Source organism: Xenopus laevis, chromosome 3L (genome assembly GCF_017654675.1).
Source record: "Xenopus laevis strain J_2021 chromosome 3L, Xenopus_laevis_v10.1, whole genome shotgun sequence".
Classification (NCBI taxonomy): Eukaryota; Metazoa; Chordata; class Amphibia; order Anura; family Pipidae; genus Xenopus; species Xenopus laevis.
This window is the reverse complement of record NC_054375.1, coordinates 144,891,564-144,963,652: the sequence shown is the minus strand read 5'-3', so window position 1 is coordinate 144,963,652 and position 72,089 is coordinate 144,891,564. Positions and strand designations below refer to the sequence as shown.

Here is a 72,089-nt window from a genome sequence, read left to right as displayed (position 1 = left end):
GTGTGATAATAAGTAAATAAAGCTGCTCTTTAACTGGCCGGACGAGAAACGTTTAGCCAATCAGAGAGTGCAAACACTGATCGGACCAGAGTAGAAAATTAATATATATATAACTAGAATACATCTGCAGCCATTTAAATACATAAAACCACTGAAGGCAAAAACTAGTAGCCAATAAGTCTATGAAGGTTTTCATTAGGGATGAACTGAATCTACTATTTTGGATTCGGCCGAAACCCTGAATCCTTCTCAAAATATTTGGCCGAATACCGAACCGAATCTGAATCCTAGTTTGCATATGCAAATTAGGGGTGGGAAGGGGAAAACATTTTTTACTTCCTTGTTTTGTGACAAAAGGTCACGCGATTTCCCTCCCCGCCCCTAATTTGTAAATGTAAATTAGGATTCGGATTTGGTTCGGCTAGGGAGAAGGATTCGGCCGAATCCAAATCCTGCTGAAAAAGGCAGAATCCTGGCTCAATCCCGAACCGAATACTGGATTCGGTGCATCCCTAATTTTCATACATCCAGAACATGGTATATCTAGTACAGTGATAGCTCGTGAGTAACATGTTGCTCTTCAACCCCATGGATGTTGCTCCCAGTGGCCCCCAATCAGATGCTTCTTTTTGAATTCCTGGCTTAAAGGCAAGCAATATGTATACTGCCAAACAGAGCCTCCTGTTGGCTGCAAGTCCACATAGGGGCTAGCAATACCCAATCACAGCCCTTTTTTGGAAGCCCCAGGAACTTTTTGCATGCTTGTGTTGCTCTGCAATATTATTTTATATTCGAGTGTTGCTCATGGATATAAAAGGTTGGGGACCCCTGATCTAGTAGAAGTAAATTTAGAGCAATGGGACTTGCTGAGTAATTATTGTAGACACTACACTACTTATCTGAGCAGCTTCTTCAGTTCAACAGTATATACTCCTCTGCATATATAGTAGCCAGTAAGTAAGCATTAGCATAGATGGAAGCAGACAATCACTAGTTGTTTATCAGGGGCGCTGCACCCAGGGCCGGATTTACATAGTGGGCGCCCCTAGGCCCACTGCCGTTCATCGGCCCTGTCCCCTCCAGGGGGACAGGAGCAATGGGGATTGGTACATGGGAAATTGAAAAAATGGTTGTTTCTCCAGCGCATCCCGAGTGTTTTTGAACCAATGTGGGTGTGGTTGGGAAGCATGCCGCCCCCCTAAAATCCGGGCCTAGGTGGACTTTCCACAAATCCAGGCATGGCTACACCAATAAGGCGAATTGAGAAACTCACCCCAGATGGCAGCTCCCCACTAGTTACCAGGGGTGCAAAATGCCACTCCTGTAACTTTAAAAGCCGAATTTCCAGTTTTAAAACTGAAAATTCTAGCGCAGAGGGTGCAATTGTGCTCTCTGCACTAGCCTCCTGGACACCTCTGCAGACGTTGTGGACCCCACTGGACCCCCTACAGCACATAATGATGAGAGCAAGGGGGAGGGGGCTCCAGGCAGGGCTATAATAACAGAGGAAGCAGACCCTGCAATTAATGGGGTGTTTAAAAGGATATGGGGCCCAGTGGGACACTGGCGGATAAACGGCCTCAGTATACATTAATACAAATGTCTTATTTTTATAAGTTCAAGTTAACTTTAAAGGAAAACTATATCTCCCCCAAACAATGTAGGTCTCTGTAAAAGATATTGCATAAAACAGCTCATATGTAAAACCCTGCTTCATGTAAAAAAAACATTTTCATAATAATATACTTTTCTAGTAGTATGTGCCATTGGGTAATCATAAATAGAAAATTGCCATTTTAAAAAATAATGGCCGCCCCCTGGGATCAAACGATTCACTGTGCACGCAAACATACCATACATGTAAGGTCACATGAGCCAATTAACAGACAGAGTTTTGTATTTTGCTTCCACACTTCTTCCTGTTACAGTTAGAGCTGCAGTATTTCTGGTCAGGTGATCTCTGAGGCAGCACACGGACCATTACAAAATGGTGGCTCAAGGCAAGAGATGTAAAAGGGCAAGATTTACTTAAATATACAGACCAGTTTGATGAGATTCTTTAATGTGCCACTTAAAATGATATGAACTATCTGTTGCTTAACTGTTAATTTTGGGGGTATAGTTTTCCTTTAAGTGTGTTATAGAATTGCCAATTCGAAGCAACTTTTCAATTGGTCTTCATTATTTATTTATTTTTATAGTTTTTTATTATTTGCCTTCATCTTTAGACTCTTTCCAGATTTCAAATGGGAGTCACTGACCCCATCTAAAAACCAAACTCTGTAAGGCTACAAGTGTATTGCTATTGCTACTTTTTATTACTTATACTCCTATTATTCCATATTCCAGTCTCTTATTCAAATCCTATTCAGTCAAACTGAGCCTCCTCTACCAGAGAGGACTGGCTCACAGCGATACCAGGAAAACTCCCGGTGAGCCCAGGTGTCAGTGGGCCTCATGCTACTAAACATTTGGCCTATTTCATGGTCATTCCCTATTTCTATGTGAATAAAGAGGCTAAATAGATGGAATAATAGATTATAGTATGTAAAGAAAAGAGACTAGTAGAATAGAGGCTGAGTGAGGAGAGGAAGAATAATAGTACTGAGAGTGGACCATGAGTCTAAAGTTTTTTTGTGGGCCCCTGGTCTAAGTTTTTTTGGTGGGCCCCTGGTGTCCCAGTCCGACACTGAACATGGTATAGGGGACCCACTCTCAAGCAATTAAATGTAGACAGGGCCATATCTATCATATAGGGACTTGTCGGCCAGTGCCTATAGTGGCAGCTTTCAGGAGGTGGCCCACGGGTATATATGGTATATATCTATATGGTACATATGTGAATAGGTTTAGATCTTGCATAGGATAGCACCAGACCTTAATATAGTCCCGGTTATATCCTATGGTGGATATTGGAAAGGGCTTATGGTAATTGTCCTTGGCTGGGGCCCATTGGGAGATGCCCTAATACTCTGGCAGGCCAATACAACTCTGCAGAAGGGCTCGGCTGCACTGTACATTCCTACTGACCCAGCAAAGTATTTCTAAAAACTCACAGCTACACTGTACATTCTGTTCTGCTGGGCACAGCCTTTATAATTGGCCCCATTAATGCGCATTTCCAACGGATTCTCTAATGGAAATCGCTTGCTGTTTGCAGTTCTGTCTGGGTTAGTCAGTGTTTATTCCATATCAGACACAGCTGATCTGTACACAAATAAATCACAACTTGCACACAACCCCCCGCACTAGAACTAAATGCTCAGCTCTGCTACACTGATGTACAAGAAGATTGCCTTTTGCTAGAGTAGCCAGTACTCGATGCTATTCCTTTTTTTTTTTAAAATTTGTTTTTATTAACTTTTTTAAAAAGACATACAAAAGTACAGAAGAAAACAAAAGAAAGTCTTACAATTGTCTACCTAGGGTAGTCAGAGGTTACATATTAGGTACAACAAAGCGATATGCCTGCATTTGCTTCATGAAGAGCAACCCAACCATGCCTAAGTCACTGCTTGAAATGAGTGAGTAGCAGTGTCAGGCAACTCAAGCCAAGGACCCCATATCTTTAGGAATTTTTCGGGACACCCTCTAGCTAAATACACAGCCTTCTGCAGGGGGAGGATGCTATTCCTTTTAAAGGGGTTGTTCACCTTTGAGTTAGGGGCAGATTTATTATGGGTCGGATTATAAATTCAAATTTTCGAATTTTTTTATGGTCGAAATTGTCAAATTCGACTAGGGAATTATCCAAACTCGATTTGAGTTTTTTTAAAAAAAAATTCTTATTAGATTTTTATCATACTCTGGCCCTTTAAGAATTTGAATTTGACTATTCGCCACCTAAAACCTGCTGAATTACTGTATAAGTCAACGGGAGAGGTCGAGGGATCAATTTGGTGATGTTTGTAGCATTCCTGGCATTCGAGTTTTTTTAAGAGAAAAAATTTGAATCAAGTTTTGCATAGTTCGAATCAAATTCGATTAGAATTTTCGGATTGGTAAATTACATCCGAGTATTAAAAATTAGATTTTCTAAATACATTTTCCCCAATCGAATTTCGAATTCAATCCAATTTAAGGGAGCTTAAAATAGGGATGCACCGAATCCACTATTTTGGATTCGGCCGAACCCCCAAATCCTTCGCGACAGATTCGGCCGAATACCGAACTGAATCTGAATCCTAATTTACATATGCAAATTAGGGTTGGAAAGGGTAACATTTTTTACTTCCATTTTTCATGACAAAAAGTCACGCAATTTTCCTCCCCGCCCCTAATTTGCATATGCAAATTAGGATTTGGATTCGGTTCGGCCGAATTCGAATCCTGCTGAAAATGGCCGAATCCAGGCTGAATCCCAAACCGAATTCTGGATTTGGTGCATCCCTAGTTTAAAATAACACATGAATTTGAAATTCAACCCTTGATAAATGTCTCTCCTGTATGATGTAGAGAGGGACATTCTGAGACAATTTGCATTTGGTTTTCATTTTTTTTATTACTTGTGGTTTTTGAGTTATTTAGTTTTATTATTCAGCAGCTCTCCAGTTTGCAATTTCAGCAGTATGGTTGCTAGGGTCCAAATGGCCCTAGCAATCATGCATTGCTTTGAATAAGAGACTGGAATATGAATAGGAGAGGCCTGAATAGAAAGATGAGTAATAAAAAGTAGCAACAAAAGCACATTTGTAGCCTTACAAAGCATTTGTTTTTAGATGGGGTCAGTGACCCCCATTTAAAAGCTGGAAAGAGTCAGAAGATAATAATAATAATAATAATTTAAAAACTATAAAAAATAAATAATGAAGACCAACTGAAAAGTTGCTTAGAATTATCCATTCTATAACATACTTTAAGTTAGCTTAAAGGTGAACCACTCCTTTAATAACACATTTTGGGAAAAAGCTAATGTATTCTGGAGCAAACGGCTTGCATTACAATAAGAAGAACAGTGATCTATAGACACATGTGACATCATTTCCATGCCAAAGACCTGTAGCAAATAATATGAGTCTCATAATGTATAAAGTTTGTGTGTTCATTTCACTCTGTCCTTGGAAATCACCTTATGTGAACTCTGCTTATTACTGGTCTTTTTCCTATTATTTTGCATTTCACGCAAAGAATGAATCAGAGTTTCCAGGCTGCCTCTTCATACAATTCATTTTTCTCTACATTTCTGCATGAGGCAAACCTTATGTCACAATGTTCCAGTTCAGAATGGAGAAGAAATGAAAGCAGAAGCTGCTCAGACACTCAAAAAGCAAAACACACAAACCATTGTCAGCCATGACACTTTGGCATTAATCAACCACTCATTCGATGCTGGAAAATCCAATCAGATCATTATGGCTTAAAGGAACAGTAATACCAAAAAATTTATGTTTAAAGGAGAAGGAAAGGTTAAAACTAAGTAAGCCTTATCAGAAAGGTCCACCTACATATACCAGTAAACCCTCAAATTAATGCTGCTCTGAGTCCTCTGTCAAAAGAAAAACAGCATTTCTTTTCTTCTATTGTGTACTCATGGGCTTCTGTATCAGACTTCCTGTTTTCATCTTAAACCTCCTTGCCCCGGGCGTGAGCATGCTCAGTTTGCTCCTCTCCTCCCCCCCTTTCTCTGCTGTAATCTGAGCCCAGAGCTATGAGTGAGCAGGGAAAGACTCAGGCAGGAAGTGATGTCACAAGCGAATATGGCAGCTGCTATCCTAAACAAACAGAGCTTTTTACTCAGATATGGTAAAACTTTCTAAAGAATAAATATAGCATTCTAGCTTGCACTGTTGCAGCTAATCTATTCACAATAAAATGCCTCCGTAGCTTTCCTTCTCCTTTAAATGTATTACAGAATTGATATGTTCAGAGCTGATTCCAGACCCCTGTGGAAAGTCTATCAATATCAATATATGAAATGCTCTCATTAAAAGATGCCACCCAGGCCAGGATATTTCTTTTTTCCTTTTTAAAAGGAACCAAAGGCATCAATTTGAGAGAACCAAGGCAGGTCTGGACTGGGATTCAAAATAAACCCTTGCATTTCAAGTACACAGAGGCCCAAACAGCTCCCCACCAGCCCAATAATAGTGACTGTCTATGGCATCTTACAGCAGCCCCTCTGGCACTTGCCAGAACCCACAGATTGCCAGTCCGGTCTGGACCAAGGCATGTGCAGGGGGATGGGTATAAGAAAATAAATCTTATTTCTGAAGCATTCATGGAATTCGGTTCCCCCACCAGTACTCACAAACTCAGAGGGTGTTGCCCACCAGACTGATATAAGGGGGGCTGCAGTCTCTCTCTCTCTGCTGGATTTCTGGCCTCTTTGTTTGATGACTGGCTCTGTGATTTCTGAAGCAGATAATCCTGTTTTAGTTGTCAAATATCTCGGTAAAGATGGTAAGCTCCTCATGATTCCATCTCATACTATAGTAAATAGGGATTAAGCACTATTTAGAGACTATTAGGGTCAGGGCACACGCTCAGATTCGGGGAGATAAATCGTCCAGTGACAAATCTCCTCATCTTCGGGGCTAATCTCACCGAACTGCCTCCCACCGGCTAGAATGTATATCGCCGTCGGGATGGCACTCGGAGCGTTTCGTTTTCCGAAGTCGCCCGAAATTGCCTCATGAGGAAACTTCTGGCGACTTCGGAAAACAAAGTGCTCCGAGTGCCACCCCGCCGGCACTTTTCATTCTAGCCGGGGGGAGGCAGTGCGGGGAGATTAGTCGCCCCAAAGAAGAGGAGCATTGCATTCTAGTTTAATGTCCATGCTCCTGTTTGGTACTGAGTGCCAGACATTGGATATGACATGGCCAAACATGGCGGCTGCAAACGATGATGGACTCTGCCTTTGGATACCAGGTAAGGGGAGGGGCTGTTTTTTTTATTTTTTTTATAACATTACAGTTGGAGGGTGAACTTGTGGGTGTGTAGAGTGGGTGCTTCACCACTTACAAAAGCAGGGTGGTGGTAAGGGGTTACATTTCTGTGAGACGCGCTGGGAGATTGCTGAAGTCCCTTACCTCCCGGCGCGTCTCTCCACGCCTGTTGGTGCACAGGCGCGCACTTCCTGGTTCGCGCCTGGTATGACGCGGGCGTTTGACGCAATTTTGGCACCAACATTTTTTTTAAAAGGCCAGTCCTCCATTTTTTCTGTGCCCAAGCTGGTTCCGGTTTACTGATCCTGCCTAAGCGTTGTTTGATTCTAGATTCCTGTTTTTTTTACTTTGCCTGACTCTCGACTACGATTTCTGCCACCTGCCTTGAACCTTTTGCCTGACTTTAACTACATCTCTTCTTCACCCCTACCAGTACATCGCTTACGGTTTTGTCCACGCACTTCCTTGTTGGATTCCGTAGCAGAAAGCTCGGGCCCCAAAAGGGTGAACACCGGAACCCACTGGGTTCTCCTGTGCATCCGCAGGTTTTATCGCTGAACAAGGCAGGTCCGGACTGAGAATTAAAATAGGCCCTGGCATTTCAGGTACACAAAGGCCCAATCAGCCCACATAGAGGCCCAAACAGCCCCCACCCGCCCACTAAATACTGACTTTCTATGGGACCTTATAGCAGCCCCTCTGGCATTTGCCAGAACCCACAGATTCCAGTCCGGGCCTGGAACAAGGTTCCTGATAACGTGGTTGTTAAAATTTCATTTACAAACCATAGACTTTTATCCAGTGATCCCCAACCAGTGTCTCGCGAGCAGCATGTTGCTCCCAGTAGCCTCAAAGCAGGTGCTTTTTTATTTTTAATTCGAGGCTTGGAGGCAAATTATTGTTGTATAAATACCAGATGTACTGCCACATAGAGCCTCCTATAGGCAACCAGTGCTCATAGGTTCTGCCAAACAACCAACCACAGCCCTAATTCAGCATCCGTGTGGGCTTTTTCATGCTTCTGTTGCTCCCCAACTCTTTTTACATTTGAATGTGGCTAAAAAAGATTGGGGACCCCTGTTATTATCCATGGAAAGCAAAGATGATTAACATCAATGTAAGAAATGGCTTTACCCACTGCACTGGCAATATTTTGAAGCATCACACAATTTAATTTTGTATTTAGGATCCGTATAGATTTGTTATTTATGCCAAATGAATTCCACTTAGGTTTAAAGGAGAAGGAAAGCTACGGAGACATTTTATTGCGAATAGATTAGCTGCAATAGTGCAGTTTGTTTGGGATAGCAGCTGCCATATTCGCTTGTGAAATCCCTTTCTGCCTGAGTCTCTCGCTGCTCCCTTAAAGCTCTGAGCTCAGATTACAGTAGAGAAGGGGGGAGGGAGAGAGAGAGGAGCAAACTGAGCATGCTCAAGCCCAAGCCCTGGAGGTTTAACCTGAAGGCTGGAAGTCTGATACAGAAGCCCATGAATACACAATAGAAGGAAAGAAATGTGGTGTTCTGAGGACTCAGAGCAACATTACTTTGAGGGTTTACTGGTGTATTTATATAGATCTTTTTGATAAACTTACTTAATTTTAAGCTTTCCTTCTCCTTTAATTCAAGCTGCATGTCCATGCCCATCCACTGAGTCCTCCATAGAACATGCTTCTCGGCTGCCCCATATTTCAGTGCCTGACATTCTGCAGCTGGGACTGTTTTCCAGGCCTATAAATATTTGCTTTGAGAGAGGCCCCTTCCTCATGAGTCAGTACCAGCAAGTGGCCTGCACGCAGTGTCCATGTCACGCAGAGAGTATGTTCTGTAACCCTCTCCATGCTGGAGTAAGGCAGGCAGAATGCTCTGGGCTAACAAGGTGCATAATGTTACTGATGAGGTAATGCTTTGGATCAACCAAAAGCAGGACCAGGGGGGAAAAAAAAAGCAGCACAAATCCTGTTACATGCGCTTGTTGTTGGGTGAAACAGTCAGATCCAGCCAGGGGAATACAGATTTTCCAGTAAGAAATTGTACATTTAAAACAGCCAATTCTTTCCTCTTTGGATCCCAGAAATGGCCTTACAGTCCGTGGTCTAAGGGTGGCCATACACGGGCAGATTAAAGGGCATGTAAAGTCAAAAAAATCAAATCCCATTTTTACTTTCTTTAATGAAAAAGAAACCTATCTCCAATATACTTTAATTAAAAAATGTGCACCGTTTTTATAAGAAACCTGACTGTATGCAGTGAAATTTTCCCTTCATTTACTGCTGTGGATAGGAATTGTCAGATGGTCCCTAACTGCTGAGCAGGGAAACAATCATACTTATGAACAGCAGGGGGAGCCCCCGCCTTACTTCCCAGCCATGCAGAACTCAAGCAGCTTTGTTTATGATGATCCCTAAGCAGCCCAGACCACACTGAGCATGTGCACAGTCTTAGTCTTGCAAAGATGTTTAACAAAGTTACAAGATGGTGACCCCCTGTAGCCAACTTTGAAAGCATAAATTATTTGTTTGATTAGGCTTGTGGTGCAGTAAGTTCATGTTTATATTTAGTATTCAAAATACAGCATTTCTAGCCTTATTCTATTTTACACTTTACATGCCCTTTAAAGCTGACGATAACGGTCCTTTAGACAAATTTCGGCAGCTTATCTGCCGGTGTAGCAGTAAAGATCTGTGTCTCCAAAGATGCCCCAGTAGCTCCCCATCTTCTTTTCTGCTGATTCACTGCACATGCTCTGTGCTGCTGTCACTTACTGAGCTTAGGGACCCACTCACAATATACAGTACACATAGAATAGAAATGTCACAATATAAGGCTGATTAGTAATTAATACAGATAATTACTACATGGCAGCACAGAAACCAGTGGAATTAGCATCAGAATTTAATAATCAGCCCTATAGCATCAGCTTATATTACAGGGGAAGCTCATTTTCTGCTGGATAATTAGTGACAAGCCCTAAGCTTAGCTTCTCAACAGCCAATCAGAGCCCACTGAGCATGTGAGTGTCACAGACACTTTCCAAGATGGTGACCCCCTGTGACAAGTTTGAAGTCCTGGATCATTGCTGCTATTGACAAGCTCAAACTTTAGCCTCGTGCAATAAGTTCAGTATATAAAATATGGCATTTTTAACCATATTCATTTTCAGGGTTTAATTCTCCTTTAAGTTAACTATATATAATTAGAATGGCCTATTCTAAGCAACTTTTGAATTGGTTTTCGTTATTTCTTTTTTTTTTTTTTTATAATTTTTGAATTATTTGCCTTCTTTTTCTGGCTCTCTCCAGCTTTTAGATGGGGGTCACTGACCCCAACTAAACACAAATACTCTGCAAGGCTACACATTTATTGTTATTGCTACTTTTAATTAACCACATTTTTATTCAGGCCTCTCCTATTCATATTCCAGCCTCTTATTCAAATCAATGCATGGTTGATAGGGTAACTTGGACCTTAGCAACCAGAAAACGAAAAACTGGAGAGCTGCTGAATATGAAGGTAAATAACTGAAAAACCACAAATAATAAAAAATGAAAACCAATTGCAAATTGTCTCAGAATATAACTCTCTACTTCATACTAAAAGTAAAATCAAAGGTGAACAACCCCTTCAAGACTGAAACCGCTTTTGGCCAATAGAATATCATATTAAAAATTAACTTGAAGGTGAACAACCCCTTTAACTATTGATTTCAATAAATAGAAGGTAATTCAATGTAATTAGTAAAAGTGCTGCCAAAATTGCAATCAACAATTATATGTCTTTGTAATAATCATTACACTCACCAGGGAGATAATAATCCATTCTGGGTATTGCCAGGCCAATGCTTTTAGTATTTGCCCTTTTTTCATTTAAAATGGTATAATGGCTTAAAGGGGTGGTTCACCCTCTAGTTAACTTTAAGGGTCTGGCCACACGAGCAGATTCGGGGAGAGTTAGTCGCCTGGCGACAAATCGCCTCTTCTTCGGGGCGACAATTTTAGCCGGCAGAAGGCAGGGGGAAGGCAGTACGGGGAGATTGTAGCCCTGAAGAAGAGATTTGTCATTGGGGTGATTAATCTCCCCGAATCTGCTCGTGTTGCCAGACCCTTAGAATGTCCAATTCTAAGCAACTTTCCAATTGGTCTTCATTATTTATTTTCTATAGTTTTTGAATTATTTGCCTTTTTCCTCTCCTAAATCTTTCCAACTTTCAAATGGGGGTCACTGACCCCATTTAAAAAACAAATGCTCTGTAAGGCTACACAATTTTTGTTATTGCTACTTTTTATTACTCTTTCTATACAGGTCTCTCCTATTCATATTCCAGTCTCTTGTTCAAAATCCCCTATTGCTAATAAGAAAACTAGGATGCACTGAATCCAGGATTTGGTTTGGGATTCGGCCTTTTTCAGCAGGATTCAGATTCGGCCGAATCCTTGTGCATGGTTGAATCTGAACCCTAATTTACATATGCAAATTAGGGGAGGGAGATTGCGTGACTTTTTGTCACGAAACAAGGAAGTAAAAAAAGTTTTTCCCGTTCCCACCCCTAAATTGCATATGCAAATTAGGGTTCGGATTCGGCCGAATCTTTCATGAAGGATTCGCCCAAATCCAAAATAGTGGATTTGGTGTATCCCTAAAGAAAACCCCCTTCACCCAGCTGCTCTCTTACTAGCAACGAAGGGGACGCAAGAGTTGCCCCCAAAATGTGCCTGACCTAAAGCCTTCCACAATGAGTGCAAAACCAGTAGGCTACCATCACTGAAGTACAGGGGATGCTGCAGTCAGGAATCCCATGGCAGGTAGGGGCCCCAGGAGATGTAAAAGTGCAAGTCATAAAGGGGTCAGGCTTGTGGGAGATTGGACGGGTGAAGTGGATCATGGGTGAGTTTTTTTGTATAATTGGTATGACTGGGGTTGATCAGGCCATGCATCCATGGGGCTCCGTTCTACTTGTAGGCAGAACGCTCTGGTCAGGCTCCCAAGTAGGGTTTCTACCTGACTTCTATCATCAGCCTACCACGTACCAATCAAGGTCGGGCTGGTATTACAAAAATGTACTGGCAATGTTCTTGTCGATATATTTTCAATAAGTAGTCCTCCTGCCAGCATGCCTCAGATCTGCCCAAAATCCCCTCTCAATCCCACCCCCCTTTGCATACCTCCCAACTGTCCCGTTTTTAGAGGGACAGTCCCTCTTTTGACAGCTCAACCGGCAGTCCCTCGTTTGTATTGGAAACTGCACTGAGCAACCAGAAAAAGAAACAATGTTTCTAACTGAATTGGCTTTTGGCAGCGAGCCCAGAGCAGCCAGATAAGATACTTTTGTAACAATTTCGAGATAAGCAAATAAGTCATTGTAACAATATAAGATAACAGGATAGGACTCAGCTTGAAATATGTTCAAACTTTCATAACCTGTCAAATTTTGTAAAATGAACATGGTAATTAGGGGTGTGGCCACAAAAATGGGCACAAACAAAAAAATTTCGACAATTTTTTTGTCCCTCTTTTTATTTCCAAAATGATGGGAGGTATGACTTCCTGCTCAAAATACCCTCCGAAAATGATGCGATTGTCATGGCTCAAACCTATTTGTGTTATTGCCCCTTCACTTGCACCATGGACCTGCCCCCTCAAAAACCCGTCCAGTGTATTTTTAAACTTGTATGGGGGGGGCGGCCACCAATTATTTTTTTTACCTTGTGGGGGGACCCTGACCACCAATGTTTTTTTTTTTTAACTTGTTGGGGGAGGCTGGCCACCACCCCTGACCACCAATTGTTTTTTTAACTTGTAAGGGGGACCCTGGCCACCAATAGGTTATAGCGGCCCTGTTTGTGTGGATTTTTGGTTTGTGGGGTCTCTAGGGCGGGGCTTGTGGTGGTGGGCAGGGCCCAGGGGACCCAGAAGTTTTTGTATTACTGATTGAAGCCCTGTGCTGAGTGCAAACCTCACTATAAGGGTGTGATTAGGGTTGGCACTTTTTTGCCCCGTGGAACCCGGACAGGGGACGGGGCCGGGACACGGTGGGGCGGGGCAGTGATGTGCTGGGTGTGGCTGTGACATCAGGGGCGGGCTATTATGCACAGGTCGACCAGTTGCTGCGACAATTATTGGGAATCTTACCCGGTTTTCCTAATTTGGAATACCGGGCAGTCAATTTTGACCAGGGCAACCAGGCAGGTGGCAACCCTAGGCGTGACTATGTACTGCATTTGGAGGCCTCTGTATGAATCCTGGGGAGTCATCTCTGCCACTTCTCTCTGCTCAGAGGGTGACTATACAGCCGGAAGGGCAAAGGCCACAGAATGGCCCAATTCTCCAGCTGTTATCAACTACAAATCCCAGCATCTGCTTTGCTATCCCTGACACAGTTTTATAAAATTTGCTTTCATTCAAGGCCTGAGGGGAAGCGGCAGCAGATGAGCCACATCTTCTCAGCACTGACTGGCCTGACTCTCAGCCTAAAGTGGTAATGTGAGTGGCGTGAAAACAAACAGCGGAACATGTGGTAGTATTTAAAGGCTTTATTATAGGATGCCGATGTCCAGGGCCCTGGTGTGAAGAGATGAAATCTGCTGGTACGCCCCTCCCTTTCTGCGGCATCAGCTCTGCGGGGCAAGGTAAAGCCTTTATACAAGCTGTGGGGGCTGTTTGTTTGGTGGTCTCTTTTATTGTGCTCTCTCTTCTAATCTGTTATGATCCAGCCGCCAATGTCGAGGTCATTTACAGTTATATTGTCACGCCATATTTTCCTTTTTTAATTATGCAATGCTGCTTTGCACTTCCTCTTACTAATATTTTTTCTTCTCCTGGTTTTTATGCAGCGCCGATACATATCCACAGTACTTTTATAGAGATTATGTATATATATATATATATATATATATATATATATATATATATATGTATATATATATATATATATATATATATATATATAAGCAATTAGGGATGTACCGAATCCAGGATTCGGTTCAGGGTTCGAACAACATAGTAACATAGTAAGTAAGGTTTTATAAAAGACACACGTCCAATATTTAGGCGGAACCTCTTTTCTTCTAATCGGAATGAGTGACCTTGTGTCAGCTGGAAAGACCTACTGATAAATGAAGCATTAGAGAGATTATTATATGATCCCCTTATATATTTATACATAGTTATCATTTAGCCCTTAAGCGCCTCTTCTCCAGTGTGAACATCCCCAATTTGGCCAGTCTTTCCTCATAGATAAGATTTTCAATACCTTTCACCAGCTTAGTTGCCCTTCTCTGTACCCTCTCTAATACAATAATGTCCTGTTTGAGTGATGGAGACCAAAACTGTACAGCATATTCTAGATAGGGCCTTACCAGTGCTCTATACAGTGGAAGAATTACCCCCTCCTCCCGTGACTCTATGCCCCTTTTAATACAGCTCAAGACTAGGGATGGGCGAATTTTTTCGCCTCGTTTCGCCGAAAAAATGACGCCCATAGACTCGTATGGCAGCGTGCGTCAAAAAACAAAAGACGCGCGTCAAAACAGTTTCGCCGCGCGACAAAATCTTTTTGACGCCCATAGACTTTAATGGGCGTCTGCGACATTTCGCCGGCGGCGAATTTTTGGCGAAGCGAAACGGGTCAAATTCGCCCATCCCTGCTCAAGACCTTATTTGCCCTTGATGCTGCTGACTGGCATTGCTTGCTACAGCCAAGTTTATCATCTACAAGGACTCCAAGGTCCTTTTCCATAATGGATTTGCCTAGTGCAGTCCCATTAAGGGAATAAGTGGATATTCTTACATCCCAGGTGCATGGCTTTACATTTATCAACATTGAATCTCATTTGCCACTTAGCTGCCCAGATTGCCAGTTTGTCAAGATCCTGTTGCAAGGATGTCACATCCTGGATGGAATTAATTGGGCTGGATAGATTTGTGTCATCTGCAAACACTGATACATTACTTACAACACCCTCCCCTAAGTCATTAATGAACAAGTTAAATAAAAGTGGACCCAATACTGAGCCCTGAGGGACCCCACTAAGAACCTTACTCCAAGTAGAGAATGTCCCATTAACAACCACCCTCTGTACCCGATCCTGTAGCCAGTTTCCTATCCATGTGCAAACGACTTCATTAAGCCCAACAGACCTTAGTTTAGAAAGCAGTCGTTTGTGGGCACAGTATCAAATGCTTTGGCAAAATCCAAATAGATCTACTGCCCCCCCCCACTGTCCAGCATCTTACTCACCTCTTCATAAAAAGCAAATTCGTCTGACATGACCTATCCTTCATAAAGCCATGCTGATTGCTGCTCATAAAGCCATTGACTAGGACATTTTGAATGTGATCCTTAACAAGCCTTCAAATAATTTGCCCACCACAGATGTCAAGCTTACTGGCCTATTTCTGATTTTCTCAGATTCACTTTCATCTGGTATGGTGCCTATGGATTGGAGAAAAGCTGATGTTATTCCAATATTTAAAAAGGGATTACGATCTCAAAGGTTGAGATCGTAATCCCTTTTGAAATATTGGAATAACATCAGCTTTTCTCCAATCCATAGGCACCATACCAGATGAAAGTGAATCTGAGAAAATCAGAAATAGGGGCTGGTCTAAAACTGAACTAAGCTCTCTTTGAACCCTGAGGTGTATGCCATCAGGCCCTGGAGCCTTGTTTACATTAATTTGTATTAAAGCGTTTTGAATCATATCCTGAGTCAGCCACTGACTAGATTGAGCTGAGCCATTAGTGCAGTTATAAAGTGAGCCTGTGAACTCAGACTCCTCTATTGTATACGCTGAAGAAAAGAACTGATTTAGCACATTTGCCTTTTCTGTATCTTTTACGCCCATACTGGTACCATTATTTAATGGAGCAACACTCTCAACCTGCATCTTTTCACTATTTATATATTTAAAAAAGTTTTTAGGGTTAGTTTTCACCTCCACCGCAATCAACTCTTCGTTTCCTTTCTTTGCCTTCCGGATTGCTGATTTACAACATTTATTACAGTGTTTATATTCATTAAATGCAGCTTCTGTCCCTATAGATTTGTAGTTTTAAAATGCCTTTCTCTTCTTTCCCATTAACTTCTTTACTTCTGTATTAAGCCACACAGGATGATTCTTAGAGCTTCTACATTTACTCCTTAAGGGAATAAATTGAGAACAGTAATGATTTAATATAATTTTAAATGACAACCATTTCTGTTCTGTGTTTTTAACTGATGCTCTGTAGGGCAGCCCTCGAGGCTCCAGTATATTTTTGTTTTTTGCACCAGACATTAAATGATATAACATTATGGTCACTATTACCCAGGGGTTCAATGACTTGCACATTTGCTATAAGTTCTGGGTCATTTGAGATCACTGGATCCAGAATAGCATTTTTTCTGGTTGGCTCCTCAACAACCTGTGCCATAAAATTGTCGTGCATAAGTTTATAAACTTGTTCCCATTAACTGATCTAAGAGTACTGTTGCTCCAGTCAATATCTGGGTAATTAATATATCCCATTATCATTACTTTACCTAAACTAGCAGCCTTTTCTATTTGCATCAGAAGCTTCGCCTCCTCCCCGTCACTTACATTAGGGGGTCTATAGCATACGCCTACAATTAATTTGCTGGATTCTTTACAATTGGTGAAGAACTCCACCCATAAGACTTCTGCCCCCTCATTTTCTAACATAACCTCCTCCTTTATATGAGCTTTTAAATCCTGCCTAACATACAGACATACCCCTCCTCCTTTTCTATTGCCTCTGTCCCTCCGAAACAAAGTATAGCCACTGATATTTACTGCCCAGTCATGTGACTCATTCAGCCATGTTTCGGCCACACCAATCACATCATATTTTCCTTCCAACACCAGCAGCTCCAGCTCTCCCATTTTACCAGTCAGACTCCTTGCATTTGCAACAAGGAAGTAAAAAACCTTTCCCCTTCCCACCCCTAATTTGCATTTGCTAACTAGGATTCAGATTCGGTTCGGTCTGGCAGAAGGATTTGGCTGAATCCAAATGGATTTGGTGCATCCCTATAAGCAATGCAGAAGAACGGCACTGACAGGACTTGCTGAATCAATCTTCCGAAAGTTTATTTTGCTCAACGTTTTGCTGCCCCACATGGACCTTCGTCAGGAGTCAAACAGTGTATCTATTTTGGCAGCATTTGAAATCTCTGCCCTCATTGCCATAAGCATCACCCTATGACCAAAGAGTTTCTGCACTTCTGGTTCTGACTCCTGAAAGACTCTCACAAAGCAAAGTTATGGAGATGTACTCCTGTTAACGAATTAGATACTGTATACAACAATATCCTCACAATACTCTTAAAATCTGTGCAGGTATTTCATCCGTTATCCAGAAACCCATATCCAGAAAGCTCCAAATTACAGAAGAGCCGTCTCCCATAGACTCCATTATATCCAAATAAACCAATTTTTTATAAAACGATTTTCTTTTTCTCTGTAATAATAAAACAGTATCTTGTACTTGATCCACACTAAGATATAATTAATCCTTATTGGATGTAAAATCAGCCTATTTGAGTTTAATAAATGTTAATGATTTTCTAGAAGACATGGTATGAAGATCCAAATTACGGTAAGATCCATTATCCAGAAATCCCAGGTCCCCAACGTTCTGGACAACAGGTCCCATATAAACATAAATAATTCTGTTACAGAATGAAAGAACGCCCTAAAAATTCTCCACCAAAAAAACACTTCATTAACTTGTTGTTTAATGAAACATATACACACATATATTAAAAAACAGCCATGGCTCGTGCACTTGCAGTGGAACCTTCTCATATTTTGTTACACATACACATACCAATCAATGCACATGCTTCTGATGAAGTGACACAAAAGTCACGAAACGCGTAGAGCGCACATTCCCCTGCCCGCTATTTGTTTGAGTTTAATGCAATATTCAATAAAGCCTTGGAACTTTTTATACTTTTGGTTCCCACTAGAGATGGGCAAATTTGGGGCATTTCGCTTTGCCGAAAAATTTGCGAATTTTGAGCAAAATTCGAGAAACAACAAAAAATTTGTGAAACGGCACCGGCGTCTCGTTTCCTGCGCCGGTGTCTCATTTCTTACGCCGGCATCCGTTTTTTGACTCCAGCGTCCATTTTTTATGCCAGTGCAAATTTGCTAGCGCAAAAATAAATTCCCGAAAATTCGCCCATCACTAGTTCCCACGTGGATTAATGTCTCTCCGGTGGAGTCCGCATCTATTTATTTCGGACTGGTTGTTTGCCACGGACAGGACACACCGGCTGCTGGATTTCCTGCATGGACTCACGCTACCTTTCTAACTGTTCTTCTTTATCCTATTGCAGTTGACATTAGGAGTAGGAAAATATCCTTCATCAAATGGAGCTTCTCCAAAGTCATATTTAACAGGAGTGAGACGACTTGCATTCCATATGCAGACAGTTTATATGTGTATGGTCCTCGCTAGCGTCTCACTTCAAGTAGTGTAGTAAATTTAGATTGTCCTTGTTTCAGTATTCCTGGTTTCTTAATTCTGACTAAAGATCCAGGCTGAAAGTGTACTTCTCTGGCACCACGTTTTCTGTTTTCTCCATTTGCTTGTGGGTAATACACTGAAGATTTCCTATGCACAATATTCCTCTCTTAGAAAGGATTCAAACTCATATGAGACAAACTGTGGTCCATTTTCTGTTATTAACTCCTTTGGATTACCTTCTCTGCTGAAGACTGTAGACAGAAATGTTATCACTGTAGCTGATGTTATATGAGAAACAAATGCAATTTCTGTCCATTTACTGTAATAGTCTATCAAGGTTATAGCAAATCTACAATCTATAGGAGCATCTGTAAAAGGACGACAATATCAATAGCAAGTGTTTCCCATGCTGAATCAAGGAATGGTACTGACTGAAGTTGTGGAATTTTATACACTGCCTGTGTGGCAGGCACTGGTGCTGTAGTAATGAGACCATCAACTAATTGTAGGTTTAATGCAGCAAAGAGATCCCTTCCAAGTATAGCAGTTCCCTTATTCACAATGTAAAAGTCACATTTTGCAGAATTTGATTCAAATTGTACAGTCACTGGCAAGCAACCAAGCACAGGGATTGGATCCTTTAAGTAACTGACCAGTTTCAGGGCAGGTGCAACAAGCGGATCTTTTGCAAAGTATTTCACGAAAATATCCTTTGGTAGTATAGAAACAGCTGAACCTGTATCAAGCATCAGGTTAATGGAGTGTCCTTTGTCAGCAGAAGCAGTACTGACACTGACAGTGCATATAAACTTGTCGGGAATAAATGTACCAGCTTTATCCACACTCAATGCTGTGACTTTTGTAGTAGTGACTTCATGAACATCTTTAGCAGAACAGCAGTTCCCTGACTGAGAGTTTTAGCCTCTGCCACTGCTGTTTCAATTTGGCTAGCAACTGTAATAGCCTTTGCAAGGGTTAAATCCTGCTCTAGGAGCAGTCTCTCTCTAATGCGAGGTGAGTTTGTTTTTTCCACTATTTGGTCTCTTAGCATTTCATCTGTTAGATTCCCAAACTCACAGGTAACAACCAGTTCTCTCAAAGCTGCTACAAATTGTTCTGTGGATTCACCATTATATCTTTCAGTAACCACTTTTACTCTTGGCACGAAAAAGTTCTTTATAGCAGTAAGAGCAGTTTCATAAGTGTCATCAGGTAATGGTAATGTATAGAATATACGCTGTCCCTCTGCTCCCAGGCAGTGAATAAGTAAAGCTTTCTAGCAGCAGAGATCTCCCCTTGGTCAGCAGCAATAATGTAATTTTCAAACATACGGATCCAAGCAGTAAAAGTATGGTAGTCTCACCAGGGTTTGTAAGAAAAGCTGCAAGCTGCTGCAGAGGTAGAAGAGACATCTTGTCGTCAATTTGTTATGTTTTGGGTAGCCGAGGATGAGTAGAGTATAACAGTGCTTTATTAGCAGAGACTCATGCAGGCATTACACAACAATAACTTTCACTTTTAAGCTGTCAGGAAGTATGCACAGTATAAGTCTGGGCACAGTGACACCTACAGGACATTTGTATAAACGCCACATTAGGGTCAGGGCACACGCTCAGCTTCGGGGAGATTAGTTGCCCGGCGAAAATCGCCTCTTCTTCAGGACAACTAATCTCCCCGAACTGCCTCACGAGGAAACTTCGGGTCACTTCGGAAAATGAAGAGCTCCGAGTGCCATTCCGCTGGCATTTACATTCTAGCCGGTGGGAGAAAATTCGTGGAGATTAGTCTCAACGAAAAAGAGGAGATTTGTCGTCGGGCGACTAATCTCCCTGAATCTGAGCATGTGCCATGACCCTTATAGTTACAAGGAGTCTTACAATAATGGAACAAACAAGGGACACAAAAAAAACTGCATGTTACCTAATTCCTTATATATTTGCCACTCTCTGACATCAGAGTGCAACAGATATATTTTTCACTGTGTAGTTAAAAGTCGTATGTATTGTATGTAGGCGTTTCAGCATCGATGTGCTAATAATCAGACCCCACAGAGTTAAATGAGAACAGGCAGACCCTCTGGCTGGATCGGATGTTATTTACAGAGACCTGCAGCAATATCTGTAGAGAAGGGGGCCTGCTGTGCATTCTGATTATCCTGTTCCTCTAGGCAGCGTGAAGCTGTTTGCCAAACAAACATCAAAGGCTCAGATCAGTCACTAGCCATTTTATACTGTCATCTCTGTTAAAGGATTACTTTTTAATACTATCCTCACTCAAGCACCCAATGTGACCCTATCGACAGCCGTCTGCTTTGCTCTCCCCGGAGCCAAGAGGTATAGCAGTCAGACAGACTCTAGGGCCCAGACATTGAGATACATGTGCCCGAAGGTGCGGAGTCAGATAGGCACCAACAGTGTCGGACAGGAATGCCAGGAGCCCACCAGAAAATCATAGACCATGGGTTCACTTTGAAAACTATTATTCCTCCTCACTCAACCTAGTCTTTTATATCTAGTTACTCTATTCTTCCATTATTAAAGGGATACTGTCATGGGAAAAAATGTTATATTCAAAACGAATCAGTTAATAGAGCTGCTCCAGTAGAATTCTGCACTGAAATCCATTTCTCAAAAGAGCAGATTTTTTTATATTCAATTTTGAAATCTGACATGGGGCTAGACATTTTGTCAGTTTCCCAGCTGCCCCTGGTCATGTGACTTGTGCCTGCACTTTAGGAGAGAAATGCTTTCTGGCAGGCTGTTGTTTTTTCATTCTCAATGTAACTGAATGTGTCTCAGTGGGACATGGGTTTTTACTATTGAGTGTTGTTCTTAGATCTACCAGGCAGCTGTTATCTTGTGTTAGGGAGCTGCTATCTGGTCACCTTCCCATTGTTCTTTTGTTAGGTTGCTGGAGGGGGTGATATCAGTCCAACTTGCAGTACAGCAGTAAAGAGTGACTGAAGTTTATCAGAGCAAAAGTCACATGACCAGGGGCAGCTGGGAAACTGACAATATTCAGAACAAGATGAGCGAACGAAATCAGATACGTATAGACCTGCTGTTTCAACACACACCATCCATCATGTGATAAGCATTCAATTTGAAAGTATAGGAAACAGACCAGGAACAGGCAGTACTTTAGTCTGCAAACACCCTTTATTGGTGTATTTTTACTCACGACATGTTTCGGGAACCAGTCCCTTTTTCAAGTGAAGAACAAAAGCAATTACCACACATTAAGTAACCATTGTAACCCCACCTCTTTGGTGTTCCAGGTGATACTTGTGACATCATGGAAAATTCCATTCCTTTGTTGCATGTACAAATATATCCCAATAACAGGAATACCATCTCAAAAATGTGAAAAAATCCCATAAAAATAGTCCATAAATAACAGTCCAACCTGTTGGAATAAATACAATTAAATACTTTAAATACTTAAGAAACTGCACCAAGCCTATCAAAAGTAAAAACATATGAGCACTACAAATGAATGTCTGCCCACAGGCAGGGATCACCCTCGCATGTCGCTCACTTCTATTTTGTATAGACTAACTAGTCTCAATAAACAATTTCTCTACACTTACTGTTATCTTGTGTTAGGGAGCTGCTATCTGGTTACCTTCCCATTGTTCTTTTGTTTGGCTGCTGGGGGGGGGGGGGGTGGTGATATCACTCCAACTTGCAGTACAGCAGTAAAGAGTGATTGAAGTTTATCAGAGCAAAAGTCACATGACCAGGGGCAGCTGGGAAACTGACAATATGTCTAGTCTCATGTCAGATGTCAAAATTATATATAAAAAAAATCTGTTTGCTCTTTTGAGAAATGGATTTCAGTGCAGAATTCTGCTGGAGCAGCACTATTAACTGATGCGTTTTGAAAAGAATGTTTTTTCCCATGACAGTATCCCTTTAAGCATTTTTTCCCCATAAAGAAATAGGGAATGGCCCTGAAATAGACCAAAAGTTTAGAAGCAAGAGGCCCACTAACACTTGGGCCCAACAGGAGTTTTCCTGGTATCCCGGTGGGCCAGTCCGACACTGGGCACCAAGAATAATGTGTGACTGCTGCCATGGAACCAGGAATGGTCAGAACCCAAAAGTAGTTCTTGTGCTGTTTTAGATTTTTGAGACAGGAATATGTCCCCTTTCCAGCCATTGTGGGTGCTGTAAGGGAAGTTAGTAAAATTATACATCAACTGTTTGATAAATGCAGTCATTAAGGGCAGAGAGACACGTTCAGATTAGTTTTCCTAGGCAGGTTAGAAGATGCATTTATTGCCTATCTGACAATATAGAAGTTTTGTATACAGAATGTATTTGTGAAAAACGCCACCACCTACATCACTAGCCACAACTACCCCCAAACCAAGTGAATTGGACACTAAGCCCCATATGTATTAAAAGTCACTAAGTTTGCCCAGAAGCAGTAACCAATAGCAACCAATAAGATATTTGGTTTTAAACAGGTGACCTGTAAATTCTACTCTCTGATTGGTTACAATGGGTCACTGCTCCTGGGCAAACTTAGTCCCTTTTATTATATAGCTGTCAGGTTGAGCCACATGTGAGTGGCTAGCAGGTAGGAGTCTAGGGGCTGTATAACACGGGTGCTGATAGGCCGAAAACATGTTCTTATGGGGAAGAAAGATTTATTAATATGATAAGCCAATACAACTGGTTAAATGCAAAGCAAAATAATACATTTTATTGGGCCAATGTCAGAGGAAGGCGGCTAGCAAGGAGGCTGAGGTTAGGGGCAGGTTGAAGACAGAGTAGTCCGAGAAAATGGCCAAGGTCAAATACCAGGAGATCTTGCAGAAACCAGACAAAGGAAACTGGAGCAGAGGATATAGGCCAGGGATCCCCAACTTCTTGAACCCATGAGCAACATTGAGAAGTAAATGGAGTTGGGGAGCAACACAAGCATGAAAAATGTTCTTGGGGTGCCAAATAAGGGCTGTGATTGGCCATTTGGTAGCCCTTATGTGGATTGTCAACCTACATTGAGGCTCTGTTTGGCAGTGCACCTGGTTTTTATACAACCAAAACTTGCCTCCAAGTCTGGAATTCAAAAATAATCACCTGCTTTGAGGCCACTGGGTGCAACATCCAAGGGGTTGGAGAGCAACATGTTGCTCATGAGCTACTGGTTGGGGATCACTGATCTAGGTCATGGAGCAGAGAATGAGGTGGACCATGGGCAGAAAAAGGACAGGAACACGGGCAGGAGAACAAGCAGGAATTTACGATGCAGGCAGGATCAGGTTGTGAGTATTTAATGATCGCACAACCAGGAAAGCGGCATAACTACAGTGTGCACCCTTCCTCCCAGCGCTGGATCAGCCTGCATAAACCCTTGGGAGGGGGTTGTTCCACGTAGCAACTGCAGGGTCTGAACATGAATTGTTATGCCGCTGAACCAGTGCAATAGACTTTTAAAACCCCAGTAATTGCCAGACTGCTGTCACCTGAGTTTCACTAGGGAGGAGGAGATGAGTATGATCACTGGGTAACCAGTTGATATTTAACAATATGCGTAAAAGTGAATCCCAAAGGTCTCCAGTGGCTCAACATGGTAATACAGGACCAGTCCAACATACAGCAAAGAGTTCGTGCGCAGGCAAGTCCTGACAATAAAGCAGTTCATTGCTTGTATATGTAATGAAACCTGAAATGCTTCCCTCTTTGTCTCTGTAAATGCTACAATGATTTGTAATGACTTGAGAAACAATTTAGAATGATGAAACGCGTATTTCATTTGAACACAGGTACAGGTTGATGCTTGTAGGGTGATTTTTACACAATATAAATGTTGGCTTATTATCAGTATGAACTGAACAGTAGTAAAGTGGACTACGAGCAAATCCATGCAGCTTACTAACCTACGGAAGCCAGGCTCAAGGATCTCACTTATGTGGTGACTTGGACAACAAGGAATGGATACAATAGAAACCCTGATATCAGCAGAATTGGCAATATTTTCGTTGGCACAGCACTTATGTCATGCTTTATGGCTTTTGCTAGGCACCAAAAGAACCATACGGTGAAAAGACCACATGACTGCCATGAGTGCGGTAAAAGCTTCACTCACATCTCGCTGTTGGTCATGCATCAGAGAAGCCACACGGGGGAGAGGCCTTATGCGTGCACAGAGTGTGGCAGCACCTACACCCGTAACTCGCATTTTGTGGCGCACCAGAGAACACACATTCGTTCAACCTGTGTTTCTCCAGTTGAACTATACCCTTCAGCTGAATGCCATTGGACGATGCTGATGGCTTTATTTCAACCAAATCTTTAAGGGCTCTTACTGGCGAGCGGTTGAAGCTGCGCTCCCCAGCGTTCCGTTTTTCTGCGTTCAGTCGCAGGGGAGCGCAGGAATAGACGCATTAAGCTTTTTTTCAATGGGGCTGTACTCACACAGGCGCGTGTAGGTGCCGTACGCAGGAAAAATGCAGCATGTTGCGTCTCAACCTGCGTTCGGCGCCTACATGCGCCTGTGTGAGTACAGCCCCATTGAAAAAAGCTGAGCAGAGGGGAGCGCAGCTTCAAATCATGTGGAAATGACACCTATAGACATGTATGGCGTTATTCGACAAAAAAAAAGATGCGCGTCAAAAAAAATTCACTACGCGACAAAAATTTTTTTGACGCCCATAGACTTTAATGGGCGTTGCCGACATTTTGCCGGCATCGAATTTTTGACAAAATGGGTCAAATTCGCCCATCCCTAATTACAAGCGTGGCCTTAAAGGAAAACTATACCCCCAAAATGAACACTTAAGCAACAGATAGTTCATATCATATTAAGTGGCATATTAAAGAATCTTACCAAACTGGAATATATATTTAAGTAAATATTGCCCTTTTACATCTCTTTTACATCTCTTTTACATCTCTTGCCTTGAGCCACCATTTTGTGATGGTCTGTGTGCTGCCTCAGAGATCACCTGACCAGAAATACTTCCGCTCTAACTGTAACAGGAAGAAGTGTGGAAGTAAAAGACACAACTCTGTCTGTTAATTGGCTCATGTGACCTAACATGTATGGTTTGTTGGTATGTTTGTGAGTACAGTGAATCCTACGATCCCAGGGGGCGGCCCTTATTTTTTAAAATGGCAATTTTCTATTTATGATTACCCAATGGCACATACTACTAGAAAAGTATATTATTATGAAAATGATTTACTTACATGAAGCAGGATTTTATATATGAGCTGTTTTATGCAATATCTTTTTATAGAGACCTACATTGTTTGGGAGGTATAGTTTTCCTTTAAAGGACCAGTAACATCAACATTTTTTCTTTAAATAATTCGTTAGTATACATTGAAAAAAAACCCACCAAGTCTTTTTTAAGAAATAACTTACTGAAACTCCGCTTGCGCTCCTCTTCAGAAAAGGTTATTGTGATCCATCGTGCGGCACTTCATTTCTTCTCCCTGCCTTCCTTATAGGAGATAGCCAGGGAGGAGAAATCGAACGCCGCACGATGGCTAGTCGCCCTGTCGCCTTCTCTGAAGAGGAGGGGAAGCAGAGTTTCGGTAAGTTATTTCTTAATAAAGGCTTTGCGATTTTAAAGTTTAATTTGTCTTGGTGTTTTTTTTCAATGTATACATGGTACTTTATAAACCATAGTCTCTTATCCGCCCCCCACACTTTTGTTGCTGGACCCCATTAAAAGGAAAGTGGTGTTAGTTTAACTAGAAGAAATGAACTCTGTATAAACAACCCCCTTTTGCTGTTATTGATTTGGCTTTCAGATAAACAGAAGTCCATTGAGAGGGATATTTACCTGTGTACTGAAAATCCCATGAACAACCTTCTCTTCCTCCTAGGGATGCACCGAAACCAGGATTTAATTTTGTACTCAGCCTTTTTCAGCAGGATTCGGATTCAGCCCAATCCACGTGCCTCATCCAACCGAATCCGATTCCTCAAAATCATGTCATTTTGATCACGCAGACAAGGAAATAATTTTTTCTTCAACTATGAGATGCACTGGGAACCCTCATTTGCATATGCAAATTAGGATTTGGTATTCAGACACATTTTTTTTCATGAAGGATTCAGGGAATCGGCCAAATCCCAAAATAGTGGATTCACTGCATCCCTACAAAGTTATTCCCACCAGAATTGCTCCCAAAACCAGGAAGTTGGAGAATGAAAACCATTTCAATTTCTCTTTCTGAGTAAAGGGGCTTCTACACTTTAAAAGTAAATTTTCTTCATACAGATGTTCATAAACATTTGCAATGGTTTTAAAGCAAATTTAATGTAATTATTATCTGTTATTATTAAATTAAGCGCCAATATATTCAGCAGTACTGTAATGCTATTGCAAGTCCCTTTCTATTCTCTGGGTCTGAGTAAAACAAAACTCTGAATACCGATGTTTAGTGATGGGCAAATTCGCGAAATGGCGCCAGCGTCTCGTTTTTGACGCCGTTTTTGTGACGCCAGTGCACATTCGCCAGCAAATTTTTGCGACCGTTTGGTGAATCGTGCAAATTCGCTGTGAATTCGCGCCTGGCGAATAAATTCGCCCATCACTACTGATGTTGCACAACTGATCAACTGAACTGCATCTACCTATCATTTTCTTTGGGGGGTACTGTCTTCTAGTTTGGGTTGCCAACCTTTCTGAAAATTTTTTTACGGGCCAGTGGGGGGGCGGGAACAAAAGGGGTGGTCCGTGATGCAAAGGGGGGTGGAGCCATGTACCATGATACAAAAGGGGCGGAGGTAAGTTCTGAGCGAATTGGGGGCGGACCAAGGGCTTTTTTAAAGGGTATTACAAATTTACCGGCAGCTACATTACATTACAATACCGGCCCTGGCCTTAGCAGGTGTTTTACCGACTAGGCCGGTAAAATACTAGCAGGGTGGCAACCCTAGTTCTAGAGGTGTGCGGGTTGAGAAATTCTCCATCCACCCCCTCCTGACCCACCCCCTCCTAACCCGCACCTGGCCCGGCCCACTGTTCCCCCTCTATTTATAGGCCTGCCCCATTCATGACATCTCTGAATAGAGGGGGAACAGCTGGTTGGGCCCGGTGTGTGTTGGAAGGGGGTGGGTTAGGGTCGGGTGCAGTAGTCTGTAAATTTAGGGGCTGGAGGCCGGTCGTGGGCGGGAAGAGCAGGAGAAGAGCTCAACCTGGACCCACCCGCGACCCAAAGATTTTGTGCAGGAGCCCAACCCGTGGGTAATCCTTTGGGCCGGTTTCAGGGCGGCCCGCATATCACTACTGTGTTAGTTTTTGCTCATCATGTTTAATCTGCTTTTGGAACGGATATATTACATTGAAATTACTGAAGTTGCTGGAAGTAATGCTTATATGACCCCCCATACTTTCCAACTGTCCCGTTTTTAGAGGGACAGTCCCTCTTTTGACAGCTCTCTGCACTGAACAGCCAGAAAAAGAAACAAAGTTTCTAACTTAATTGGCTTTTGGCAGAGAGCCCAGAACAGCCGAGGTTCATATAAGATACTTTGTTACAATTTCTAGATAAGCAAATAAGTCATTGTAACAATATAAGACAACAGGTCCCTTGGGAGAAGTTACACTCACAGCTTAAAGGGCAATTCACCTTCATTAGCAAAATGGTAATAACTGAAAAAAAAACCACAGAAATGTGTTCAAAATTAAATAACCTGCCAAATTTAGTAAAATCAACATGGTAATTAGGGGGTGTGGCCACAAAAATACGTGCTACGCGCGTCAACTTTTTTGTCCCTCTTTTTATTTAAAAATGTTGGGAGGTACGGACCCCCTTCTAGCAGTTGGAGGCTCTTCCAGATGTTACATTACAACTCCCATCATCCCCCGCCAGCTTTCAGCTATCAGTGGGATTGCTAGTTCAATAACATCTGAAGGGCTCCCCCATGACTATACAGTAATGGAGTAAATAGAACAGTAAATCCAATGAACATATCCATGTGCCCGTGTGATTCCTCTCCCCTCTCCCCTCTACATTACTCAGGAAGATCTGTTAGTCTTCCAGCTGTTGGGAATTGCAGTAAACTGGCTAAGGCCGCTGTCAGCCTGTAATGCACAACAGCTGGGGCGCCAGGAGTTGGAATCCCCTCGCTAGCAAAGCTGACAGTTTGCAATCTGATCCTGAGTGTAAAGTTACCAGTGTTCTGTGTAATGCATTGAAATCACTGGACAAGAAGCCACTTCAGCCCCAATAATAACACTGCCTGGGAACGGCAGGAGAAGAATTCATGTTCCATCTGATGGGGCAAATGACTGGATTTAACCCCTTATCTGCCTGTGCTGAGTCACACTTTTATTATGCTTTATTTATAGCGACAACACATTCCACAGCGCTTTATAGAGATTATACATCATTCAGCATCAGTCCCTGCCCAACTGGAGCTTACAGTCTGAGGTCCCTTTCTAGGGTTGCCACCTTTTAATAAAATTTGCACCGGCCGGTGCTGGGGGCGGTAAAACGAGGCGGGATGTGACGTCAAAGGGGGCGGGGAGGGATTGCAAATGGGGCGGAGTTGCGGCGTGCAATTGGATGTGACGTCAAAGGGGCGGGGCAAGACTACATGCCAGTAAATTTGTAATACCGGCCCCGGCCTTGGCGGGTGTTTTACCGGCTAGGGCGGTAAAATACCGTCCAGGTGGCAACCCTATCCCTATCACACAAAAAAGGCACAATGTTTGCCCAGGTGCAGTTACCCGTAGCAACCAATAAGCTATTGAAATAGCACAGTAAATGCTGATTTCTGGTTTCTGGTTTTCTAATACACGTGATACTGATGCATTTACCACCAGCAACCAAGTGAAATCAATAGGAGGCGGCACTGGCATTTTTGGGCACTTCTCCCAGGGGTTAAATAGACGGGAAGAACAGGACAAAGGTGGGGCTAAATCAGGCAAATGAGCAAACAAAAATGGAAAAACAAGAATATATTAGGGGTCCCTTCAACCACTGTTAATTTTTTAAAGGAGAATTAAACCCTAAAAATGAATATGTCTAAAAATGCCCTATTTTATATATTGAACTCATTGCACGAGGCTAAAGTTTGAGCTTGTCAATAGCAGCAATGATCCAGGACTTCAAACTTGTCACAGGGGGTCACCATCTTGGAAAGTGACTGTGACACTCACATGCTCAGTGGGCTCTGATTGGCTGTTGAGAAGCTAAGCTTAGGGCTCGTCACTAATTATCCAGCAGAAAATGAGCTTCCCCTGTAATATAAACGGATGCTACAGGTTTGCTGATTATTAAATTCTGATGCTAATTGCACTGGTTTCTGTGCTGCCATGTAGTAATTATCTGTATTAATTACTAATCAGCCTTATATTGTGACATTTCTATTCTATGTGTACTGTATATTGTGAGTGGGTCCCTAAGCTCAGTAAGTGACAGCAGCACAGAGCATGTGCACTGAATCAGCAGAAAAGAAGATGGGGAGCTACTGGGGCATCTTTGGAGACACAGATCTTTACTGCTAAAGGGCTGTGGTTGCCTTGGGCTGGTACAGAAGCACAACATGATTAAAATAATGTACAACATTTATAACTACTTCTTTAGTTAGGCTTTAGTTCTCCTATAAGTATTTTCATCCAGGTCTTTGTTGCTGCAGAGCAGGCGTTCAAGTGTATGTAAAGGTAAAAAATAAAATCCCATTTTTACTTTCTTTAATGAAAAAGAAACCTATCTCCAATATACTTTAATTAAAAAATGTGTACTGTTTTTATAAGAAACCTGACTGAATGCAGTGAAATTCTCCCTTCATTTACTGCTGTGGATAGGAATTGTCAGACGGTCCCTAACTGCTGAGCAGGGAAACAATCATTGAGTACAAAGGGACACACCCTTTCCCCTAATGTTCTTGCACTTTTGCCAAGCATCTTAGTAAATTACCACTATTATGTTCCGTTAGGTCCAATCCCACAGACATATGGATATTTCTGTAGCAGTCTACTAATTTAAATCTCATTCCTCTAACGAAGACCGCCAGGAAGAGGCAGACTCACATCTCCAGAATGTTAAAGGGCTTGTTCCCCTTTAAATGAACTTTAAATATGATGTAGAGAGTGATATTCTGAGACAATTTGCAATTGTTTTTCATTTTTAATTATTTGTGGTTTTTGAGTTATTTAGCTTTTTATTCAGCAGCTCTCCAGTTTGCAATTTCCACAATCCGGATGCTAGGGTCCAAATTACCCTAGCAACCATGCATTGATTTTAATTATAGACTGGAATATGAATAGGAGAGGCCTGGATAGAAAGATAAGTAATAAAAAGTAGCAATAACAATATATTTGTAGCCTTACAGAGCATTTGTTTTTTAGATGGGGTCAGTGATCATCATCTGAAAGCTGGAAAGTGTCAGAAGAAGAAGCCAAATAATTCAAAACTATAAAAAAGAAAAAATTAAGGCAAATTGAAAAGTTGCTTAGAATGGCCATTCTATAACATACTAAAAGTTAACTTAAAAGTGAACCACCCCTTTAAATTAGGCACAGGTCTGCAGGCTGGCAATCAGCTATGTATTATAAGGGATAATGTGCCCCCTACTGTAACTGATAAGGTTATTAGAAGTCACTGAGAGATTCTGTGACCATATAAAGGCAAAAGGCTGCAGGCTGAGTTATACAGGGAACTCTGAGTATCACTCATATATTTTAAGGGATCATGTACCCCCTACTGCAACTGATAAGGATATTAGAAATCACTGAGAGATTCTGTGACCATATAAAGGCACAAGGCTGCAGGCTGAGTTATACAAGGAACTCTGAGTATCACTCATATATTATAAGGGATTATGTACCCCCTACTGTAACTGATAAGGATATTAGAAGTCACTGAGAGATTCTGTGACCATATAAAGGCACAAGGCTGCAGGCTGAGTTATACAGGGAACTCTGAGTATCACTCATATATTTTAAGGGATCATGTACCCCCTACTGCAACTGATAAGGATATTAGAAGTCACTGAGAGATTCTGTGACCATATAAAGGCACAAGGCTGCAGGCTGAGTTATACAGGGAACTCTGAGTATCACTCATATATTATAAGGGATTATGTACCCCCTACTGTAACTGATAAGGATATTAGAAGTCACTGAGAGATTCTGTGACCATATAAAGGCACAAGGCTGCAGGCTGAGTTATACAGGGAACTCTGAGTATCACTCATATATTTTAAGGGATCATGTACCCCCTACTGCAACTGATAAGGATATTAGAAGTCACTGAGAGATTCTGTGACCATATAAAGGCACAAGGCTGCAGGCTGAGTTATACAGGGAACTCTGAGTATCACTCATATATTATAAGGGATTATGTACCCCCTACTGTAACTGATAAGGATATTAGAAGTCACTGAGAGATTCTGTGACCATATAAAGGCACAAGGCTGCAGGCTGAGTTATACAGGGAACTCTGAGTATCACTCATATATTTTAAGGGATCATGTACCCCCTACTGCAACTGATAAGGATATTAGAAGTCACTAAGAGATTCTGTGACCATATAAAGGCACAAGGCTGCAGGCTGAGTAATACAGGGAACTCTGAGTATCACTCATATATTATAAGGGATTATATACCCCCTACTGTAACTGATAAGGATATTAGAAATCACTGAGGGGTCCTGTGACCATATAAAGGCACAAGGCACAAGGCTACCTTATATGCTGAGTATATGCTGTAAAAATATACAAAATACAGTTAACTGTAAACTAACTATAAATAAACTAACTTTTGTTAACTCATAAAAACATGGGTCTTGGGTCATGGAACCTATGCATTACGCGGCTTCATTACGCGGCTTCATTACGTGGCTTCACGCCACTTCATCGAAAGGGAAGCCATGAAACGCTTAAAGCGTGGCTTCCATAACTTTCTCTGTATGATTCTGTGAATAGCACAAAATAAAGCTGTTTGCCGGATATCGTGCTCCCCATTTTCACGACTTATCCTTTATGCTGTTAGTAGCAGAGACTATTGGAATGCACTTCTGCACATTTTGTTTGACTGCTACAAACACATAAATAACATTCCGTTTACAAACAATAGAGTTTATCCCACAGCCTAATGGTCTGGCTCCTAATAACTCTGCTGGTAACCTCAGTGCCCTGGTTACAGGCCTGGCTTCCATCAGCACCGTGTTTATCCATACAGAAGAGAAACAGCACTTTAGCCGACGACTTTCTGCTGGTCTCAGGTTTCTGGGGGCTCTGGATACAACAGCTGCACAAGAAATTCCAAGCATCCGAAACAAAAGCAGATTTTGTTGGAATAAACACATGTATGGGCCCCTGTGTTCTCTGGGTTATGTTTGGTTAATGAAAAACAACTTCCCCTTTAAACCCAGAGGCACATTTATCAAGAATCGAATTTCGAATTCATGTGAGTTTTTTTTTTTAACTCACATGAATTAGATTTCACTCGAAATTTGATTGGGGGAAATTTATTTAAAAAATCGAATATTTCAAACTCCTTTACAAAATTTTACCGACCCGAAAACTTTCGATTCAAATTCGACCAAACTCGATTCGAGTATTTTCTCAGCTCTCTCCCATTGATTTATACAGTAATTAATTTTTGGGTGGAGAATAGTCGAATTTGAATTCTTAAAGGACCGGAGTATGATAGATCTTGAAAATCAAAGTCAAGCTTTTAAAAAAAAACTTGAATCGAGTTTGGATAATTCCCTAGTCGAATTTGACAGTTTTGACCATAAAATTTTTTCGAAATTTCAAATTATCAATTCATCCCTTAATAAATCTGCCCCCTAGAGTATATATATATCAATATATATATCCAGATGGAGGGCCGAATAGTAAGGAACAGTCGGCAGAACAGTTGACAGGTCTGGGATAAAGGATTACAGCAAAGGTCCACAAAGACCAGGCACAAGCCACAACATGAAGCTCTAAGTCATGCAAAAGGCACAATCGGCCTGGCATGTTGGCTGGTGTATGACTAAATTAGGTTTCATTGCCAGCAAAAACTCAAAAACCCCTACTCTTCCCTCTCCATCCTGTATGTTTAAAGGGGAAATATTGCGGATATGAAAATTTAATATAAGCCTCAGCATACGGAAATAAGATAATTTCTAAATAAAATCAATTAAAAATTCTGTATTGTTTCTGAAATGATCAAGTTTATCTTTACTATCCCTCACTCAGCATCTGTTTCTCTTCATTCTGTCTTCATGCAGCAGTTGGGTGTCAGATATTAATTGACAGTTAGATCCAATATATCTTATAGGGGGGCTACTTTTGCCTAGAAGATGTATTAGAGCTCACTCTATTAAAATCACCAGACATCATGTCTCGCTACATGCAGGATTTGTGCAAAAGGCAGTTATTTTGTTGGATTTTGTTTGTACTGGAATCAGTTATTTGAGTGAGCTCTAATACACCTGCTAGGAAAGGAGCCCCCCTATAAGATATATTGTTTCTAACTGTCATGGCTGCCCCCCCATGGCTACACATCAGCTTGTTTATATAAACTATAGTAGTACTTATCTGTTATCTACTGTGTATCCTGTGCTTGAATGGCTGCCCCCATGGCTACACAGCAGCTTGTTTATATAAACTATAGTAGTACTTATCTGTTATCTACTGTGTATCCTGTGCTTGAATGGCTGCCCCCATGGCTACACAGCAGCTTGTTTATATAAACTATAGTAGTACTTATCTGTTATCAACTGTGTATCCTGTGCTTGAATGGCTGCCCCCATGGCTACACAGCAGCTTGTTTATATAAACTATAGTAGTACTTATCTGTTATATACTGTGTATCCTGTGCTTGAATGGCTGCCCTCATGTCTACACAGCAGCTTGTTTATTAGAACTATAGTAGTGTTGCTGAAGCAAACACACCAGTTTTACCAGTGCCGACAGAACATTATATTTTTTCATTACTTTAAAATACTTTTATTTTTTGGTGTTACCGTTTAAACATTTTCTAAAGATATTTAGTGCCATCTTGTGGATATAGTGAACACTGCAAAATTCTTGCATGAAACATTTCGATGAAGTGCCAACTCTTAAAGGGCATGTAAAGGCAAAAAAATAAAATCCCATTTTTACTTTCTATAATGAAAAAGAAACCTATCCCCAATATACTTTAATAAAAAAAATCTGTACCATTTTTATAAGAAACCTGACTGTATGCAGTGAAATTCTCCCTTCATTTACTGCTGTGGATAGGAATTGTCAGACGGTCCCTAACTGCTGAGCAGGGAAACAATCATACTTATGAACAGCAGGGGGAGCCCCCGCCTTACTTCCCAGCCATGCAGAACTCAAGCAGCTTTGTTTATGACGATCCCTAAGCAGCCCAGACCACACTGAGCATGTGCACAGTCTTAGTCTTGCAAAGATGTTTAACAAAGTTACAAGATGGTGACCCCCTGTAGCCAACTTTGAAAGCATAAATTATTTGTTTGATTAGGCTTGTGGTGCAGTTAGTTCATGTTTATATTTAGTATACAAAATACAGCATTTCTAGCCCTATTCTATTTTAGACTTTACATGCCCTTTAACCTCATACCTGAACTTTAATCTGGCAGGGGATACAGAGCAAACCTTTGCAGTTGAGTCCCATTATCCCACGGCCACTATCACTGTGAAGACTATGGGGAAACATGAAACTGATTTATTACTTATCATTATTTTGGAAAATATACATTTATTGTGCTTGGCTGTTTAGCAAAGCCTCTATTCCTTCACAATTCTTCATTCCATGGCAGGCCTCAGGCTCATGTGTATTATTTTATTTGTATATTTAATATAGAATAGCAATATTATTTTCAGTGATTTACAAATGAGAAAATACTGCAGAGAATCTGGATGAGGGATCTGGATAAGTGCAACAGCCACACAGCTAGGAGTCATAATCTCTTTGGTTTCATAGTGCATTTCCATCGGGCTGAACTCTGTTACTTTACAAAAATAATTCAAAGAAGGGATTTGTTTTGTTTCTCAGTTCCCTCATTAAGATATATACACACATCTAAATACAGAGCCATTGTCAAGCCATTAAGCCATCTACTCATACTTCACCTCCCAGAATTCTCTGGGAGATCATACAACAGATCATAAAGTCAGAGATGGCTCCTGGACTTTATCCTTCTTCACCCTCGGCTTCTCCATCAGTCTCTGCTCCTTCAGTCTTTGACTGTTCCATACGCACAAGCCTTATCGGCAAGCGACTAAAGTGATTCCTGGAATATGTGGCATTTTCCACCTCTTGGTCTTCTTCCACCTCTTCTTGGAGTCTGTCAGCATCTGATTAAAGACCAGAGAAGGGAATGTATTAATACTATGTAGGACCTATGCAGAGAATGTAAGTGGGAAATCCCGGCTAACAGAAATGGAATGGAGTACAAGGGCCCAACTGGAAACACACTCTACAAAATATTCTCCTTCCTTCTCCTCCTTCCATAGCCTCTTCCCTCATCACTATATTTTTCCCCTCATCTTTATTTTACCGCTTTTCCATGGTGCCTCTTCTTCTCCCCATTACTGTCCTCTCTCCCCAGTAGGCCTACAAGGCTAAGGTATGTAAAGAGTAGAACCCATCATTTTAACATTGAAGTTGCTTGGAGATAGACATTAGTCAATAGCTAATTGCATGCTGGGGTCCTCTAGTGACCAAATAGAGATATAGACTCAAAAATTCACAAAAATCCCACAGACATGCTATTTATAATAAAAATAGTGTTTATTAATCCCAGTAGAGATCCTAGAGGGGGGCGGGCCCTGGTGCGTGACGCGCAGCTGGGCCCCACCCCTTCCATACCGCCCACATTTTCAATGGCACGTGGGCTGCCGAGGGGCCCTGAGGGGGTGCGGCCCATGGCCCGCTCGCACCCCCTGCTCCCCCGGTAGTTCCGCCACTGATTAATCCATATTAAAAAATATCAAACAGTCCCCACATGGCCTAACGCGTTTCATGCTTACCTAGCACTTAGTCATAGAAATTGCCTATGACTAGGTAAGCATGAAACTCGTTAGGCCATGTGGGGACTGTTTGATATTTTTTAATATGGATTAATATACACTATTTTTATTATAAATAGCATGTCTGTGGGATTTTTGTGAATTTTTGAAGAACCCATCATTGACAACACAACAACCAGATTCAGTCGTTCAGTTCCTATCATTGAGTTATACTGTTCTGGAAAGGTTCCCTGCGAGCCACATAATTTGCTTTCATGCAAAAAAAACTATTAAACTATTGGAAGTAGAGAACTTACCCGATAGACCCTTGTCTGATGAAGTCTCTGTTACACCCTAAGGGACAGATCAAAGACAAAAAAACTTCAATTAATAAGAAACTAGAAGGAAAAAATTCAATTATTCAATAAAGACATAGAGTATATGTGTTATTTGTCAGTGTCTCAGGCTCAGCAAACATATTGGCCTAAAAACGGCAGCCTTCTCTATGTAATGTAATACAGATGAAACATCAAGGTTGGTTTGCCACATCGTCTGCCAACGTAGACACTACCTTAACATCAAAGGGTCTTCTTGAATCCTCTGCTCCTTCCACATCTGCTGGCTCCTCTTCTGAATTCTGGGGTCTGGCAGAGGGTAAGTCGTCCATCCCAAAGATCTTCTCATAGTTGTTTATAAGGAATTCCACTGCCTGTGACTGGTACCCAGTGTCAATCAGACAGTTCACTGATATGTCCTGACCAGGCAATGGACGAATTAGAGTTGGTCCAAAGATTATCCCCAGGTTATTAGGATTCATCTTGTTATCCTCAAACCTCTCTGACACTCTAAAATGCAGGAAAGAAAGGAAAGAAAAAAAGATAGGACAAGTATAAAGGGAGTTGAATTGGTCTACCACCAAAGATTATGTAAGGACAGCAAATTGTACTAAAGCTCTACAGCCGTGTTATATAATGGTACTGGGTTCATTGGTTATTCTTTCTTGACTGTCACCTGTAGAGATGGGCTGTGAGATGACGAAGTGTGTTGTAGTGACTGTGAGGCATCCTGCACAGAAGTTCCTTCATTTGATGAATAGCACTGTGGCCAGTTTCATTCTCCTTTGTGTCTTCCAGGTAGTCTCTTGAAAAAGCCATAAATTGCTCATAAAGTTGATAAGGGACAACTGAGTCTGGGAGCTGGACAAATGGGAAAAAACATCACATTTGTGAATAATTGTAACAGAATTGACATGCTAAACATTCTCCCACAGCTGTAAGCCACATGTCAGTTTCCCCTAGAGTAGGCAGCATTCAAAGGTCATATTCCATCCAAGTCAGTGTTGTAACTAGAGTGCGCCAGGCCCCCATGGGCCCATCTTCAGAGGGTGCACTCCGATCCCCATCCTCCCGGCCACTTCCCATCCCGCATCTGCCCCACCCATGTCCCGCCTCCACCCACTACCGCCCAACTTTGGTTCACCTTCTTCGGCTGTGGAGGAGTTTTTTTTTATTAACTATAGAGAAAACAGACCCCACAGTCCGGGCCCTACTGTTCTATGGGGCCCCCTTGTGACTTTGGAGTCTGCTTCCTCTATAGTTACGCCACTGATCCAAGTCCATTAAAAACTTTGGATACATTGATTTACTATATATCTGATATATGATATCCCCCAAACCTTCCAAGAACCTGACCACTGCTGTTTTTTAATGCTATTCACTTGCTATGTAAAATGTCAACTAATTCCAATTGTGTGAGAGAACAGCCAGCAGTTCAGCAGACCTGATGGGGAACTATAGTATATCTTTCCTGTGTCAGGGCAGAGCTGTGATTGGCTACTCACATCCTATTGTGCTTCCCAGAAATAAGCATGAGGACACGCCCACCACCCATCTGTAAAACAGACAGGGACTGGAGATTTAAAGGGCATGTAAAGTCAATAAAATCCCATTTTTCTTTCTTTAGTGAAAAAAAACATATCTCCAATATACTTTAATTAAAAAATGTGTACCGTTTTTATAAGAAACCTGACTGTATGCAGTGAAATGTTCCCTTCATTTACTGCTATGAATAGGAATTGTCAGATGGTCCCTAACTGCTCTGTAGGGAAACAATCATACTTATGAACAGCAGGGGGAGCCCCCGCCTTACTTCCCAGCCATGCAGAACTCAAGCAGCTTTGTTTATGACGATCCCTAAGCAGCCCAGACCACACTGAGCATGTGCACAGTCTTAGTCTTGCAAAACAAAGTTACAAGATGGTGACCCCCTGTAGCCAACTTTGAAAGCATAAATCATTTGTTTGATTAGGCTTGTAGTGCAGTAAGTTCATGTTTATATTTAGTATACAAAATACAGCATTTCTAGCCTTATTCTATTTTAGACTTTACATGCCCTTTAAGTAAAGTTTCAAAAAAATTTCAATTTTTTAGAATAACAATAATTTCTAGCCCTAAGTTAAATTATGAGAAATATTTTACTTATGTTGAGTTATAGGATCACGGTGATCTTGGTAACTGTATCACAATTTAAATATTTCAAAAAGAATATAATTTTAATATAATTTATTATAAATATAAAATTTTAATCTAAATTTAAGATAAAGCCAATATTTAAAATTAGAAATTATATATTTGTACAGATCAATGCTTTAAATATTTCCATCAAAAGTTTATTATTAATTTATAATAATTTAATTTGTATTAAATACTAAAATCGATGGTTTACAAATATGTCAGCAGCCATGGCCTTGGATACTTCTGACAACCAAGCTATATATGACTATGCACATGACTTTTCTTAAGCTAATAAACTAAGGGGCAGGTTTATCAATGGTCAATTATGTGAATTTATTTTTTACTCTAATAAATTTGAATGTACTCAAAACACGAAATGTTTTCTTATTTAAGATATAACTCGAAGATCTAAAATTCAAAAGAATGTTACTGACCCAAAAACTTGTTTAGAGTTCGAATCAAATTCGAATTAAACTCTATTCGAGTTTTTCCTTCGAAAAAACCTCAAATGTCATAAAGGCTATCTTCAAATGGGTCTGCCATTGAATTGTAAATTAATTCAGCAGGTTTAAAGTGGCAAATATTCGAATTAGAACTGTTTCCATTCTCCAGGTGTGATAAATCTCACATTCAAATTTACATTCGAGTTGGAGCTTTAAATTCAATTTGTGAATTTTGACACAAAAAAAAAATAATTTAAATTTACCATTTGAACCTTAATAAATCTGCCCCTAAAATTTACTAGATTAAGTACATTGGCTTGGACAAGCCAGAGTAATTAAAAGAAAAGATCTGAAACTAAAAACAAAGAATACCTGCTTTAGAAAATGCTTGAGTGAGCTTGTTATATCATGCGGTGAATGGCCTGAAAGGTCCACCAGTTCTCTCCCATTCTCAAATGCCTGCAGGAGCTTCTCCACCCGAGCTTTGGCTCCACTGATACGATACAAACCCTAAAAAAGAGAGGGTACAGGGAATTATGAAGTTGGGAATCAACAAATGAGAAAAAGTAAAGTAAATAAAATAACAATGAAACAGGTAGAAAGTGGTTAATAAACTATTCAACCTGGGTTACTGAAAAGATGGAGGAAGAAGCAGGAAGTGGGAGGTCCTGACCAAATATTAAACTTTGAAGATTGGCTTGACCCCATAACACTGAAAATAACAATGTTTAAAGGGCATGTAAAGTCTAAAATAGAATAAGGCTAGAAATGCTGTATTTTGTATACTAAATATAAACATGAACTTACTGCACCACAAGCCTAATCAAACAAATGATTTATGCTTTCAAAGTTGGCCACAGGGGGTCACCATCTTGTAACTTTGTTATACATCTTTGCAAGACTAAGACTGTGCACATGCTCAGTGTGGTCTGGGCTGCTTAGGGATCATCATAAATAAAGCTGCTTGAGTTCTGCATGGCTGGGAAGTAAGGTGGGGGCTCCCCCTGCTGTTCATAAGTATGATTGTTTCCCTGCTCAGCAGTTAGGGACCATCTGACAATTCCTATCCACAGCAGTAAATGAAGGAAGAATTTCACTGCATACAGTCAGGTTTCTTATAAAAACGGTACACATTTTTTAATTAAAGTATATTGGAGATAGGTTTCTTTTTCATTAAAGAAAGTAAAAATGGGATTTTATTTTTTTGCCTTTACATGCCCTTTTAGGGCAAAGAAAACAGCAGAGAGCTGAACAAAGTATAAGTTTTGTTTACCTGTTGCCCCAGTGCCCGTTGTTCAATTTCTGCAGTACATCTAACAATGATGAAAGGAACCTCTTCTGGAAAGTACCGAGGAAATTGGCTGAAGTCTACTCCAAACAGGGGAACTTTAGGAGGAAGCTTCCGATGACCACACTTTATTAGCAGGTTTTCCAAGCACTTTCTGTGACAGGTCAGTAAGCACTGCAACAAACACACACACAATAAGAGGTAGAGACCTTCATCTTTAAAGCCCAACCTGCAACAGGTTTACCTACATCCAAAAGTGATTGGGAAGTGATACATAAGATCAAAGGCTGGAAAGATGTAGAAAAGCTGATTTGACGCAAACACCAGAGCAGTACCAGACCTGAACCACAACCCACACCTACTTTTACCTACCCACTAACTCACGTTAACCCCAGAGAACATTCCTTTTATATAATGACCCACATTCAATATGAGCATGGGCAATGGTAAGAACTACTGAGACATTGCTACATGGTTTCTCACCTCCTCACACTCCACACCAGAAACCATAAAGTTCTCGCACTCCCTGCACTTGCTGGGAACTCTTGTCCTCTTAAGACGATGACTTTGAGCAGCCAGAGACAGAACCCCCAGCCTTTCCATGCTCTGCAGTGGCAAACCATTCTCAGAATTGGCGTCTGTTGAATCTGATTGAAAAGAAAGTGTAAAATACAAGTTCAATATTAGTGAAGATCTTGCAAAGTCCACAAGATGGAATTCTAGGGACACCATACTCACCAACATCCTCTGCATTGAAGGAATCTCTTTCATCCAGATCATCAGAAGACATAGTACCTGTGGAGGAAGCTTTAGGGACTCTTCGAGCAAAGTCACCTAAAGATTTAACACAATTTAGAAGATCTAATTGGTTGCTACAACTATAATTTAGCAGTAATATAGGAGTAAGGCTGTTACCTGGGCTGTCGCTTGTAGACTCTTGGGATCTGGATTCGCTGGTAGCTCCCATGCTCTCTGAATCACTGCTGGGAAATTTGCTGCCCCATGATCCCCTTTCCCCTAAAGGAAAACAAGTAAAAATTGATGAACCATGGACATATAAATTAGGGATGCACCAAATCCAGGATTCGGTTCGGGATTCGGGCCAGGATTCGGCCTTTTTCAGCAGGATTTGGATTCGGGCCAAATCCTTCTTCCCGGCCGAACTGAATCTGAATCCTAATTTGCATATGCAAATTAGGGGCGGGAAGGGAAATCGCGTGACTTTATGTCACAAAATAAGTAAGTAAAATGTTTTCCCCTTCCCACCACTAATTTGCATATGTTCAGTATTCGGCCAAATCTTTCGTGAAGGATTTGGGGGTTCGGCCGAATCCAAAATAATGGATTCGATGCATCCCTAATATAAATACATTAGGGGGCCCATTTACTTAGCTCGAGTGAAGGAATAGAGGAAAAAAACTTTGAATTTAGAATGTTTTTTTTGGCTACTTCGACCATCGAATGGGCTACTTCGACCTTCGACTTCGAAGTCGAAGGATTTCAATTCGGCAGTCGAATATCGAGGGTTAATTAACCCTCGATATTTGACCATAAGTAAATTTGCCCCTAGATGTGTAGTTTGTACAAATAGCAAATAAAACTATTATTATATTGAAACAACTTTCATCACTTCATACTAACTGTCATCACACTTACAGGAAGGACCCATATGTTCAGATTCTCTTACCCATACGTTCATTTACCTAACATTTTAAAAAGTAACTAACTCTTCAACAACATGTCTGTTTCCAAGCTAAATCTGGAGTTGAAGGGGTTGGTCACCTTTCAATTAACTTGCGAAGGGTTATTTACTAAAATCAGAATTTTTCTGATACTTTAAATAGAAAATTCCAACCAAAGTAGAATCCTTAATCTGACCTTATTTATTATTTAATAAAAAGCTTGATTTAGTCAGTTTGGGTAAAAAAGTGATAAAACTGGTGGAAAACCAGAATCGTATAAGTTTTTTCAGATTTTTTTCCCGAATTGCTTGATTTTTTCTGGCTTTTTCCCGAAAAGCGAGAATTTTTCAGATTTTTGCCCAAAAACCCCCGAAAGTTTGGATTTTCTGGCTAATTTCAGCACAGGCCACAGAAACTTAAAAAATGATAGGGACTTATACAGAACCTTGGCAGGTCTGGGATAGCAAATTTTCAGATTTGGGCTTCTTGTTGCATCAGGCTTTAATAAATCCTAAAAAAAAATCTAAATTCTAAAAAGTTTGAGTTTTACCCCAAAAATCCCGACCAGAGTTGAGTAAATAACTCCTTTAGTACGATGTAAAGAATGATTTTCTGAGACAATTTGCTATTGCAATTAGAATTTTTTATTATTTGTGGTTTTTGAGTTATTTCGTTTTTTATTCAGCAGCTCTCCAGTTTGCAATTTCAGCAATTGTAGACTTATAGAGTATTTGTTTTTTTAGATTTGCCTCCGACGAAGAATCGGTTGCCCCCGTTGCCTTTTCAAGTGTGGGTGGATTTCAAAGAGAGAATTTCACATCTTTATATTTTCAATGACTATAGAAATCTCCTTTCTTTGATATATATGGATGGCTTTGGGAAGGGTACAGGTTGCTCTTTGGACTATATATCTGGATCTATACATGGACTGCTAATGCATGCAAGGCTGAAAACAGGACTGCACTGAATACAGTAAATATTAGTTATCAACCATGGTATTTCTCTCTCATTACAATTCAGTGTCAGACAATGGGACCTTACCTGCATACACCTTTACTGTTCCATCCTCGTTCTTTACATTGAGGTCAGATAAAGACGAGGAGACTCTGACAAGCTGCACTGCATTCTTCCTTCTACCAACAGATGGTGACCTAAGCAAAGGCATAAGATGGTGATATAGTAACTAGACTGTCTCAGTGTTGCCTGGTGATTACTTTATATTTAGTTGAGTATTAGTGTAGCCTTCTTCCTGTCTCACCTGTGCATAATATAGTATAACGCTCAACTTCTTCCTTATTTGCTGTCATGGGAAAAAATATTCTGTGCCTCAAATAACGACTATTGCCTTTTATACATGACAATTAACAGTGACAGTATAGTTAAGGGTGCAAATGCGCCCTCTGTTAATATTCTCTACATTATAATATGTTACTGGGGTGTGACAATAGGAAATACAGTAATAGTAACTGTGCTCTGTAATAAAGTGGGGTTGGGATATAAAAAAAGCATATCAAATAGGCTTAGAATTAAGCTTCCTTTAAGATTCAGGGGCTGCCACTAGGGTTGCCACCTTTTCTGTAAAAAAAAATTCCAGCCTTCCTATATATTTATCTTTTTCCCCTATTAATAACATTGGGATCAACCATCATTTTTACTGGCCAGACCGGTAAAATACCGGCCAGGTGGCAACCCTAGCTGCCACAGCCATCTAAAAAAAGGGATTCTGTCATGATTTTTTATGGTGTAGTTTTTATTTCTAAATTACACTATTTACACTGCAAATAATTCACTCTACAATATAAAATGTCATTGCTAAACCAGCAAGTGTATTTTTTTTAGTTGTAATATTGGTGTGTAGGTGCATCTCAGGTCATTGAGCTTTCAGAAAGAGCCAGCACTTTAGGATGGAACTGCTTTCTGGCAGGCTGTTGTTTCTCCTACTCAATGTAACTGAAAGTGTTGCAGTGGGACCTGGATTTTACTAATGAGTGCTGTTCTTAGATCTACCAGGGAGCTGTTATCTTGTTTTAGGGAGCTGTTATTTGGTTACAGTACCATTGTTCTGTTGATATCACTTAAATATGTAGTACAGAAGTAAAGAGTGACTGACATTTATCAGAGCACAAGTCATATGACTTGGGGCTCCTGGGAAACTGACAATATGTCGAGCCCCATGTCAGATTTTGAAATTAAATATAAAAAAAACCAGTTTGCTCTTTTGAGAAATGGATTTCAGTGCAGAAGTCTGCTGGAGCAGCACTATTAACTGAGGTGTTTTCCCATGAGAGTATCCCTTTAATGACTTTTTGAATTCAAAAAGACAGAAAAGGTGCCACCAAGGTGTAAGTGTCTTTTTGCAAACACTGAGATTACGTGTGGAAGACTTTTCTGAAATGAATTAAGGCTTTCACATGCCGCTGTCTTCTACATTAACCACCAAAGAACTTGTTCATATGCAGCGATTGCAGTGCGGTGATATTGGCACCCAATTGACAGTCTATAAAAGGCTTGATAAACTCTTCTGGATACTAGTCCCAGTGACCTTTCCATAAATTTGGTGGGTCAGGAGTAATTCTGGAACCATTAGGCCCAAGAAACCTTACTTCCACACACGTCCATAGCATGTGTCTATTACCAGGTGCCTCTGCTCTATGTTAAGAGTAGACAATATTGTGTGTGCTTCAACCACCTTATTTAACCGTGTAGGTTGGGTGCAAAGTAGTTATGGGCGAATTTATTCGCCAGATGCGAATTTGCCCGTTTCGCCAATTTGCCATGAAAATTCGCCGGCGTCGACAACATTTTGACGCCGGTGACGGTTTCAGTGCTTTCGTCAAAGTTTTTCTGACGCTTTGCTAAATTCGTGGTGAAGCGGAACGGGACAAATTCGCCCATCACAAGTGCAAAGCAGTCCGGAAAACTTTGCCAGTGGTTTGCATAGACATACAGGAAAAAAAACTGCTGCAGCACCTCTTTGTTTCAAAAACTGAAAACTTTATGAGGTCAAACAACCAGGAAACGTTCCGGGCTTACTCTCGCCCTTTCTCACGCCTGTCTGGTGATACAATGTACAAACTATTTAACCCTCTTCAATAGGGCCCGGTCTTCGGGTGGGTTCAGGTCGTGAAAAACCCAACCGGCACATCACTAGAGTGTACCACACCAGAACCCACCCCCTTAGCACACATAAATCACTTAGTATAACAAGTGTGATGAGTCCAATTGTATTCAACAGTCCATTATAGTCCATTGCTTCATATTTTTAAAGATGTGATAGTTAGTGATTGGCGAATTTATTCGCCAGGTGCAAATTCGCGGGGAATTTCCCAGTTTCGCCAACTGCAAATTAATCAGTGAAATATCAGCGAAAATTCGGCAGTGAATTTTGACACCGGTGACAACTCAGATGCCGGCGTCAATTTCGACACCGGCAACAATTAATAGGAGCCCATGACTTTCATGCGCGTCCGAATTGTCGCCGCTGTCCGAATTGTCGCCGGCGTCAGAATTGTCGGTGTTAAAAAAAATAGACCTTTTGCAGATTTTTTGCTGGAAATTCGAGAATTTTTCGTCAAAGCGAAACGGGAGAAAGTCGCCCATCACTGGTGATAATCCATTATTTATTGTCTCCTAGATAGACATGGTGCATACCCACGTGTTCTGGTGTGGTACACTCACGCTCAAAGAGGGTTAAATAGTTTGTACATTGAGATAGGCTTGAGAAAGGTTATTTGACCTAATAAATTCAAGTTTCCACTTTTTGCGACAAAGAGGTGCTGCAGAGGTTTTTTTTCCTATTTTTGCTCTATGTTTAGGGATGTCACCTTTGTCCTGTTGGGATATATTCCTCAAAGGTGAACCGTTCAGGATCTGTGTGCTTCCGTGGCAGAGTCAATATGAACTGCAGGTATCGAGTCCCAGACTCATAGGGGTCGCACGTAGTCAGCAGGTCCCCATAACCACAAGGGATAACCTCACACTGGGATTGCTTCATACGCAAGAGGTTCATGGTCACCTGTGCACAGGAAAGATGATCACACATTTTACTTATTCCCTAATCACCTAACTGAGCTGGCACAGAGAATTTTCATGCTGAACTATATCCCCTCTTTTTCTATCTAAAAAAAATTAATATATATGCCCTTTATGTAGCAGCATACCTCCCAACATTTTGGAAATAGAAATAGGGACAAAAAGATTTGGAGCGTGGTGAAAATGGGTTGACCATTTTTGTGGCCATGCCCCCTAATTACCATGATCATTTTACAAAATTTGGTAAGTTATGAAAGTTTGAACACATTTTTGTTTTATCTGTTATTACAGTTTTGCTAATAAAGGTGAATTGCCCTTTAAGCTGCAAGTCACCGTTTCCCCAAGAGACCTGCTTATCTTACATTGTTACAATGGTTTCTTTGCTTTTCTTAAATTGTTACAAAAGTATCGAAGTGCGCCTGACACATATTCTGGGCTCTCTGCCAAAAGCCAATTAAGTTAGAAACTTTGTATCTTTTTCTGGCTGTTCAGTGCAGGAGATCAAAGGGAAAGTCGTGACATTTAAGTAACAATCCAGGACTGTGGTTGAGCCGTCAAAATCGGGACTGTTAAGCATAAAATGAGACAGTTGGGAGGTATGTGCCAGGGGTATTTAATGTGTGACTGTGCCACATGTTGCCAGTACACACACGGCTTAAAATTAATGGTATGGCATAAATATTATCAATTTACGTTACTTTCTACATATAGAATTCCCCTATATGTACTTAAGCTATAACAGGGCACTTACCTCCTTCAGCACTTGATCCCCCTGGATAATCAGCTTCCTAATATGCGATACAATTCTCTCTCTGACCTTTTCTTGCTGCTGAGAGCGAGCGTTGGCCTCCTGTACACAGTAACGATATGCCATCTCCGCTTCTGTGGCCTGAAAGATTCATTATTTTTAGTGAGGGTGAACTGAGCACTCGAGATTTCCGGGTATGTGAATGCTAAGATTGTAGCAAAATGATTCCATTTCTAAACGTTCTCTAGGACTAGTAATTCAGGATAGAAACAAGCAATAGTGTGGGTCCATTTAGTTCTTTCAAGCATTTCACAAAATCCTAGCTTTTGAGTTAATGTGACCAGAGTTGCATTCAGTGGGGGCTGGGACTCAAGATAAAGAGCTGATGAAGACCATAGGTTACTTCAGCGTCGGACTGAGGGTCCTCGGGTCCACTGGGGCTTCCAGACTTTCAGCGCATGCGCAGTAGGAGTAATTTTGCGGTCCCGAACATAGAAAGTCACGAAAGTTTCCAAAGAATTTTCGGAAATTTTCGTGACTTTCGGGGCATGGTCAGTTGTTTGGGACCGGAAAATTACTCCAACTGCGCATGTGCCGAAAACGAAGGTCTGCTTCTGAAGTTTAACGAAGAAAAGAAGATGGCTGTCGTGAACAGCGGGGGACAGAATCTGCACCGAGGGGTAAGTAAAAAGTTAGGGGCATTTGTCCCGGGTACCACCTACACTGGGGGGGGAGGAGGGAGAGGGGTCTACAAAGGGTAGGGGGGTAAGGGTTACGGGTTTGTTTCTCCTTTAATAAGAAATGGTGCCTCTGCTGCCGGGTTTTTATGGCGCTGTGCGTGACGTCATCATGCATTGGTGCAAAATTTAAATATTTAAAGGGCCCATGCTCAATAGCTCATTGCCAAACGTAGGTCTATTCCAATAGTTCCTGGGTGCGATCTCTAGTGTTTTCTGACCTGTTCTAACCCTGCCTGACCCTGACCAAGTCTTGTTTGCTGCCTGTCCTGACCCTTGCCTGTGCTTTGACCATTCTCTCGGGCCTATGACCTTGACTATGCTCCTGCTTCCCAATTTTGTACTGCACTGCCTGTTTTGGTATTGACTCAGCCCGTCCCTTGACTACGCTCCTATTATGCTTTTTTGTTGCAAACATATGGTTCCCTTGCTCGCCCAGAACTCTCTCCTTGGTCCTCTCACATTAAGACCTGGTGGCATCTGAGTAGCAGAGGGCTCCTCCCAAAGCAAAAGGCGGCTGTTATAGGCAGAAGAATACGCCGTGACTGGGGCATTGGGGTTTGTTCTGGGTTTGGGATACTGAATGTCACACACCCTCTGTATATGCTTGTATCTTATTTTCTTCCTCCCGTGATTGGAACCAGAGGAAAGTCATTGGGTGGTGGTCTCAGGTCACGAGGCAGCTGGGTCTTGGTTGGTGGGACCCGGGAGGGCTGGGGCCCAGCGGCTTTTTTCCCAGCGTTTTGCTGGCCCTGTCTGACCCTGTGTTAGTTAACTTTAAATAGTTGATACTTACAAAGTAAGTATTGCTCACCAACCCTTTGGATGTTGTTCTCAGTGGCCTCAAAGCAGGTGCTTATTTTTGAATTCCAGGCTTGGAGACAAGTTTTAGTTGCACAAAAACCAGATGCACTGCCAAACAGAGTCTCCTGTAGGTTGCCAGTCCACATAGGAGGCTACGAAATAACCAATCACAGCCCTTATTTGGCACTCCAAGAACTTTTTGCATGTTGCATGTGTTGCTCCCCAACTCTTTTTATTTTTTAATGTGGCTCACGGGTAAAAAAAGGTTGGGGACCCCTGCTCTAAAGCATGCATGTCCTACTGGAGGCACACCGGGCTCTGAGTGATGTTAATGGCCAACAGCCTACTTGAGGCCTCTATAGATCTGTTTGCAGTCAACCATGAGTTTAACATAAGATATCTCTTAGACATGCAATATGGCAAATAATACATTCCCTCTGTGTTTATAACTCTATGTCCTTCCTTTCTCTTATAAACTTACTGAGATCTTCCCTTCAGTCAAACTTTATTGATTGTAAAATACCGAATGTGCCAATATTTAATTCAACTATTATATCATTGACCTCACCTTGGACTGGGCCTCCTCCCGGGACTTCCTTCTCTTTTCCACAAGTTTGTTTGCACTTCCTGTGTGACCCTGTTCTTCCTCTATCTTTGCACTTAGTTGCTTTGCCTTTTCTAGGTCATCACAGCGTTGAATGTATAGTTGCCGAGACTTGCGCAGTGCCGCACACGAGTCAATCTGGAGATAGAGAGAGAGAGTGAGAATAGGGAATGAGTAGGATGGAATCATTCACTTGTATGAGGTTTATTGGGGTGAGAAGGATGCTGGGAGCAGCAGTAAATTATAAGTGGCTGGTGTACTCCTATGCCTAACACTATGGGGGTTATTTATCAAAGTCCGAATTGATCTCAATATTTTCTGCTACAAACTCCAATCCCATCCATTTGGGCTTTTTATGCTTATTTATTATTACATTTCCCCCGAAAATTTGCTTTGTGGGAAAAAATCTAATTTTCACGATTTTTTCAGATTTTTTATTATTTATTTAAGATTTTTTCGGTTTTTTCACCTGAAAACTCTGAAAACTTTGGGGTATTCACGAAACCCAGTGCACATGAAAAAAATAATTGGGACTTCTCCCAATGACTTATCTGCAACCTCGAAAGGTCTGAGATTTTCTGATTCTGACTTTTCCATCCTCAGGGTTTAATAAATTCTGAAAATGTTGTGATTTTTTTACAAGTAAGATTTTATAAAAAAAAAAAAAATCACAAATTTTTCGTGATTTTTGCATTTGGAGTTAAGTAAATAACCCCCTTTATAATAGGTGTAATCTGATGTTGGTACCTAGGGTAAATATCCTTTCCCTAACCACCTAAAAGTGCTTCTAAAGAACTTGGAAGTACAAGGTATGGGACCCTTTATCAGGAAACCCATTATCCAGAAAGCTCCAAATTACGGAAAGACCATCTCCCATAGACATCATTTTATCCAAATAATCCAAAGTTTAAAAAGTATTTCCTTTTTCTCTGTAATAATAAAACAGTAGCTTGTACTTGATCCCAACTGCGATGTAATTAATCCTTATTGGAGGCCAAACGAGCCTTATGGGCACATTTACATAGGGTCGAATATCGAGGGTTAATTAACCCTCAATATTCGACTGCCGAATGTAAATCCTTCGACTTCGAATATCGAAGTCGAAGGATTTACCGCAAATAGTTCGATCGAACGATCGAACGAAAAATCGCTCGATTAAATCCTTCGAATTGTTCGATTCGAAGGATTTTAATCCATCGATCGAACGATTTTTCTATGACCTAAAAATTGATAGAAAGCCTATGGGTTCCTTCCCCATAGGCTAACATGGCACCTCGGTAGGTTTTAGGTGGCGAAATAGGGGGGTCGAAGTTTTTTTTAAAGAGACAGCACTTCGACTATCGAATGGTCGAATATTCGAACGATTTTTAGTTCGAAGCGTTCGATTTGAAGTCAAAGTCGTAGTCGAAGGTCAAAGAAGCCAATTCGATGGTCGAATTAACCAAAAAAAATCGAAATTCGATTTTTTTTTATTCTATTCCTTCACTCGAGCTAAGTAAATGGGCCCCGTAATGTTCACATGATTTTCTAGTAGATTTAAGGTATGAAGATCCAAATTATGGCAAGATCCATTATCTGGAAAACCCCAGGTCCCAAGTATTCTGGATAACAAGTCCCATACCTGTATTTCTGGAGAAAGATACTGTATATGAGGCAATAGATTAACAAAAGAGCTTAGTTTAGTACCATTCGTTTCTGCTCTCTCTGCCACTGCTCCCGAAATTCTTTCCTCCATTTTTCAATTTCTGTCTTCTTTGCAGACAGCGGCTGGTGGAAAAAAAAAAGACCAATTGTTTAAAGGGGTGGTTCACCTTAAAGTCAACTTTTAGTATGTTATAGAATGGCCAATTCAAAACAACTTTTCAATTGGCCTTCATTGTTTATTGTTTATAATTTTTTCATTATCTGCTTTTGTCTTCCATTTTTTGACCCACATCTAAAAACAAATGCTCTGAAAGGCAACTAAATTAATTGTTATTGCTATTTATTACTCCTCTGTCTGTTTTGGTCCTCTCCTATTCATATTCCAGTCTCTTATTCAAATCAAGAATAGTAGAAATTGTGTGTGTGTGTAAATCAACCAGCTTGTATAACCTTGTGAATTGGGTGCAACACAGTCTGGAAACCCTTGCCAGGGGTTACATAGACATTCAAGAAAAAAATACTGCTGCAGCACCTCTTTGTTGCAAAAAGTGAAAGGTAGGTCAAACAACTAGGCAATTGTTCGAGCTTAAGGTGGCCATACACGGGCCGATAAAAGCTGCTGACAGACTGAGTTGGCAGCTTATTGGCCCGTGTATGGGGCCCCCCAACGGGCTTCCCCGATCGAGATCTGGCCAACTTTCGGCATCGGATGGGAGTAAAAATCCCTTCGGATAGCGCCCGCATCTGTTCGTTGATGCGGTCCTGCGATCCGACCGCCCATTACCATTCGTTAGGATCCGATCATTGGGCCCTAGGGCCCACGATCGGATCAGCCCGATATTGCCCACCTCAAGGTGGGAATATAAGGGAGAGATCCGCTCGTTTGGTGACATTGCCAAACGATTGGATCTCTCCGTGTATGGCCACCTTTAGTGGCCCTTTCTCAATACTAAGCCTGAAACATTGCCTGGTTGTCTGACCTAATAAATGCAACTTTTCACTTTTTTGCAACCCAGAGGTGCTGCAGCTGTATTTTTTTCTCTTATTCAAATCAATGCATGGTTGTTAGGGTAATTTGGACCATAGCAACCAGATTGCTGAAATTACAAACTGGAAAGCTGCTGAATAAAATGCTAAATAACTCAAAAACCACAGATAATAAAAAATGAAAACCAATAGCAAATTGTCTGAAATTATCACTCTCTACATCATACTAAAATTTGAATGTAGGACAGTCCCTTACAGTAATATGGAGAGGCTTTGTACACATGAAAACAAATATCTCAATGGCTGCTTTCAAGTTTCGAGTAGACTGATTAGAGCTAATGACTAATATTCTGTGCTTATTGTATAGATGGCAACCAAGAAAAAGTCCCTGTACATAATGTGTGGGTATAATATGTATAATGGATAAGAATATTTGGAGAAGCTCTGTGTAGAATGAATAAGGATATTATGGGGAAGTCATTTGCATAGTTTGGTTATGAGAAACTCTTGGTTATGAGAAACCCCAAGAAAAAAAGTGAGGGTGGTGACTAGTAAAGGGCCCTGTAAGTGGGTTTACTAGTACAACATAAAAGTTCGGTACATACAGACAGGGGTTTCTCTCCTTACCTGGCAATATTTCTTCAACTGTAACTGGGCTACCGTATCATGAGCAGCATTCGCTGTCTGGGTCTCATGGTCCATGAGCAAGAGGTAGACACATTGTAAAGGCATGGATGCCTGTGAGAGGCCAAACAAGATGGGCAATTAGTGGAAACATAATGCAGAGGTGCTGCTTACGGCTCGGCCCTTTTCTAGTTAAATTACCCATCAATCTGTTCTCAACTTCCTCATATGTACAGCACTGCGGGAACAGCTAATGGCCCAGAGCCTTTTCCCTGCCAGGACTATCCCTTGGGTCTCCAGTCGGTCAGCCCTGCCTATGCAGCTTTATCTGTGCCACAGCAGAGTACTGGATAGTAACCATAAAATCAGTCTGTTAACATTTTCATAGATGACCAGTGGAAATCTACAGCATGTGCTTTCCACATACAGATGCAGCTTTCAGTTTCCAGCTACTACAACTTGTAGCAAACAAGACTATCATTTTCCAAACTGCAGCAACAATAGAGGTTCTGAACTGTAGTTATCTAGAACATAGACAAATGTAGATAAATTACAGCTATTAAAGGAGAAGGAAATGCTGAATTTACTTGGTGGCACCCCTAAGTGATTGTATTGACTTACCTGAAACCCCGGGCTGGTGCTCCTATCAGCAGAAAACTGCACCGGTCCGGGGGTCCTTCCAGCGAGCACCATGGAGCGACCGGCTTCCGTCTTTTTTTTTCATTGCGCGGGTGCGGATCCACAGCAGAGTGAAAAGCCAAACGTTAATGAAGAAGTCAACTATATCATTCTACTGCGCATGCGTCTGCCCCGGGAAATTAGAAGAAAGAAGAAGGAAGACGGTAGTTTTGTGGTGCTCACTGGAATAACCCCCGGACTGGTACAATTTTCTCCTCATAGGAGCACTGGCCCGGGGTTTCAGGTAAAACAATCACTTAGGGGGTGCCTCACTTTTAACACCCCAAATAAATAGGCCTTTCATTCTCCTTTAATGATACATTCCTTCAACAATAACTCTCTGTAGACATCACTAGACATAATCAGTCATGAAATTCCCCAATGGATTCCATTATATATATTCTGTCTTCCTTACTTCAATCCCTATGGTGTCTGCTTAAGTACCTGCTGGGTGAAAATGAATCTGGTGGACTCGGCCAGTTTAGTGATGTTCTTAGCAAATTCAAGTTCTGGAGAGAGAGATGAGACATGCATGAGTTTGTGCTATTTATTTGACACAATAAGGGCAGAGACACACACTCAGATTCGAGGACAAATCACCTCTTCTTCGGGGCGACTAATCTCCCCCAACTGCCTCCCGCCTGCTAGAATCTAAATTGCCGGCGTGATGGCAATCTGTGTGCTTTGTTTTCCAAAGTCGCCTGAAGTTGACTCATGAGGAAACTTCGGAAAACAGAGTGCTCCGAGTACCATCCCTCCGACAATTTAGATTCTAGCCGGCGGGAGGCAGTTTGGGGAGATTAGTTGCCCTGAAGAAAAGGCGATTTATCACCAGGCGACTAACTCTCCCTCTCTGAGCGTGTGTCTCTGCCCTTAGATAAATTATCCATTGTGTAACACAAACAGCAAAATACAATTAAACCTTGTTTATATAGAAATATATACAGGAGAATAAACAAACTGAATAGATCTAGAAATTACTTTTTCTAATCTGTCATAAAACAGACCTAATCCCATAATCCTATAATTGTCCCTTGTATACAGATATTGCTCCGGATTCTCTGAACCTTTTAATGATATTATAGTATGTACTGTAGATGAGTTACCCAAATTATTTGCATCTTTGCAGTGAGGGACATTATTCTTAAATTGTTGCAATATTTCCCCCCCCCTTGTAAGTGATATACCCCTCCCAATCTTTATTTCTTAGAGACCCAGACATTCTGAGATCCTCTTGTTAGCATTCCCCATTTTACCAGTTTTTTGTTTCCCCTGTGCCAAATCTTTTGAAATGTGTTGCTGGCATCAAATTCAAAATGAGCGTATATTTTTCAGTAAATAATACAGCTTGGACCATGTCAAATACGGACCATGGTGGTAACAAGACAAACTGGGGCTACATTAGTTGAACAAGGGAAAAAAACATTTACAACATTTTTGAACAGGTGTTAGAGGGCAAACCATTAAAGGAGAATTAAACCCTAAAAATGAATATGGGTAAAAATGCCATATTTTATATAGTGAACTTATTGCACGAGGCTAAAGTTTCAGCCTGTCAATAGCAGCAATGATCCAGGACTTCAAACTTGTCACAGGGGGTCCCCATCTTGGAAAGTGTCTGTGACACTCACATGCTCAGTGGGCTCTGAGCAGCTGTTGAGAAGCTAAGCTTAGGGCTCGTCACTAATTATCCAGCAGAAAATGAGCTTCCCTGGCTGTAATATAAGCTGATGCTACAGGTTTGCTGATTATTAAATTCTGATGCTAATTGCACTGGTTTCTGTGCTGCCATGTAGTAATTATCTGTATTAATTACTAATCAGCCTTATATTGTGACATTTCTATTCTATGTGTACTGTATATTGTGAGTGGGTCCCTAAGCTCAGTAAGTGACAGCAGCACAGAGCATGTGCAGTGAATCAGCAGAAAAGAAGATGGGGAGCTACTGGGGCATCTTTGGAGACACAGATCTTTACTGCTAAAGGGCTGTGGTTGCCTTGGGCTGGTACAGAAGCACAAAACTTAGGGGCACATTTACCTAGAGTCGAGACAGTACTTTGACTATCGAATGGTCGAGTAGTCGAACGATTTTTAGTTCGAATCGTTCGATTCGAAGTCGAAGGTCGTAGTCGAAGGTCGAAGTAGCCCATTTGATGGCCGAAGTAGCCATATTGGACCATTCGAAATTCGAACTTTTTTTCCTCTATTCATTCACTCGAACTAAGTAAATGGGCCCCATAATGGACAACATTTCTAGCTACTAAGGGATACTGTCATGGGAAAAAAATTTTTTTCAAAATGAATCAGTTAATAGTGCTGCTCCAGCAGAATTCTGCACTGAAATCCATTTCTCAAAAGAGCAAACAGATTTTTTTATATTAAATTTTGAAATCTGACATGGGGCTAGACATTTTGTCAATCTCCCAGCTGCCCCATGTCATGTGACTTGTGCCTTCACTTTAGGAGAGAAATGCTTTCTGGCAGACTGCTGTTTTTCCTTCTCAATGTAACTGAATGTGTCTCAGTGGGACATGGGTTTTTGCTATTGAGTGCTGTTCTTAGATCTACCAGGCAGCTGTTATCTTGTGTTAGGGAGCTGTTATCTGGTTACCTTCCCATTGTTCTTTTGTTTGGCTGCTGGGGGGGAAAAGGGAGGGAGGTGATATCACTCCAACTTGCAGTACAGCAGTAAAGAGTGATTAAAGTTTATCAGAGCACAAAGCACATAACTTGGGGCAGCTGGGAAATTGACAAAATGTCTAGCCCCATGTCAGATTTCAAAATTGAATATAAAAAAATCTGTTTGCTCTTTTGAGAAATGGATTTCAGTGCAGAATTCTGCTGGAGCAGCACTATTAACTGATTCATTTTGAAAAAATTTTTTTTTTCCCATGACAGTATCCCTTTAAGTTAAGCATTAGTTCTCCTTTAAGAAAGATGATGACACATTATTTTTCTTTTATATACCAGTGTCTACACAATGACTGCATAACTAGTGAGACTTTCCTACTTCTCCCATTCTTTCATACCAGGGAAACACTGCCAGATCCACATCCCCTCTATAGGGAACTAACATGGGGACCACAAACAAGTAGGGGTGACTTTGCAGTAGTGAATAAGTATTTTTCAGCTGAAATGGTGAACAGGAGAAATGAAGGGATAGTGCTTGGGAGAGAGAAAAAATATCTTGATAATGTTCATACCATAGTTGAGTCTTTTCTCCATATAACCCAACACCTCCCTCACATATTTGCACCAACGCTTTGCATAGTTGAGTGCTGACTCCACTCCACCTTCACTGTGCAGCAGGATATCATCAGTCTCCTCAACTGTGAAGAAAGGCAAAATTAGATAGTTAGGACCACCCTTTTTTAATTCTATTTTTACTTAAAGGTATACTGTCATTACAGTATTGATTCAAATACATCAGTTAATAGGACTGCTCCAGCAGAATTCTGCACTGAAATCCATTTTTCAAAAGAGAAAACAGATTTTTTTATATATGATTTTGAAATCTGACATGGGGCTAGACATTTTGTCAGTTTCCCAGTTGCTCCCAGTCATGTGACTTCTGCTCTGATACATTTTAGTCACTCTTTACTGCTGTACTGCACGTTGGAGTGATATCACCCCACTCCCTTTCCCCCCCAGCAGCCTAATAACAGAACAATGGGAAGGTAACCAGATAGCAGCTCCCTAACACAAGAAAACAGCTGCCTGGTAGATCTAAGAACAGCACTCATTCAGTTACATTAAGTAGAAGAAATAACAGCCTGCCAGAAAGTAGTTCCATCCTAAAGTGCAGGCACAAGTCACATGTCTGGGGCAGCTGGGAAACTAACAATATGTCTAGCCCCATGTCAGATTTCAAAACTGAATATAAAAAAATCTGTTTGCAGCACTATTAACTGATGCGTTTTGAAAAAAACATGTTTTCCCATGACAGTATCCCTTTAAAGTAGTACATTTTTAAGAATAACCTAGAATTACAGATGGTCATCGTTGAAGTCAGAGTTTTAAAGAGACAGTACATTAATACATTTTGATAGTTGAAGTACACTGAAAATAGCCTGAAAATCTCATTTTTAAATTCAAATTTTAACTTCGACCCATGATAAATCTGCCCCTTGGTTTTTACTGGATATAGCCTCACCTCCTTGATCAACTGATGCCCGTGATAGCTCCAACGGTGTGCTGATCTGCAGAAATAAAATGTACCCTTACTAAATATACTTCAGATGTACTGTACATAACATTTGTGACAGAGTTAACACAAAGCACAATGCCCCAGCAAGGTTGGGACATTGCATGATGCTTAACATTTAGCTTATGGGAGCAATCAGTACATCCCAGGATGCATCATGTAATGTGTGTACTCAAAAACATTAGCCACTATGTCATATTCCAACAGGAAAAAGCCCAATTACAGGAATATAAATATGCATCCTTCTCCTAATATTTCCATTAGAGAAATACAAAGTAGTATGAGCTGCCGTGCTTAGGTTGCCTTTACCGATTTAAAAGTTCTGCAACTGACTTGCAAAAATAAGGAAGGCTAATCTGCTAGGATAAGTAAGCCTTTAAAAAAATCCCTCTAAACAGCCCCTAGAGAAACATAATATTTTTTCTGCATTCAGACTATTCACATTTCTAAATCACAAACAGCTTATCTGCAGCTCTTCTTAGCTACTTCCCATTCTAGCATCAAGCCCTTCCCCCTTTTCTAATGTCCTTCTCTCTGTCACTTTGAATAGGTTCAAAGAGGTGTCTTCTGCACATGCTTACTTTGAGAGGAGAACTCAGAAAAGTAAAAGGTGTGGAGCTTCAAACTAGACTAGGAAGTAGCTTAGATGAGCTGCAATTGAGCTGCAGTGGAGATGCTTGTGTTTTAGAAACTAAATGAGACTGAATGCATGGAGAAAGGTATGAGTAATTTTAGGGATGGGGAAAAGTGCAGAGTCACTGACACACCTAACAAAAGCCAAGACTGGGAGCTTGTGTGCACAGCTTTGAAGGCCTGGATCATTAGTGTTATAGACATGCTAAACAAGTTCAGTAAATAAATCCAGTATATGAAATTTATAGGCATGTTCATTTTTAAGGTTTAGTTTTTCCTTTAAGCTGTTTCTTTGCATCTCAGTCAATGTGCTAATAAATCCCAATATGGGATTAAAATCATACAATAAGTAGTGAGTAGCCAACAGTAAGGTATTTGATCCCTAAATTGCATTAGCAGTAAAGGCTTGGAGCTTGTGGAAATGGAAGAGCTAGTGTAGCTCCAGAAGCTGTTGTCGTTATGAGCGAATCTGTCCCATTTTTCTTTGCCACAAAATTTGCGAAACTTCCAAAAATGTACAAAACGCATTGAAGTCAATGGGTGTCAATTTTTTTTTCCACAACAATTTTTACATGCGTGTCTTATTTTTCCACTGTGAATTTTTGCGAAAAAATTTGCAGGTGGCGAAGTATGGAATTTCACTTCGAATCCAATTTATACGTTTATATTTATCATAAGTACCAATCCCGTTGCATGTCCCCAGTATGTCATATTACAACAAAGGAAAGTCAATTTACAGAAATATAATTTTGTATTGGTCTTTTGATAATAGACCCAGAAGGTGATGTTATGACTTGTAGGTGGGTTATTCCAATTGCTACTAGTTCCATTGTCCAATATGTCATATTTCAACTAGGGAAAGTCCTTTTACAGGAATATAAGTATGTGTTATTCTACTAATAATAGATCCAGAAGGTATATCATACTTTAAGTACATTAGTATGTCAAGTGACTTTCACAAATATTATAAAGGGCTAGTTATGTTCCTGCTCCTGGAACCCTCCAATGATGGAGTGAGGATGTAGCACAAAGAGGTGGAGATAGAAGATTTAGTAAGGCAAGATGATGACATTTGGGAAATGCAGTGGCAGTTACATTGTTGTCCAATCGGGATCATTCACTGGTGAATAAACTAAATCAACTTGGTCCCTCCAGAGCGAGTCTATAACTCATTGGCCTATGTACGGGGACCGTGAAAGGGAATGCTTGACCATTATCTGGATGACAATTGAGCAGATATCAATTGGGCGTCCAACGTGTCTCCATGGATGACAAGAGGATGTTCTTTATTTTTTTTTTTGCATAATGAACAAAAAAATTAATTACAAATAACTTCGAATACATATTATTTAAATATTTTCAGTAGTTGTAAAACATAATTGATATGGAAAACTGGCTGTTTATAGTAATGGGTATTGGAAAGTTGCTTCAATTTTGTTACAGTTTTTGGGTGGAGATCCCCTTTAAACAACACCAGAGGACTAGCTATGGGATGCACTATATATACAGTATAAATAATGAGACATGGTCAATACTATTTTTCCTGCTACAGCAACAGACAATCCAGTTCTCTCACCAGTGACTCCTCTTCTTCGTCTGGGTGGAGTTCCAAATGCTCTGAATCATTCAAGAACATTTCCACCGTCCTGTTCCAAAAATAATTGAAATTAGTAACCAAAATGAAAGCAATATTGACACTACTAAACCCTTTTTCGACCCCCAGTCCAAGCCCTCTTTTTTCTCTTGGTCAAACATACTCATTTCCGAGGCTTATCTCCAGCGCATCAAAATCTCGGAATATTTCACTGAATCTCTTCCGACCCTCCGAGGAACCACTCGGTGTGCTGGTGCCTGAAACTAATAAAGTACGAGTCACTTTTCAGTGGTTAGAGGAGCTTCACAAAGGGATGAAGCATAGGGTTTGCAATCAGAAAACCATTTTTCCCTCTCTCGGTGCCAACATAAGAAAGGCTAGGCAAATATTATAGAGTTCATATATCAAACTAATGGAGAGAGCTGGAAAGTTGTCTCTTACTTAAGCGGGTGATCTTAAAAAAGCAACAAAGTTTGCACCATTTCTAGTAAACCCAAAGCTGCCATTGATATCTTTGCTTTGAAACAGGTGAACATTCAATGTTACCTGCTGATTGGTTGCTATTGGTTACTACTGTGATGGACCTATGAAAAGCACTGGAGAAAATGATCTGATCTCTTTCTAAAGGTGGTCATACACGGGCTGATATAAGCCGCCGACAGACTAGGGGGCACATTTACTTAGCTCGAGTGAAGGATTAGAATGAAAAATACTTCGAATTTCGAAGTATTTTTTTGGCTACTTCGACTATCGAATTGGCTACTTTGATCTTCGACTACGACTGATTCGAACTAAAAATTGTTCTGATTGAAGAAAAATTGTTTGATCGACAGATTAAAATCCTTCGAATCGTTCGATTTAATCGATCGAATGAATTGCAGCAAATCCTTCGACTTCGATATTCGAAGTGGAAGGATTTAACTTTGATGGTCGAATATCGAGGGTTAATTAACCCTCAATATTCGACCCATAGTAAATTTGCCCCTAAGTCTGCAAATAAAGTTTTTCAGCCATACTGTATGATATTCATTGGGTGTAATGGAATCCTAGTGAGTGATTTAGTCATTAAACTGCATTCATATCACAGCTGATCATGCAAAAATGAAAACAATTTGAAAACATATAAAAATCTCGATTGTCTGTTTTTTTTATTAAAGTACTCAAATCTAGACAATGAAATCATGTACACACTTAGGGGCCAATTCACCAAGCTCAAGTGAAGGATTCGAAGTATAAAAACTTTGAATTTCGAAGTGTTTTTTGGGCTACTTCGACCATCGAATGGGCTACTTCGACCTTCGACTACGTTCGACTATTCGACCATTCGATAGTCGAAGTACTGGCTCTTTAAGAAAAAACTTCGACCCCCTAGTTCGCCACCTAAAAGCTACCAAACCCAATGTTAGCCTATGGGGAAGGTCCCCATGGGCTTGGCTAAGTTTTTTTGGTCGAAGGATAATCCTTTGATCATTGGATTAAAATCCTTCGAATCGTTCGATTCGAAGGATTTAATTGTTTGATCGAAGGATTATTCCTTCGATCGTTTGATCGAACTTTTTGCGCAAAATCCTTCGACTTCGATATTCGAAGACGAAGGATTTTCATTCCCCAGTCGAATATCGAGGTTTAATTAAAAAAAACAGCCATAACACAGTGAAATCACTTGTTCCTTACTCTTGTTCCTTATACAGTACAGGTATTGGACCTGTTATCCAGAATGTTTGGGACCTACAGTTTTCTGGATAACGGATCTTTCTGTAATTTGGATCTTCATTCCTGTCTACTAGCAAATCATGTAAACATTAAATAAACCCAATAGACTGGTTTTGCTTTCAATAAGAATTAATTATATCTTAGTTTGGATCAAGTATGTCAAGACCGCCGGGAGCGCGAGGAGTCGCGTCCGCTCCCGGCGGCGAAGAATCCAAGATGGCGGCGCCCAGTCAACCCACGTGGGTTCCGACGCCGGCGCCGTGACGTCAGCGCGGCGCGACGGTCGCAGGCGCGCTGACGCTGGCGCAAGGGCGCCAAATTCAAATATAAAAGGACGCCTGAGACGCCAAGATGGCGCCCGAAAATAGGATCTGTTCCTGTATTGATTCCTGGGTTCCCTGTTGCCTATTCCTGTTATCCCTGAGGATATTCCTGTTTGATCTCTTGTTGCTGACCCCCTGCCTGGACTTTGGACTTTGATTCTATTCTGCCTGCCTTGTGACCTGTTGCCTGAACTCGATTACCCTTTCTGCTTTTTCCCTGGATACCACGATCCTGATCCCTCCTGAGGGGCTTCCTCCTAGATCCGGACTACTCCCCAGAGGGGGCTCCCGGCTCCCTGACAAAGTACAATAAACTGTTTTATTAGTACAGAGAAAAAGGAAATAATTTTTTATAAACGTATTATTTGAATAAAATGGAGTCCACGGGAGACTGACTTTCTGTAATTCTGAGCGTTCTGGATAACAGGTTTCCCAATAACGGATCCCATACCTGTAGAGCAAAATATTGTCTGGTTCTCTTACAGCTTTACTTCTTATGCTTCACAACTCGCAGACATTCTCTAGGACAGTGGTTGTCAGGTCAAACCCCCCTTTGAAGGTCTAACCTTTGGTCAGGGCCCCAATAAGCTTGTGAAATGAGTGCAGATGCTGTGGTATTAGTCATTAGCCATTCATAGTTTCAGGAATATCACAGCAAATACATATTCACTACAAATCTCAACCAAACTGACCTTCAAGCTGGGGTTTCTAGTATATCCAGGAGAGCTAATGGCAAATCTTGGCTTCAGACTAAGGCCCTGCTCCAAGCCCCTTCGTTGGGAGGGCACAACTACAGTTCGGGAACAAGTGCTTTAAAATTCCCTGGTACAATCTGGAATTTATTGTTCCCTGTAGAATTGTGAGCCATCCATGTACTGAGGTTGCAAAGCAAGACCACGACACTCTTACGTCAGTGCTTCATGTTTAAGATTCTTTTGACTAAATGTTGTGTTTTGATTCGCTACACATTACATTTCTTTTTATGCCAAAAAGTCTCAAATAGCCATCTTCGAATGTCCATCTGGATCATCCAGTGAACTTGAACTTAAAGCTGGCTGATTTGCTTTCTGTTTTTGAGATAAAGGAAGATCATCATGAGTTCAGACCTAAACTGAATACAGAAAATACTAAAGGGTCCAGGAACTTTTTCTCTTAGCTGTCATTTTTGGTATACGTTTGCTAAAATGTGTGGAATGCATTGATGTATACTGTGACTGGTTTACAGGGGGTCATATGGTCATTCACACACTCCAGTAAAGAAAGGACTCAGAACCCATCAACAGTTCCCTGGAGATTCCACAATTCCACTGCACATAGAGCTTTACAGGGATATGTAGTCTACCAAATGTCCCATAACAAAATCATCAAACAAACAACAAAGCAGCAGCTCCTCCATATGTAAGAATACCTCCATGGCCTCAGTATCCTTGTTCCTCTTTGCCTCTTTTTCCCTACAGTAATAGTAGAATATCCATTACAATATATTTAATTGTCCCATTATATACAATTGTCCCATTACAATATATTCAACCTCTGATTTCCTTTAAAAACAGATTTAACCTGCCCAATCACCCCCTATCGATAACCCATCTGTCTTTCATCATCCTCTGAGTAAATGTACTGTCCTATCCATGCACAACTCCATCTTTACCATAATAGAGTAAGTACAACCTCCTTGAATGGATATTTCCATTTCTGCTTCATTCTTACTGTATTGTTATACCTTTTCCCCTCACCTATTTCCATCCCTTCCTTCCCAAACTCAGACACTTTTAATCTCAATCAACTATTGTGATGATTTTTATATACATGTATAGGACCTCTTATTCAGGGACCTGGGATTCTCCAGATAATGGATTTTTTTCCGTAATTTGGATCTTCATACCTTAAGTATACCAGAAAATCAAGTAAACATTAATGGTCGAGCCACACGAGCAGATTTGGGCAGATTAGTCACCTCTTCTTCGCGGCGACTAATCTCCCCGATTTGTCTTCCCCTGCCTTCCCCCGGCTAAAACGAAAATCGCCTGGGGACAGGCACTAGGAGCGCTTCGTATTCCGAAGTCATGTGAGGCAATTATGGGCGACTTCGGAAAATGCTCCGAGTGCCTGCCCCAGGCGGTTTTCATTTTAACAGGGAGAAGGCAGGGGAAGGCAGATCGGGGAGATTAGTCGCCGCGAAGTAGAGGATATTTGTTGCCTGGCGGATCTGCCCGTGTGGCCAGACCCTTAATAACCCAATAGGATGGTTTTGCTTCCAATAAGGATAAATTATATGGATTTTTTTGGATAAAATGGAGTCAATGTTAAACAGCCTTTCTGTAATTCAGAGTTTTTTGGATAATGGGTTTCCAGATAATGGTTATGATTGACAAAATTCTCATGCAATATTCTCATGCTATAACTATAAGAGGTGACCATTTAAAACATGGAAATACTAAAAACAATACTCATTTATTTACTAGACCTGTTTTTACCACTATAAGGTCTTTGTCTAGGGCAGCATGATAGAAGGACTCATTCATGAACACAAGCACAACGTGCTTACAACTATCCAACTATTACAACTATTTCAAGTAATTCCCTCCTAAAGGGTGGTCTGTCCAATCAGACTCTAGTATAGTCATATCGACCTTAATAAGTCAAAGATGAGAACTTTGTCCACCAAGGAACCTCACAGACTTGCGTATTGGCTCATCATATATTGGTCCAAATGGTTCCAAACATGTCAACCCTCAAGACTTTTACAGTAACACCTAATTTCCCACATTTCTAACTTCCTCCATAAGTGTATACCTTTATAAACTCGTTGGCCTTGGGCACCACAGAGGAAATGGTTGGGTTGTTGGGCAGGACCAGTCCATGGTAAGAAAAAAACTCCCAGAAACCAGCTCTGGGAGGATAATGTCTATTTAAGTCTCCCTTTAGGATGATGAGTGATCTCTATAAACATGCTGTAGAACTAGTCATCCCTTTATAAAGCCTAATAATAATGGCAATGTACACACATGCATATCCAAGCAAACATGTATTCAGTCACCACTACACTTATAAAGCAGTGTCTGGGGAACAATTAAGGTGAGGACATTGCTTGCAAGAGCTTACAATCTAACAGCTACATGTGCTTAGTGGGTGCCAATGAATGTCAATTTTTTTTTAACCTTATTGGGTACAAGGACTTTTCTGTTTCCCGTTAAAATACCTACCTTCCCCCCCCCCCCACATACAGCAAAGGGCAATTTGATACTGTCACCCTGCAGTGGGAGTAGAATTTTGTGCAACATCGAATACAAATCAGTCGTTCTGCCTTGTTGCTTTTGGAAACAGGATGTGGTTAGAACATCACTTAGTAACACAGTCAGAATTCAGCACAATGATGTGTACAGCACTATTAGCATAGATATTTCATCTCGGCATATACTGCTGCTCCTCCCTGGGTATAACCCGTCTGTGCTCAAATACAACCCGCGTATATTTGTAACAAGCATTCAATATACATAAAACATGTTTTATTCTTCCCCATGGGGCAAGGAGGAAATAATAAAGCCTATTTTAAGCCAAATACAAAAGGCAGTTACTAATTCTCCTGTGTGACATACTATAAACAGTGCTGGTGAGTACAAATATTTAAGCTCACATATTACATGTTAACGACTACTACTCCCAGCATCCTCAACCGTTTGGTGGCTGTGATTTTTAGCATTCCTACTCTTCAGAGTAGCCTCAATACTAAATTCTATGCAGCTAGGAAAAATACTTATATACTCATATTGGTATGCTGCAAATGATCAAATGCACAGCTCTTATATACTACTAATAATCTTTGGTACTCTAATGCTCAACAGTTACACACTACTCATGACCCTCAGCACTTTGATGCCCACCAGTTACACACTACTCATAATCATCTAATGTCCACTGATTACACATTTTTAATATGCCTGGTAGTCTAATACCCACCAGTCACACATTATTCATGATACTGGGTACTCTAATACCCACCAATTAAACACTACTCAGGATACTTGGTAGTCTAAAACCCACCAGTTACACACTGCTTATGGTCCTCTGCACTTTAGTGCCCACCAATTACACACTATTCATGATCCTTGGTACTCTAAAGCCCACCATTTTACCAGGCCTGGCTGGCAATCTGTAGTTTCTGGCAAATGCCAGGGGGGCTGCAGTAAGTTGTCATAGACAATATTTATTGGGCTGGTGGTGGCTGATTGGCCTCTGTGTAACTGAAACTCCAGAGCCTATTTTGATTCCCAGTCCAAACCTGAATTATACACTACTCATGATCACCGGTACAACAGAAACTACTCTACAGATACACCTTACTATACACATGGCACCAAGATACAATGCTCAGTCCAATATTTAGTAAGTTCTACACATTTAGATACAAATGATTCTGTATATACTTCAGCCCAGCTACACAGTGTAAAATAAAGAGACATGTTACTCAGAGACCGTCACACACCTACCTTACTATACCCTTCAGATCAGTTAAGGACACAACAACCCGTGATGCTATAAAGATTCCAGATACACTACATTTGAATATGAAATCAAGATTTAGAGATACAGTAAAAAATTACTAACGGGGAACTGGTTTGTTGGTATCTTACCTCCTCCTCCACCTGACGCCATTTTTCACAGGCCAGGCTGGAGTAGCCGCCCCTGCCAATTGTGGAAGCCAAGTCTGCATATGAAAAGCTACAGAGACCCACAACTTCCTGAGAGAGAGAAGATCAGGAAGTGCAGAGTGAGAGTGCTGAGCATTGCACTCACCCTCATGAGACTGCAGCCGACACGCACACTCTCTACTATACACATTATGGGCACTTTATACAGAACAGCAGGTGTATGTGTGTTATACACAGAGCAGTGGTCTTACGTATGAGTATTGTACACAGAGCAGGGGATATATATGTATTATACACAAACACCTAAGGTCTATTTGTATTATACATCGTATTACACATATGGGATCCATTATCCAGAAACCCGTTATCCAGAAAGCTCTAAATTACGGAAAGGCCGTCTCCCATAGTCTCCATTTTATCCAAATAATCCAACTTTTTAAAAATGATTTCCCTTTTCTCTACAATAATAAAACAGTAACTTGTACTTGATCCCAACTAAGATATAATTGATCCTTATTGGACGCAAAACCAGCCTATTGGGTTTATCTGATGTTTACATGATTTTCTAGTAGATTTAATATGACGATCCATATAACAGAAAGGTCCCGAGCATTCTGGATAACAGGTCCCATATCTGTATATTTATAACACACAAACGCCTGAGGTCTATCTGTATTATACATTGTATTACAAAGAGCAGGGGTATATATATATGTATTATAAACAGAGGAGGTGTTGTCTTTGCATTATACATAGATTCAGTTAAGTGGCCCCAAAGTCTGACCAAACTAGAATCCAAGATTTTACTTTATTTATCATTGAAAAAACTTGCAAAAAAAAAAAAACCCAAATTTTTCGGGTTTTATTCCATAAACGTTTAAATCTTTAGTGCAATCGCCGAAACCCCCAAATTTTTTTGAATTTTTGGCGGAAACTCAGTGCAGACCATATCTTCAAATCTGAAATGGGACCTTTGCCATTGACTTCTATAGGACCCCGACAGCTTGGAGAATTCGGAATTTTTGCAGCCTCGGGGTATAATAAATCAGGAAAAATGTGAGGGTTTTTTTTCCACTAAAAATTCAAATTTTATAGAAAAAAATAGAATTTTTTGAGTTTTTTGCATCGGACTTTAATAAATGATCCCCCAAATGTAAGGGGGTTATTAATTAAAATCCAAAAATATCTCATTATTTTCTGAAATATACGCCGACCAAATCTGCAGGGGTTATTTCCCCTTATTTATCAATACATTTTCCCCAAAAAATTCCAGTGAGGGAAAAAACTCTAAAAACCATACAAAAATTTGGATTGTCTGATTTTTTTTTTAGATTTTCCACCCAAAAACACAGATTTTTTCGGATTTTTGCTTAAAAACAACGGAAACTTCAGATTATTGCACGAAACCTAGTGCAGATCAGGATATCTTCGGGAATTCTCCCATTGACAACCTCGACAGGTCTGAGATGCTGAATTTTCAGATTGGGACTTTTTCCATCCTCGGGGATGGAAGATAATATAATATATTATAAATAATTTAATATAAATAATATGATATAATAAATCCCGAAAAATTTGAGTTTTTTTTTCACTAAAACTTGAGTTTTTGGCATTTGGACTTTAATAAATAACCCCCTTAACGTATGCCTTTTCTGTTTCCAATTGGTTGCAGGACCAAGTACTACTATGCAGGACAGACAGCATTTCTCTTGCCACTAAAGGGATCACCAATAAGAATGAAAAGAGAGAAACAGGTACTTGAATAAATAAATGCATAACACAAGTGACATCATATTGCCTTGTAATATACAGAGCCCTTTACCTCGCACTCTGTGTATAAGGGTAGTCATGGCCTCTCGTACACAATGGGAGTTGAGAGCTGGATATTTGTAGAGGAGGAATACAACAGACTGGAGTAAGTCAGATAACTTTATCTCAGTCTGGTCAGAAGAGGGGAAACCTGGGAGCAAGAGGGATAAAAGAGGGTTTAGGATGAAAAGTCTAACATGAAAGGCCTGTCCCTCCTGTATGGAAGGTGTGATAAAACACCAGTAAGCTGGACAAGACCCAAGGCAGAGAAGAATGAAAGAGATCTGTATATGTCATAGTAAGTTAGGTTGAAAAAAAGACACGTGCATCAAGTTTAGCCTTTTATGTCTATATACAGGCCCGGACTGGCAATCTGTGGGTTCTGGCAAATGCCAGAGGGGCTGCTATAAGGTGCCATAGAAAGTCAGTATTTAGTGGGCTGGTGGGGGCTGTTTGGGCCTTTGTGTGGGCTGATTGGGCCTCTGTGTACCTGAAATGCCAGGGCCTATTTTAATTCTCAGTCCGGACCTGTCTATATATAACCTGCCTAACTGCTGTTGGGAATGAAGCACAATACAAGGTGGAAAACAAAAAAATTAAGGTGATTTAAAAGCATATGGGAAGGAAGTAATGACATTAGGTGAGGACAGGTTCCCAATGACTGCACATGGCTCTACTATATTCTAATGCTTTATTATTTCTAAACACACTGTTAAAATTCTTAAAGGGATTCTGTCATCATTTTTATAGTGTTGTTTTTATTAAATATGTCTGAATATGTCGCAGTGGGACCTGGATTTTTTACTATTGAGTGCTGTTCTTAGATCTACCAGGGAGCTGTTATCTGGTTACATTCCCATTGTTCTGCTGATGGGATGCTGGGGGGGAAAGGGAGGGGATGATATCACTCTAAATTGCAGTGCAGCATTAAACAGTGACTGAAGTTTATTAGAACACAGAAGTCACATGACTGAGGGCACCTGGAAAACTGACAATATGTCTAGCCCAATGTAAGATTTCAAAAGTGAATAGAAAAAAAAAATCAGTTTCCTCTTTTGAAAAACAGAAGTGCAGAAGTCTGCTGGAGCAACACTATTAACTGATTTTTGAAAAAAAACATGTTTTCCCCATTACAGATTTCCTTTAACCTGCTCATGATCAAACTGCTGTCCTACATTGCCCTCCCCCTCTACAGTTAGCTTCTTACATTTACTTTGTAATTCGACCCAGTCCATCTGTAGCATCTTGCATACCAAAAGCATCAGCCCATATTGCCTGCTTTCATTCTGTATGGATACTTGTCAAAATCTACTAGACTATATCAGTATGACTGATGGTCCCATTAACTGAAATTCTTCACATTAACATCTCACCTGTAGAGATGTAGATGTTTGTCATCTCCTTGAGCTTCTGGTCTACTCTCCTGAGTCGGGAGCAGAAGAGGAGCAATTCGTTGGCATTCATTGGTGGGCCAGGACCTCCCCTCCTTGATGAGTGGCACAGCGCTGACAGAAAGCACTCACCTACACAACCGTGTGGCGCATCCCAAGCCTCTGAAGAACAACTCATGTTGGAAGGTCCAGACTGTCACTTGATCACTGAACTTTCCTTTCCTTTGATCCCTGATCCTGACACTCACTATCTGTAAACAATCTCTTTCTGCACCTTTGTTATCCCTGGAACAAATTTCTTTCTGTATGATTGCAGTCCTTTCTCTATATTTTAGAACACAAATGAGATTTAAATATTCTTTTGGTGCTCCTTAATCAATAACGCGTTCTACCTGTGAATTACTTGGCCTGCTTTGATATTCCCAGGTTGATGGGATCACAGTTCATTTTGTTATGTGGTCATAAAATCCACCTGCTATACCTGCTATATGTGCAGTGACCTACAGAGATAATCCCTCCGAGTGTCTCTACTATTTTCTTTCATGCCTGTATATTAATTCCCAGAGACAGCCCATTTTTAGCTGTAGAACTGACACTTGAACCCTTCTTTTCCAGCAACGATTCCTGCATAGTTTCCCTTCTCCTTCAGTCTAAAAGAAAGGCTTGAAGCTTCATCTCTCTGTCTGTTTCTGGCATCTTGTATTGTATCCTGGGATCTACCGGCAGATTCTGGATTTGGGAGGTGTTGGAAAACAAAGCAACGTGTGTGAGAAGCGAAAGACGCCCTAATAACTCTCTCACTGCTGTGTTTAGAAATGCAAATAATTAATGAGATGAGCAGAGCAATGGATGGCATTACATAACCAGCCTATTAAGTGTAATGTATAGCAACAAGTGTGTTGTGTAGAAATATTTCCTGCAATAAAATTATCTTAGGCTTCAATAGAACTGGGACAAAAATGTCAACCTAAATTGAGAAGAACAAAGCATCCTTGGAATTGTGGCTAAAGGTTACCACAAAGCAGACTTCAGATTGACCAATGAGCATGGAATCATAGTGCTGAATGTTTCCTAAAGGTGGCCATACATGGGCAGATCGCACATGGAGAGGTTGCCAAATGAGCAGATCTTGCACCAATGTGCCCACCTTGAGTGTGTGAAATCAGGCTGATCCAATCATGGGCCATAGGGCCCAATCATCAGATCACAAGGCCAGGAATGCAGGTGGTCGGATCGAGGACTATATCAACGAACCGATGCAGTCCTCAATCAGGCGGGAATTTTAAGCCTGCCCGGTCGATATCTGATTTTTGCCCAGATATTGATCGATGAAGCCCATTGGAGGGCACCATACACTGGCCAAATAGCTGCCAACTTGGTCTGACTTTCTAAACCCATGTAGTGCCACCTTAAGATTCCTAAGATATGGCCATTGCTGGTCTCTATCTTGATCCATTCTCTGAAATTAGTAGAGAATCAACCCAATTTAGGTCAGTGACTACATCCTAAGGGCCCTTACACACCGGCGGTTTTACCTGCGCTCCACTGCATTGCGCTTTCTTCCGTTCAGCCGCAGTGGTGCTCAGGAGTAGACGCAGTCAATTATTGTGAAGGCGGCTGTACTCACACAGACGCATGTATGTGCCGAATGCAGGTGAAATGCAACATGCTGCGTCCCACCTGCGTTTGCCGCTTACATGGGTCTGTGTGAGTACAGCCCCCTTCAAATTAATTGACTGTGTCTACTCCTGCGCTCCCCTGCGGCTGAATGGAAGAAAGCACAACACAGGGGAACACAGGGGAGCGCAGGTAAAACCGCCTGTGTGTAAGAGGCACAATCACGTCTCTTAGTGCTCACGCAGAAAGCACTTCTGATTTTTTCCCACAATGCAGCATTTCTTCCAGAAATCCAGTGTTGCTGCCCTGTTTTGGTGGATTTGCATTTGAACGCAATTGTGCAGAAAGTTTTCTAAGCCCAAATGGCATAAGGTTGCCATGTCAATTCTTTGGGACATCTGTGCTGTGTCAATTGACGCAGGGTGCCGTGGGGCTACAATATGGTACTGATAGGTGTAGCTGAGCTTTTTTTGGAACAGGAGGCAGGACAACGGCACAGTGAGCGGCGTAACTAGATATTACTGGGCCCCACAAGCAAATTATTTTTCAGGCCCCCAAAATGTCTAGAGGTTGACATGTTTTAGCAGTATTTACTGCAACTGTATATTAATTAGGGTCTCATGGGGCCCCTCTACCTCCTGGGCCCCCCTGCAGCTGCAGGGTCTGCTTCCTCTGTAGTTGCGCCCCTGCAACGGCAGCAATGCCAAGTGTAATATCGTTAATAACCTTTTTTTCCAGATTGTGGTCCTAAATGATCCCCTACTGTTTATATATGTACCTATTTAAATATTACTATTAAATATTATGTTACATTTCCAGAACAGGCTTGGCTTCTAATTATCCTAGTGGTTGCAAGCAACCTGTTCGGCAGGATAAATGAGGCATAAATAACCCTACCCCTCCCCATGGATTGCTTGTTATCTGTGGCCTAGTTCCTGTTCTTTTACTGTGGAGCTGAACATCCTATGGAACAAATTGCTCTCTACAGGTAACAGTCATATTGTTTACATTTAATATTGGGCAGATCCTATCTGTATAGTACGCAACATTAAAACCTAGGCAGATAAAGAACATTCCGTGCAGGG

The 72,089-nt window shown here is 41.0% G+C and overlaps 1 protein-coding gene across 3 annotated transcripts; it reads right to left on the bottom strand.

Moving 5' to 3' along the window:
* Positions 1-35,106: 35,106 nt before the first annotated feature.
* On the bottom strand, positions 35,107-69,940 carry gmip.L (GEM interacting protein L homeolog). 3 transcript variants are annotated; one of them, XM_041587210.1, is made up of 22 exons: positions 69,370-69,940; positions 68,010-68,147; positions 59,663-59,762; positions 59,482-59,551; positions 57,222-57,267; positions 56,272-56,397; positions 53,513-53,577; positions 52,394-52,504; positions 50,822-50,902; positions 49,100-49,273; positions 46,994-47,131; positions 46,035-46,225; positions 43,252-43,361; positions 41,444-41,545; positions 41,267-41,362; positions 41,012-41,175; positions 40,514-40,702; positions 39,613-39,750; positions 37,296-37,480; positions 36,856-37,129; positions 36,602-36,638; positions 35,107-35,630 (listed from the first exon to the last, which is right to left on the bottom strand). In XM_041587210.1, the coding sequence occupies exons 1-22, from the start codon at positions 69,563-69,565 to the stop codon at positions 35,467-35,469; spliced, it is 2,895 nt and encodes a 964-aa protein (XP_041443144.1). In that variant the 5' UTR covers positions 69,566-69,940; the 3' UTR covers positions 35,107-35,466. The 3 variants fall into 3 exon arrangements, with proteins under 3 accessions (XP_041443144.1, XP_041443145.1, XP_041443146.1); XM_041587211.1 differs by lacking the exon at positions 68,010-68,147; XM_041587212.1 differs by lacking the exons at positions 68,010-68,147; positions 69,370-69,940 and adding an exon at positions 66,170-66,276.
* Positions 69,941-72,089: the final 2,149 nt, after the last annotated feature.

What these genes read in the sequence shown, in the direction of transcription:
- gmip.L (XM_041587210.1), bottom strand. Translation starts at nt 69,565, where the DNA reads ATGAGTTGTTCTTCAGAGGCTTGGGATGCGCCACACGGTTGTGTAGGT. An exon ending in GGGATCAAGTGCTGAAGGAG is followed by an intron (nt 46,226 to 46,993) that starts GTAAGTGCCCTG and finishes TCCTGTGCACAG; the next exon opens with GTGACCATGAACCTCTTGCG. An exon ending in GAAGACCCTTTGATGTTAAG is followed by an intron (nt 36,639 to 36,855) that starts GTAGTGTCTACG and finishes TCTGTCCCTTAG; the next exon opens with GGTGTAACAGAGACTTCATC.